Raw genomic sequence first — 72,089 nt, forward strand, 5'->3', positions numbered from 1 at the left:
CGAATAGGCCTGTTGGGACAAAGCCCGGTCGTCGAGTTATGCAAAAGCTAGCGGGTGGAGCTGACCGAGTGTCGAAGTGGGTTCGGTCGAACCACCAGCAAGGGGCGGGTTAATTCGTCCAACTCGCTTGTCTATAGATGCACGTAAACGCGAAGCTGGGCCAGCTAGACTTCAAACTCGACCCGTTAGAGTCGAGTTCATGCATAAACGAAGCTAATTCGTTCCGGGGAAAGAAGACGTGGTTTCGCACAACCCTCAACGTCGCCTTTGCTGTTGCATACACTTTGTGTGAAAATAGCAATTCGTTCAAGATCCTGCTGAGGTCTCTCGCCGCTTGGTACGAATCAGTGTAGGCCACTAGTTTTGATGTTTCTTGTAGCAGGACTGAGTGTAAGAAAATCAACACGCCGTAAAAAGCTCGTAGCTCGGCGAATAATGATGGGGGCGCGAGGGGAACATAGTGGTGGCATGTTTGGGACCAGATCATGGGAAGACATTTGAAGACAGCATGAACTACCTGGTTAGCGACACTGTGACACTGTTACTGGCTGTTTTCATCATTGGAGTCGTACGCGAAATTGTACTGCGGATGCGACCGAGAGACACGTATAGTCATTAGGTGTTTGCGTGGCTATGGTGGTATGCTGCTTTGCCGTCTGACGAACTATCTGCGTGTAGGAACCTTTAATGACAGAGTGCTTGAAAGCTGCACTAGCTAACAGCTTGAGAATACGTGAAGACTGCAACCGATGGGCCTGACATGCCGACGTTAGCTTCCCCCTGAACAGTATAGCAATAGTGGTGAGGTGCTACAGACAGGTGATTGTCCGCTTTGTCTCTTTGTTTGCCCCATTCAGCATAATATATTGATAGGTTATCCTAAGAATCTAAGTGTATAACTCCAAGGGGGCCGATGTGGCAGGCAAAACAAAATCCGAAATTTGTCTAGCAACGGGATTTCATCAACTGGCGTGGTATGCTGCGCAGTTGCATGCACGAGACACAGTAATTAAACTGCAGGTCATTCACACCCATAACTAGGATTTCAATTCCGCCTAAACCGTTAATAAATATGGGCTGAAACGATTTTGGCTTCGCCCAGTTAGTGCGTACAGTGAAGACTGTTTGCAGAGCAGCTAGGCGATGACAAAAACAATATAAAACATAAAACAAGAGAAATGTGCAGCTCCGACAGTGCACTTACTTTAAAACGAACATCATTCCCCATATATAAGACAGTTCTCTCTTATGATCTGCCACATTAACCTGGACAAAACCACAATGAAATTTTCTTTATCCGCAATTTGAAAACCACACATGCCACACTTAATTGCGCCATCTTCCTGCCTGGCATTTTTTGCTCCTTTTTTTTTTAGAACTTGTGAGTGCGTTTTTAAGCTGGAACAATCGATGGTGGAAAGTAGGCGCCATTGAACGCATCGCTGTCCATCCGCAGTAATAAAGATCCATTTGACAAGGACGCGGCGCGACCGGAACGAAAAGAACACAAAAGTACAGGTGAGCGCTTTTCCTCCGTTTTTGCGTTTTCTTCTCTTCGTACCAGTCGCCCTGCGTTCTAACCAAGTATGAACCGACTTGCTGAAATCAAGGCATTACTGAAAATCTATTAGTTTCGCTCCCAAGCAGTTGGACAACGACCAAGCTTTCATTGGAAAGTAACCTACGCAGGCAGTCGCTACCGCTGTTACAACTGGTACTGGCTGAAACGAGTTTTGCGTCTTGAGCTCGCTTAATTATATTTGGCCGAATTAGGCAGATGCAGACTCCGTTATCATGGTATGACAACTCATTTACCTGATCGCGCAACAAATAGTTCAGTCAAGACGTTCAGCGAGCGCAGCTCAGCTTTGGAAGCAAAAGAGGTCGCAAGTTGCATCATAAGATTGGAGGTTGTGCTCACGTACTATATCACAAACCACTGACGCGCGCGCCTGCAATGTCCGTACACGCAACAGGCCACACCATCCCCCCCCCCCCTTCCCTCCTGCCCCAATTTCTTCTCTCAATTAGCTCAGCTTTCAGAGATACGACCCGGGTGTGGCTTGCGTCGACAACACAGATCTGTTCAGTACGCATCAGCGACGCGTAAATACCATTAAACGACCATCGAGAATGACATTGTCATGACACCGGCACCATATGTAAGGTTCTGGTCTTCGGCTGTTTGAGAAACTTTGTTATAATTTATTGCGTGTTATACAATGACCGGCTAGGCGTCAGTGTTGGCCGACGTCATAAGTTTTCTTGTCGCCCTCCGTAGATGCGCTGTTAACGTTGCTCCAATAAATATACGTTGCCGATTCGCAGATGAAGGGTATATCACTAAACAGGCCAGCGCACGGGCGCGTTCATCCTAGGTTCGGAAACGAACTCCACGCTGCCGTATCCCGTAGAGTCTGAATGAACGGCCTCCAACTCCATCAGGACGAGCAGGTTTCCCTCGTTCTTGAAGATCTGCGCAGGCACGTACAGCGTCGTTTGCGGACCAGCGGCAGTCCAGTAGCGACCCAGGTTGAAGCCGTTGAGGAACGCGACGCCCTGGAAAGCGTACACGACTAAAGTCACTACTCGGTGCTAGCCACACTCATACTGTTTTAACTGTCGCTTATTTCAGGGATACAGAAGTGAATTTCAGCGGCTCTAGTGGCAACGAGCACATCATGCTCGTTGCTTTAAACACAAACAAAAGGTCGGCAGCCACAACACCAACTGAGCGCTACGTAATGCGAAGCATTGTTGCTTGGTAATAGAAGGGCCCTGTCGAACCGTGGCGATTTTCTGAAGTGAAATGTGCGCCGCAGGTTGCATAGATGAAATCTTTATATGACACTGACTTGTTACAGGTAATGATTATGATGTTAGAGATGAGGTGATTACATATGCACATCACCTAACATAAGTGCTCAATGCCCATCGGTTCACAGATTGTGGTTTCGATCGTATCTTGTGCGGTTACATTACTGGTGGTCTCACTAGTGGAGTTCTGTAGCCTATAAGCACCGGTGCGTGGTGCACCGACGACGTAGTCTTAGTTCGCCAGTTATGCTTTCTCCTGATTCCTGCGAAACGGCGACTCCAACACTTCCAGCTCTATACTGCAGCAACTCCGGGAACCTTGGCGCAAACAGAACAGGTCATGGTACCTAGCGAAGCAGCACTGTCGAAGTAGAAGATCAACGAGTTAGCAAGCTAGTTTCGGGCCTCAATGCTTGAGTTGGTGCTCATCCAACATTGACAAGATAATTGAAATACTATTCTCAGTGCTCGAACTTGGGAGGGGACCGGTGGTACCTTCCTATGCTCAATTGCCACCCCTTTTGCAGGGATATCACGTGAGATGCTTTCAGCTTATTTCTATACCTGATTCAGACGCAAAAGACCACCCAATACCACTGACGTACAGGACGCCACAACACAGTGTCACGAACTAGTCAGAATAGCGAGAAAGGGCACCATGCAAAATTCCGTATTCTCCGGCACTAAAATCACGTCTCGCCATCACACTTACGCTGTGCAACAAACCCGAAGAACTTCAACGACGACAGTGTTAAGCGATCTTCGAGGGTGCACGCGTGGCAAAGGTAAAATATGATGAGGTGTATAAGATACTGATGCATGTCACTACGAAAATACCAGGGTGATGTTGCTAACGATGCTGTATTAACTAATCCTATAATGAAGAGTAATGACAGCCTACTGCTAGCGCGCGAACTTAGAAGGTACGGCTGACTATATCGGCCACTTGATGTAGACATTTTGCGATATTACAACGGAAGCATTCAACCTTCATGTAGCGCTGGACGCATGGGTGCGCAATAATTGCGCAAACTGCAAGAAAAAAAGAAAACAAAGAAAAATTCGACTCAAGTGTGTTGCTATGGACAACCATATTCGCTTAAATGTCCTTCACAGCTGCATTTTATCGAAGACAAGCCTCAGTTTTTCTGTAAACACTCACCCACTGCACGTAATGCTAGACGGCTTCCGGTCATAGGTCCCTCTCGCTCTTGGCTAAGAGTTTATTTCTAATGTACAAAAGGATACGTAATACGCATCGTGCTTAGAGCATATTATTTGCACAACAAAACAAGGCTTCTTTGCCAAACAAACGAGGCTAGGTGAGGCTGCCACACTAGAAGTCCACCGGGGATGATCTTTAAGCTATGAAGGACACACGCCAGCTCAACCCGTCACCTTGGTCCACTGGTCCAGCAGCAAGAAGCTGTCGTACAAGCGTTGGCTCTCGTTCAGCGCGAAGGTGGTCGCGTACACCGAAAGCCCGCGCGCAGCAGATTCGGGCGGGTCACGGCCCAGTCTGCGAAGTTGGTCAAGAGCAGCGGGCTCCCGCAGCCAAGCGGCGTTGGAAAGGCGGATGGGCCGCATCTCCCAGTCCTCCAGAAGCCTGTGGTTCAGGGTCACGTTCTTCACGATGCCCTGTCATCGAGCGGCAGTTTCAGAAGTACGCTAAGTCAGGCTCAGTGAGTGGTCCATGAAAGAAGGAACATGCAAGGGCGAGAAGATAAACAGAAAACAAAGAGGCTGACGTCGAAGACATCAGCTTCTCACCTTCAGTTCATCAACACACGGGACAATGAAAAGTCCTATGCGCAAAAAATAACACGCGTTTGGGCCTTTTGTTCTGCGCGAAGTTGCAAACACGCAGGAGCAGGTGTCCAGTTTGCTGTATTCAGCTCGCGAACCATTTTATTGCAACAGCGACTTTACGAACAAGTAGCCCGACGCCGCGGTCACGCGTCAGCCCTCCCGCTTCGAGCGTCCACATCACTGCTGTCGCAATAGACACGCGCGCGCGTGTCTGTGTGCGTGTGTGTGTGCGTGTGTGTGTGCGTGTGTGCGTTTCCTGCTCCATGCGCCTAAGGGCGAGCATGGAAGGGCGAGTCGAGAAACTGATGGCTTCACGACCCAGTCCTCCCGCATGCCCAATGCAGGAGGTCACGTGATCTGCTGAGTTTTCGAGGCGCGGCACAGTTCCCTTGGTGCGCTCCCTGTAGTCACGCATGCGCCTTCCCATATAGTTCCGGAGCTCCTCATCACGCCAGCATTCCTACCTTCCTATAAATTGATAACTAAGAAAAGTTTTTTTTCCCCCTTGTTTAAACAATGTTTTACCAACCAGCCCAAGCAGCCACTCTTGTTTATACAAGAAACTGAGCGCTAAGGAACCGAGTGAAGTCAGCGCTGCGACAAGTTTATTTATTTATTTATTTATTTATTTATTTATTTATTTATTTATTTATTTATTTATTTATTTATTTACACATAGCGCGGAACAATATTTTGGTCTGAGCAGGAGGGGCGAGATAAACCGTTATTATTATTACAGCCGACAACTTGAGAAAGTTGTTCGGTTATGAACCGTGACTTCTTTAAGCCGGTATATGGTACGTACGTACAGATAGTATGTTGCAGACTGTATTGCTTGCTAAAGCACACGACAAAGCTGACTTGTTCTAAATTCAACTAAATAAATAAATAAATAAATAAATAAATAAATAAATAAAAAGCGGTAGCTCAATGAAAAGAGTCATGCAATTTGACCGTATTGTTTAGTTGGCGTCTATTTTTTGACTGAGCTCCTCAGTCTGAGACCATCTGACATTCTGCTTGTTAGAGTAGCAAAATTTCGAAAACTTAGATGTCTTTCCTTCCGCTGCTACGTTTTGATCGTTTTATTTTTACAAAGCTGGTAGACATAAATGCAACCGACTTATCTAAATTTCATTCTTTAACATTTGCTCGTAAATCAAGAGAAACTATCCACAACCATATAGACCTGTACAAGATACAGGAGATTTCTCCGATAAAATACAGGATGACATGCCCTGAATACACCGCCGATGAATTTATCACTTATTATGTACAGTACAAAGCGGATGAGAAGCCCACGCGATGCACCGTTGCCGTCTATGCACTGTGTTTACACCTGTTTTCGGTGTGGTTGTGTCTTCCTTGCTTTGGTTGTCTGCCACGAATTTGATATTCCAACTCGACGAAACGATACCAAGTTAAATAGAAATAAAGCATTGGTTATACTAGTGATAATGTTATATTCAATAAAAGAAATGTCGCATAACTCGAGCTGAGTTGGACGTCTATAACCATTGTATGATTTGCGGCATCATTTACAAGAAAAAAAAATGACAATTTGAAGCTTAGAACGACAGAAAGCTGAGCTAGTTGGTAAGGATTCATAATGCAAAATAGAAGTGAGGCGTGCAGACAGGACACAAGAGTAGAGAAGTGGACAACACGAACGCCGTTTTTTTTTTATTTTTGCGTTCGTGTTGTCCACTTCTCTACTCTTGTGTCCTGTCTGCACGCCTCACTTCTAATTTGACAATTTGAATCTGTACGTGTTTCACGCGCAACGAAAAGTGCTGCTTTCAGTCCACCCGGCGATTTGCATCATCGTCGCACAGCAACTCCCGTCACCTTTAAACACGTGTGCATACCCTGTGCCGTTCAAAAGCAAGCCTGCCAACTGATTAGAGCGGAATCGACATCTATTGAGCAGAAGCCACCTTTTGGAGGGGTTGGTGGTTATATGCATGCCTTCAATATGCAAATATTGCAGTAGCCTCAATATGCAAATATTGAGGCTACTTCGAGAAACACTTGCCACAGCTGTCCGTTTTGCGCAGCTTGTTTTTTGGGAGCAGGCGACGCTGCTCTGCTGGGATCGACCGAGTATAGCACAAAGCAGCTATCGGTTTACAGACACCGGAAAAAACGTCCCCGCGGCGTCTGCGCGTGCGAGGTGGCGTGTAATGCGCTTTCACTGCGCTCGTACTACATTATTCATGATGAGAGCATCAGCTTCGCGCCACAAAAGACGCATACGACTGCGTAGATGTGTAGGCTTAGGTGTTTCTTAGTGGCACTCGCACCTCGCCGTTCGTGTTCTTCAGATTAACTTTAGGCGAACGCAACGCACGAACTGAACTCGGTGGCAACTGTATTCCATTAATTAGCCTGTTAAACATCATGCCACCGTCTTGTGCATGACGTCATTAGTGACGTTATTACTTTCCCTTTCTACTTATGGGTTTCCAGAAATTTTGCCAAAGTCGTGCTCACGTGGCGGGTATTTAAAGTCTACGTAATTTAAAGTGCTATGTTGTGTGGTAATCAGTGAACTCTAATTATTCTAGACCCTTTAGTAATTAAACTTCTAACTAAACGTATGCTCTGATATCATATCTATAATAAAACCCGTGAATTTTGTGCTTTTATGTTCTCTTTTTTTTTCTTATTTATTTAGAACTTTGTTGTCCCCGGCCACCTCAGTGATTTCTATTTAATTCTAATTATTTCAGACATTTCAGTACCTCAACCTGTAACTACACTTATCCTCTGATATTATGTCTATAATGAAACCCATGAATTTTGTACTGTACTGCTTTTTTTTCTTCTTACTTATATTAAATTTCATCCCCGGTCGTCTCAGTGATTTCTAATTATTTCTTGTTATTCCAGACACTTCAGTAACTCAACCTGTAACTAAACTTATACTCTGCTATCATATAGCCGAATTCATTTGGCCTTTTGTCTGTACTCCTGTCATCTGTACATGTATAGATGCAAATAAACTTGAATATCTATAATGAAACCCATGAGTTTTGTACTGTACCATTCTTTTTCGATATTTTTCTGATTCATTTTTAATTTTCTCCCTGGTCGTCTTAGGAGGTGAACCGGAAGTGCTGCGCAAGAAACAAGAGTGTCATTCAATGCTCCTGCCACAAAAAAAAGAGAAGAAAGCGTACTGCCTCCCAGAGTGTGACCTTTGAAACGACCGATTAGAGACGCGGCGGGACATTCGTCTGGATTAATATACGTAGGAGGCAATTAACAACTTCCGGCTCCACAGCCTCACGCGTAACTTGTCTTTGTACTTGTACAACAATATCCTTAAAAGGATGATATTACGTTACTCGAGAAGCACATAGTCTGCATTCCGGTTCAGCCAACCTAGACAATTTGTTTAAAGCTAGAAATAATACATACAAAAATCTCCTCTGTAAGAATAAAATACCAAACAGCGACAAACTGAAATAATGAGGACGTAAAACCTCTGAATAAATTTCCTGCCCATTCATTTTGTCCTGTTAAACGCAGTTTTTGCCAGGAATATTTTATTAGCAATTTTCAGTATTTTGATGCTTGTGCAAAGCTGAAGGCAAATTAAGAAAACTTAATTGTGGGGCTTTTACGTGCCAAAACTGCGATGCGTTTATATGGCACGTCGTAATGGTGGACTGCGCGTTAATTTTTACCACCTGGGGTTCTTTAACGTGCACAAAATGCACGGTACACGACTACACGGACGCTTCTGCATTTCACCCCCATCAAAGTGCGCTCGCCCTCGCCGGAATTTGACACCACGACCTCGTGCTCGTGTTTATAGCAGCTAAGCCACCACGACGGGCAAAGCTGAAAGCACGGCCACCGCGGTTGACGGTTGGGATTCTGCGCGCGACTGACCTTGCTGTCGCTTATGAAGTTTCCGAAGTTTACTCGTCCTTGGTTTTCCACGAGTATTGAGAGGGTCTGGTTGGGCTTGGCATCAATAAATGTATCAAGTAATTTCGCTCGCGAAACAATTCCTGCGAAGGCCTACATGAGGAGAAAGAAAGAAAATACTATCAATGAAGTAGGTTCTTGTGAGACCAATGTCGGTTTGTGCAATACACAAAATTCAATGAATGAATGAATGAATGAATGAATGAATGAATGAATGAATGAATGAATGAATGAATGAATGAATGTGGGACACAAAGGCGTGAAACTGCAACTTTACAGCTTTTTTTCATTTTCTTTCGCTAAAATAGTTGAACAGCGCTTCGTGGTCAAAGGGCTTCTGGAATAGATGCTGCCGAGGGTTCAGGAGTGGGACTAAAGTGGGATCGAAATATTTATCGTCAATGTGGGGTATGATTTTATGATCGACAATTAGAAGGATGTATTTAATAGGCTTGATTAAGATCTGTGTGCGCAAGGCAAAGGTGGATAGGGTCAAGTGCCCCTCACTATGTGAGCCTCAAATTACAAGCATGCTGTCCCTTAGGCTTTAGTGCGTTGCTAGATTCGAACCTCAAAGGACAACATCGTCTGTCTCGGGTCGGTGCTCATCGCAAGCTGTCTTTACACCTGGGCATTTCCACACGAGGTCATGCACATCTAGAGGCACCTCACTGGCGCCGGAAATGTGCTGGGCGATCGCAAGATATAAAAATTCACCGACGATTACGATACTCCCCAATGCGAAATTAGGGCGCAGCTCTATACGTGCTTTCATTTCGCGATATACTGGCTGGCGCGGACAGTCTGTCTCGTGCGGCACGTTGCAAACGGAGCGAAGTGTGGCGCGACTGCCTCGCTAATCGGGAGATCGCGAGAGCCAGCTCGCGGGTAACGCGTGGGCGCGATTCGCAGCAGTCGCAGCAGACGACAGAACTCCCAGACGACGCGCGTGCTACTCTGGCGCCATCTCGTAGCCATCGTCACCGCAGTTTACGCTTTTCTTCTCACCCTTTCGCCATATCCTTTCCCTCCGCTTTCCTCCTCGCGTCTTTCATTCCCCGCTGCGCTCCGCGTTCGCTTTCATCTTTCGCTGCGCTCGTTCGCTCGGTTACGCCGACGCTCGCCGCAGCAACGGGCGCCTACGAGCTGCGCTTTAGAAAAAAAAGAACAAATGGCTGCTTACGCCGTCCAAGTAGACGTAGCCGCGATCTCGCACACCGTGCACGTTCAAATGCGAAGGCACAGTTGGCTGGAAATCGATTCGAGTTTCGTACAACATGAAGCCGTAGTCCTGTAAGAGAAGAAACGTCTGCGTAAGTGAGCACCGCAAATATATGGTAATTTTCAATAACCGTCATCAGCCGATACTTCAAGTCCGCTGGCTTCTCCCAGCAATCTTCAGTTACCCCTGGCATCCAACTCTATCCAATACCTGCAAATTTCCCAACGCATCATAACATCTAGCGCCCTTTGTCGTTCTCTACTGCGGGACACTTTTCCTTCGGCGTTTCCCCTTTCTGTGGAAACACTTCATTACACTAATAGGCTATCATTTTTGTTGTTTTTATGTGCCCTACGCATTCTGTTTTCAGTTTGTTCAGTTTTCCCTCTTAATCTCGACTAGAATATCAGCTACAGCAGTTTGCTCTGAATGCATATCTGCCGTGTTTCCGTCACTTAACATGACACGTATAACTTATAAAGGGTAGGCGAATATTCGAAGTTGGGAATACGAATGAAATACGATAATCTGATTATCCGAATTCATATCCGAAAACTAACTATTCAGTATTTTTGAATATTACAAGCTAACCAAATATTTCGCATTAACCGAATGTTCCTCGTCTGCTAAACAAAGCATAGCAATTTATCAGAAGTTCGACAATGACAAAACTCTTGAAAGCAATGCAGAAGCAAATTGGGTAATGCAAGCTCTGTTTTCGGTTTCAAGGCGGATGTCTATTTGGCAACCTGTTACTTTTGCTTGTCTGTCATTCAGTGTTTTGTCAGTCTAGTCTGCAGCAGTTTTATCTTTTGCGCTACAATCTGCTACGCTTCCTTTGCAATGAGTCCTTTTTCATGCGTCCTTGGCACACAAGTGATTCAGCAGCTTCTATTGTTGTTGTTGTTGTTGTTGTTGTTGTTGTTGTTGTTGTTGTTGTTGTTGTTGTTGTCAGAACTTTTTGCCTTTCTGCAAGCATTTGTTTAGTTTTTGGAAAGCTAGTCATACAACAGCCACTCTTATATATTTTTTTTGAAAGCTTGTTTGCAACCAGGCTCTAAAGTTGTTGAGCGACAGTTCTCGCAGTTCCTCTCTCTCTCTTTCTCTCTCTCTCACTCACTCTCTCTTCTTTTTTAGCAGTCATTTATTTTGTGTTTGAATATGTCGCTAGTTCACCGTCTTTTCTGCGCTATTCAATGTTCGATTCGACATTCGATGCGATATTCGATATGATATTCGATACTTAATATTCGTATTCGATTCGTAGTCGAAAAAGTTCCTGTTCACCCACCTTTAATCATTTATCGTTCCATCGTTCCTGTACGGGTCCCAGATCAGATGCTCCGCAGCCGCCAAATAATCGGGACCAAGATTCACTTGCGACACTCAGGAGGTTGCGGCCAATTACTGCGCTAGGGAGGCCACGCACTTCCTTTCTGGCGAGGGGGTAGCTGTTCCTCGTTAGCCTCCCTAACGTGGCTGCGCCTGTGATAGTATACCTGAACTGCCCTCGGCAGTTCATCTTTCAGTTGGTGCAGCGCTCACAAAGACTGGCACACGTCTTTGTGAGCGCTCCACTAACTGAAAGATGAACGCGTACCAGCTTGCTGAATTTTCCGTTTTAATGCAGTTTATCTCGGTATTTTCTTTCACTTTATGTCTGATTAAAGGCCCCGTTCTTGAACGATTCACTGGCTTGAACGGGGAATCAGACGTAAGACCTTGAGTGCAGTAATTTGATGCTCTAGCTCCCCTCGCCGCCACCACAATTTACCAGACTACGAATTACACTTAAACTGTCAGAATGTAGTTACAGAGCGACCACATTCATTGTGCCGAAGCTGTGCCTCTGTCTGAATAGTTTCTTACGTGGCCAACTTGCTCGAAGGTCAATGGGTAGCGCGACGTCACGGAGGCATTCGACGTCATCCGTCGCAACTCCTTCAGGCCGAAAATCTGCAAGAGAACGCGCATCTTCGCTCGTGGGACTGTACTCTACACCAGAGAATGAGAGTTGAAGAAAGAAGCGTTTCACTTACGCGTTTCAAGACGAGCTTTCCGAGAGCCATCTTCTTCTTCGGCGGAGGAATATCTCTCATCACTCGGTGAGGGAAAAACTGTAACACAGACAGCAGCCACAGGCGGGAATCAGGCAGCGCCAAATTATAGCCTGGTGGCGCAGCCTGTCGGGCAGCAAATAACCAGTAATACTGTCTGAAAGCCCACGGGAGTGGCGCAGTGGCAAGGGAGCAGAATGCGACGGCAATACGACGCAGCCTTGTGTCGTATTTGCTCTGCTCGTGATGTTGTAATTACACTCTGGGGTGTCGGCTGAGTCGATATGCACCAACTATAGATCGAAGCAGCCATTTTTGCGCTGGCCATGACCCTATAGCACTCATTATGAAATCTCCGAGGCAGCGAACAAGACGCGACGATTGTCCCCATGCCAATAAGAATTTGGGTTGCACGCATTAGGTCACAATGTTCTTGCAGAGCACCATGTGTTTGGACCACTAGAATGAGCTAGAATGAGTGCTGTGACGCGGCAATGGAACGTTCGCCTTACCTCAGCAATGACGTCACGAATAACCTTAAACTTTTCGGTGGCGTCGCCGGCCTCGTTGATAGGCGCATCGTAGTCGTAGCTGGTCAGCTGTGTCCGGAAACCTTTGTCGGTGTTGGCTGCGTACACCCGGTGAGACGGAGTTAATGAGCATTGTGTAATCAAGCAAATTGACCCATGCCATAACCAGGAATTAGGGACAGTGCCGTGGGGCTTAATTGGCCGCAACAGTACCTGGCGTTCCTGGGCTCTGATATTCGAAATTCCCGTGATGACGCAAGCACAAACTTGAAAATTGTGTTCCCTCGGGTCTTGTGTTCCTTCATGTCCTGTGTACTCGCGCTGTATAAACTAAGTTTCAAGACCAGCTAGCCCGTGAATGAAATATTTTGGAACAAGCAATGACGCACAACGCCATGTGCAACCAATCACTATAAGCTGATCTGACTTGACCCGAAAAGATATGTATAGCGTGCCGGAGCACACTCATGTTCATCTTATAAGCGAGCTCGGTCTTCGATCGTCGAAAACACTCTGTGAAGTCTTCAATATAAGCACTGGCTCACTAGCAGGTTCACATCTGTCATTTTTAGTTTGATGGCGTGATTGTGTTATGAAGATAGCAACCTTGAATTAACTTTTTTTGTCGTTTCGAGACATTCGGTCACGACGAACTGAAACGAGAGCCTTTGAAGTTGTAAAACCTCTGCAATAATCTAGCCAATGCTGTAGGTTCTTCGCAAATTGCGCTTTACATATGTTATCCTGTTAATACACTGTTAGATAACTGTTAATGCAACTGTTATCCTGCACGCCAAATAAGATGGCGCTGTTGAATACAATGTGGGTGCGAGACACGCAGCTACTCCTCGAATGTCAAGCGTTTTTAATAGGCAGGTTAAAAAAAGAAAGACGTGCGCGCGTGCGTGCGTGTGGAGTATTAGAACGAATAGAATATTCCACAACTTTGTTAGTGAATTCGCGAATCAAATACAAATTTTACAGCAACTACGATTCAATTCGTATTCGAAAATTTCGATATTCGTACATACCTACAATTAACCGAATGACTAAGTAACGGTACAAGTATTGAGGCGAGTAAAAAGGGAGATGAAAAGACGCACATAAACAGGGCAAGCACCAACCATCTGTGTTTTTCAGTTCCGTTTTTTAGCACCTAAATACTTACACCAGTATGTGTGACCAACTAACTCAAACAAAAGCTAGGCTAAGTACACCTGAATTACAAGAGAAAGACGAGGCTAAAAGCAATCTTACCGCCTGCTTTGAATCCAAAATTTGTTCCACCGTGAAACATGTACCTGCAATTTCAATGGGTGTACATATGAATACGAGGGAAATAGACTTCTAACACAGACACACGCACCAAGTAGATATTCTAGATTGCTTAAGACATCGTGCGTATATAACATGTTTCTCATTTCAATGCAGGTTGCTATTTTACTGCGCTATCGATTATAGGGGCACTCTAGAGAAATTTTCGACGTCGCCGTCACCCTGAGGTTGCGTATAAAGTCCAGGCGTGATAAGATCATATCGCGCATCGCGCCGTTTGCTGTAGGTGCGAGGAAAAAAAGTGTGCGAGGGTGAGCCGAAAAGGATGTTGGCTTGATGTGCGGCGTCTGCCTGCTCGCCCTGTGTTGTGTGCACAAGGCGGGGGGGGGGGGGGGGGCGCAGGTGAGAGCGCGTCTCCTCTTTTAGCCGGATCGTTGCTGCCCATGACTTGGCTCCGCGCACCGTACGTTGGAGGTAACCTGCGACGGGTTAGAAGGCTAGCTGAACTGAGATGGCTGGTGGCTTCGTGTGCGATGTGTGAGTTGGAACTCTGTAGATAGAGTGTTCGTATACTGTGGTAATCGCACCATGCATTGTACCTATATCTTTCTGCCTCCTCTTGGCGTTGTTCTGGTTGTCTCCTCGTGCGTTGCTCCTGCGTTCATTTTTTTTTCTAATTTCGATGTTCCTTTCTTTTGCGCATTTTTCTGTCGAACAGCCTCCTGTGCAAGAAGGCTTTATGACGCATGTAGGTAGTACTAAATAAAGCAAAATAAATAAATTTATGCGAATGTTTGTTGCAATTTGATATATATGTACAATTATATTTTATTAAGTTTGTAAGTTGGTGTATTGTGCTCCTATTTTAAATACTGTACTGCTCCCCCCCCCAACCTTACTCAATGATCCCATCGCGGAGTCTGTAAGGTGCTGTAACTTATAAATAAATAAATTTATACGGTCGATAAGACTAGGACTCTTATTTCGGGTAGTTGTCTAATACTCTGCTATCGCAATCAATACTTCGCCTTTCGGGCGAAAGTACGTGGTTATTTTTTCTACTTAACCTTACTGCATCCATTATTTTCTCTAAAGCCTCCCAGGCATTTTCTAGACATTATTACTTTAGGCGATCTTGTTTGTCCCTGCCGCCGCCAACAGTGATCTCGTTCATATTTTTTTTTTTATAAGTTGGCACAACACCTCTCCAGACTTGCGCCACCGTTCATCCTAACTCACTCGCGAGCCAGTAAGCCTCTGGGAAACTTGAACAGGCGCACAATGAGAGGCACCGTAAAGTGGAGGCGCCCGGACTAATATGACCGATCGTGGTAGTCCGACAAGAGGCTGTTCCTGCTGTCCGACGGCGGACAAATGTCCTTATGCGCTGTGGCAGTCGCCATGGCCGCCCGCCCTCCGAGCGTAATAATAATAATAATAATAATAATAATAATAATAATAATAATAATAATAATAATAATAATAATAATAATAATAATAATAATAATAATAATAATAATAATAATAATAATAATAATAAATGAACATGTTTAATTCTAGAGGAACACATCAGTATTGTTCAGTGCAGTTCGTTGTCTTTCATCGATTCCTCGAGTACGAGTGATACAGCAGATGCCGAAAAAACGTATTGCAGCCGCGACGCGCGCTATGCAAGAGCGTACTGCTTTAACACCACATTACTTGTTACTGAAAAGCTTGCGACACATTCATTCATTCATTCATTCATTCATTCATTCATTCATTCATTCATTCATTCATTCATTCATTCATTCATTCATTCATTCATTCGTTCATGCATTCCACTCTCCAAGTAGAAGGACATAATGAGAGCGGTGATTAGGTGAAAAAGATCCAAATGTTGAAAAATTAAATTTTTTTCGAAGGAAACTGCCGTTGGAAACCCGTCGGAAACCCGTTGGAATTAGTAGATACATAAACAAATCTAGAGCTCAAGTAGAAGCACAACGAATAAAATGTGAAGTGCACTCAACGCGCCACGCTCAGTTACCACGTTTCTCTCGCTGCTGAAAGAATTGACCGCATACATGCACAAGGAGTCAGTGAGCAAGCAGTTAAACTTTTGTAAGCGGTAAAATACTTGTTCTCAATATGGTGATATTAGTACGCTTGGGGATCACAACTTGTAGATAGGCTGGTTGGTGGATATTATATGCAATAATCTCAGCGCGAAGGAAACCACCATATGCAGGGACGCACGCACACAAGTACAAAGAGACACTGTGCAATCGTGTGTGGTGCTTTGCATCCCGCAAAATTTGCGTATGTTGAATAATAATGTATATGCTGACACGGGTTGTTAGGGTCATGAGCGCGCACACACTGTGTGTGCGAGCGCTCTCACTTAACGTTTTTTCATTAATTGTGTAATTTTCGGACGAAAGAATATCGTAAGTCGACAGGTTGCCTCGACCTGCCTGATTAGAATCTCTGCAAGGCACAAGACTTTATCACAACCTGCTAATTTCCGCTCCGGCACCAATTCTGTACGTGCTAATTTCGTGGCTAATCGCTTTGAAAACTTGTTCGACAGCGCCTCCTGTCCTTTGGTACTCATTATGTTACTCTTAGACTGCTAAGCAGCCCCCCCCCCTCCTCCGTCTGGGTCATCCATAAATCCAATCAGTCGGTGAAAGCTTTCATGAAAGGAGTGCACTTCAATGGGACGCAATTGACACGAGAGGAAATACACACACACACACACACACACACACACACACACACACACACACACACACACACACACACACACACACACACACACACACACACACACACACACACACACACACACACACACACACGCACGCACGCACACACACACACACACACGCACGCACGCACGCACGCACGCACACCACACACACACACACAAACGCGCTTCTCCCTCACATGCATGCACAGCACGCAAAGGCACACAGCCGCGCGCGCTCACAGGTTAAAGGACGCCCTCATTGCGAGCAACGTGCGGATCCTCTGGGCGAGGCTGGTCGCATTCACCAAGTGATGTGGTTTTCCCCAGTGGTCCACCCAGCCGACGTACAGCTCCGAGTTCATGAGAGGGCCCGACATCTGGTGGCGCGACTTGCGAGCGAACGCATGCCTGGGGTCCGTGCCTGCATTGACCGTTAGGCTGACGAGCCCGCGGGATGCCATTTTGACTCGCACTGCTGCTCTGACAGAAACTCTTCACTTACCCGAAAACCACACAGTTATCCGCAGCCATTTTCTTTATTTTTATAAACCTTCTTGTGCTTGCAGCAATACAGAAGAAAAAAAGAACGATTACAAACACTGTGGGTACGCACTATCGAGTCAAATTTAACGCATCGCGGAGTCGTTTCATGCCACTTCTATGCGTGCAGTCTAACAAAGTTACCCCGGTAATGTGATTGGAGTCACATTCTGGGCACCTTATTTATAAAACCTTCAAGTATTGGCGAGCGCTGAAGTGTATTATGTGTTTCGCCAGCAGAACACTACACGACACACCGTCGAACACCGAGACCAAGGGAGGTATTACGTAAGTGTCCATGTAGTGGACATGTCCAGTTAAGCTGCAGCTGAAGTGCTTATTGGCCGGGCTGGGTGTAAAAGCGAGAAGGAAACGGACGCCTACACCCAGTTTCATTCTCATTCGTTCAGCTCAAGCCAATCAGCGGTGAACACAAGTGTACACAAGCACATACGTATATGCACACAAGTGAGTGTATACAGGACGACATCTCGTGTTGGGAATTTCCTTGTGTGCGCCTGTAGTTGTTCTAAGACTGCAATTCTCGGGTATAAAAAGAACACTGGTCTAAACCAAGATCCACTTACTAATATGCCCGCTTCGGAGCTAAGGGTAGCCCATAAATGCGAATCATTAAAGCAAACAGCACATTGACTGTAACAGAGAGCATCGAATTCTCACTGGTGCCGAAGTTGACGGTGGTGAGCACACCCCCGACGCTGCCGCACTTGATCATGTTGCCATAGATGCTGTCAATGGTGAAAAGAACCACGTCCCGCCCCAGCTGTGCCCATGCCAGGTCCCGCAGGTGCGCCATGTACGAAGTGTCGCACGCTTTGTGGAAGCCGTATTCATTCTCCAACTGAACAATGAAGTACAGGGCGAAATCACGCGGTCAGGTTTAATCAAGACGAGGAACGGAAGTTGAGCGTTGGCCAATAATTATAGCAGTACCATTGAGGAGGAAGGAAACAGCTGTGAAGAAGACTGCGTATGAAAACGAATATACAGAAGTTTACTACTACAAACGAGTAACAAGTCAGCATGTTCAGATGATCCTCCGAATTATTTGTAAAACACTGCAAAACTATTTTAGCGTTTTTCCGAACAGAGAGCAACATGGTAATTAACATATGCTTCTGTTGTTGATGGTGACCATTCTTCTTTCAGTATCGTTCACACCGCAGTAACTTTCAGGTGCAAGGGAGTCAACATGGCTGGCGTTAAAACAGCAAAAATTGTTCTTATTGGAGGCATGACGGCAGAGCTGGAAAGAAGTTTGTGTCTGCAATCAGGAGCGATGATCTCAAATAGAGTGTCATCGAAAAAAAACAATCAGAAGCCAAGGACAGAATTTTGTGACTTAGTGCTTAGCTGCGTTAAGCATAATGTGTCATAGAGTTGGGGGAGTATACCTAAAAAAACTAAATTCTGAGGTTTCGCGTGCCAAAACCGCGATATGATTATGAAGCACGCCGTAGTTGTGTACTCCGGATTAGCAGAGGACAACTATAGGATTCTTTAACTTGCACACAATGCGCGGTACACGGGCGTTTCTGCATGCATGACATTTTTGCTACCAGAATACATGTTTTGAAGCACATGCAAACAAGTTTTCTTCGCTGTAACCGGCACCGCATCGAATCCCGCATTTCGAATTTTAAAGAAATTCTGCGGTTTTATGCGCCAATATTTCATTATCAGGGACGTCGCAGTGGGGGACTCCGGATTAATTTGAACCACCTATGGTTCTTTAACGTGTACCCGATGCACGATACACGGGCGTTTTTGCATTTCACCTCCACCAAAATGCGGCTGCCACTGCCAGGATTCGATCCCGCGCCCTCGGGCTCAGCATCGCTACGACAAAGCCGCTACGCCACACCGGCGGGTGGGAAGTATATTTTTCTGTCGGGCTAGTTTCACAACACCTACAAGAAAGCTTCGCAAAAAAGGAAAGAAAAGCGCAATCATGCTGACTTCAATCTGAGCTCAATAAAAAAAAAAGACAATTCATTTCACAAATACCGTGAATATATGGCGAGAGAAGCTTATACAACGCCATAGCTTTAGGCAAATTTGACTTCAACAAATTTTCTCCAGATCATGGTAAATCGTAAGATTCCGTCATAGTGTGGCGTATAGTTACGAAATCATAAAAAGTGGCATTGACGTTGGCTACTGCATTAGAACTTCCATTGCGGTGCTCTGTCGCATGCGACAAACAAGACCACTAGCGAGGAAGGATGTACGTAAGCACATTTTACTTCACTGACGCCAGCGAAAAACAAAACCATCCTGCATGCTAATCAATTCATAGCCTCATTCTGACAGAGCTCGAATCTGCTACGATTCATTGCTTCATTTCACTTGGCCTTTATACTATAAGCAAGTCCCACTATCTCTCCTACACACAGTTTTAGGCAACAGCTTTCAAGTGCGCACGAGCACAAAGACATTCATTATCAAAGAGCCGTTCGGACAAAGTTGGAATATATGTCGGCCAGCATGAGGACTCAATCGCTGTATGTCAATTGACGTCACGGAACTTGTCCAAGGTCAAGTACATTGGCATGTACTTATTATCTGCACTTATAGCGTCTCACTACCTTCACCTGTTTCTGTAATATTATAAGCTAGAGAACAAAAGCTTTTCGTAAAGTCCTCTTTTTCATCTTATGCACCTTATTACCAACAGATACTCTTCATAGCTGTCTTAATGGAGGAAGAAATGATGTCGTCTATCGGAAAGCAGCACAAAGCTGCGAATGAAGAAAAAATGTGTCGTATTTGAAGAAAAATTCCTCCTGGTCAGCGAATTGGACCACGGACTAAAGCTTTACAGGGGCGGTCGCTATACCACCGAAGCTAAATTCGAGGCTGCCAGATAACAAGATGAGGGTGAACTGATTTAAAACTCAAACCATAGTATCGCAGAATGGGCAAGTCAGTTCTGCAAAAATGAGCAAGGTAGAGGAAATTTTATGAAAGATCGTCTGAAAGATCGTTTATGAAGGTTTAGGAAAGATCGTCTCTCAGAAACGACCACGAAGTTTCACAGGAAACCGCATGGGTTTTGTATAAGTCTCCTTGTCATATGGTATGATTTCCGCGTTTCACATCTACTTAAACAGGAGAATCAGAATCGGTCCCAAGTTAAAGCTTTCCGTTAACAAAAAGTGGTAGCTGGTTCACGCCTACCAAAAGCATGTTGCGCTTACCTGCACCATAATGACCGGTCCTCCATTGCCGATAAGAAGTGGTCGCACTTTTTCGAACACCTTCGTCAGAAAGCGATCCACATAGAAGAGATAGCCTGCGGGCAATGCGACATATAAAGCAGACCTCAACACGCGAATTGTGAGACTACAGAGTTGCTGCGGAACTTGTGTCGTTTAAATGGGAACACGGCATCAATGTGCGCACTAATTTAGCTCCGCGGAGATCGTTCTCAACAGTATTCTCGACATCTTGGGCAGTCGTAACCAAAAAACAAGGCGGTGGTCATGAGTCTCCTAACACAGAAGCAAATGAGGCAGCTGAAGCAATACTAAGAATCCATTGGCTACACATATAGTGTTAAAACGTTGTTGTTGTTGTTGTTGTTGTTGTTGTTGTTGTTGTTGTTGTTGTTGTTGTTGTTGTTGTTGTTGTTGTTGTTGTTGTTGTTGTTGTTGTTGTTGCAACAGAGGTGCATATGGTTGGTTAAGATTTTGGTTGGTACAAACTTTATTGAGTGTACTGCAGACTGCGTGTCCTGCAGGCTCAGGTTTCCCACGTCGGGACGCCCAGGCCTTGCCTAGTCGCTGCTTCGCGGGCCTGCTGGACGGCCTAAATTTGGTCAGCAAGCGTGGAGCTATGCAGGGCATCGGCCAACCTCGCCGAGAGAGCATTGGGATTAATGCCTTTACTCTTTGCTTCACATTCCGAGAGCATATGCTTTAGTGTAGCAGGTTGTAAACCGCGAACCTTGCAGGTGTTGTCGTGATAGATCTCAGGGAAGAATCTATGATATGCTAGCGGGTTTGGATAAGTGTCAGCCTGTAGTTACCGCCAGGTGGCCGCTGGTTTACTTCTTGGCATGTCTGGGAACACCCAGATATGCCATAAGCGTTTCAGTGAACAGATGAGAAAGCGCGCGAGTGAGACATGCAACCACGAGGACGTTGCCGAAGTACTTGAGCGGAACGGGTGGTCGCTGAAGGCAGCTATTTAAATTGACGAAGTCAGCAGCCGATGATGGCGAAACTAGAAGTGATCGCGTGGGCCGGAGATCGTGAACGAATGTCACAAGAAAGGCGACCACAGATATCGAAGCTAATCGACCACAGCTAAGACTTTGGTCCGCGCTTCCAACCACAGGAATTTGCGTCGCATCTGCTGATACACAGCTTCCCTTGCACGAAAGTGTGAAAGCTTTCAAGGCTACACGCCTCCATACGTCAAATATAACATACGCAAAAGTAACATACCTAAAACTTACATAGCATTGGTAATATCTCTACCAGACATCCTTATACGTGGCCATAAATGTAAAGAAATGCTCCTGCTTATTAAACATTATCGTGGTAAGATTGCACGTTCGCATTCGTATCGCACCTGCTGACAACAGTTCATGCTACGCTTCAGACAGATAGTAAGCGATGCTTAATGAGACACTGTTCAATGTGAACTTAACAATGTGAAGCTCATCACGGACGCACGTCTCATTTGCTGCTACATATGACATCTTCGGCTGGCCGTTTCGGTGCATTCTAGACCGCTTTCGCGAGCGGCGTTGTCTTCGGCTAGATGAAAGAGGGTGCGCGCCCTGCGTTCGACTGGTTCGTTCGGCTGGATCGCTCTCCTCCATCTTGGAGCGCTCTGAGGCACTCCGAGACTTGTCGCCGGGGCAGCCAAGATTGAGAGCGTTTCCCCGTTTCCCGCAACGTCATAACAACAAAGAGTCACCGCTGTCGGTGACGGTGCACCGTCAACCTAGGCAACCTTGCCCATTGTATGCTGTCGTCTCAACGAACGCTCGTCCTACCGACGCGTCCGCCTGTTATACCAGCAGCGTCGAGAGCTTTGGATAGGCGAAACATCGGACGCTGGCTGTAGTCACGTGGTTTCACATCTGCCATTTCCTCCTCCGAGAGCGTGTCACACGTTCGGCTTGCGCGCTTGTCCTTTACCTACGAGTTCGGGGAACGCCGGATCTTCCCGACTCTGCTTTGGCGGAGGGAGGCGACCAGTCGAAGATGCCAATAGTTAAAGGAATGCGGGCTTGACAAGCGTGCCATTTAAGACTCAGCTATGACCTTCGCTAACAAGCTAACGTCCACTTCCCTATGTTCATGTACCTTAATTCCTCCAAGCCCACGACCTAAGCCAAAGCGGCAGCATTTTCAAAAAAGAAGTATAAGAAATTGAGAGAAGAATGTTACAGAAGCAGTAACGCCAAGGATCCTGATGTGGTGGGATTTTGTGAGCATATTACATCTCAAGATGAAAAGGTTATCGTGCAAACGCAAACGTGAATTCGGAAAAAGGTACATTCATTTCTAATTTGAAGCCAGATGCATGCAGCAATGTATGTAAGTGGCTTAATTATATTGCTACGGAACAATATTGTCACCAACTGTATTTCAGAAAAAAGAAAATTTCTAGAAGACCACTGTATCTTTATCAACGACGAAAAGCCACTCACAAAATGGATTTTAAATGCCCCGAGATGACGTGGAAATCAAGGATGCAGAAACGAAATAGCCAGACGATGTTACGCCTTTATCTATGAATTTACAAAAACAATGTAAACAAAACCGGTTTTCACCTCAAAAAAGAGACGATAACTTTGTCCGCATAAATGTATATTCTGCTTTGCAAATAAAACGGCAGTCTTAAAGCAAACTATAGGTTTCTTTTTCGAATGCGTGGCATACAAGTTGGGAATATGTTAACTGAATTGAAAGAGCATTGTACTATTGAACTTTCTTTAAAAAATCTTGAGGGCATTTTAGTACGCACAAACACACACACACACACACTAACTCACTTTTGTCAGAAGTTCTCAGCTGCATTGAAGATCCATTTCTTAGAAGCCAGTACGGAAATCCACCCTGCAAAAAAAAAAAAAGAAAAACGTCTTCATCAAACAGAGCCCTCAATTCTGCTAGATATTCTTTCCCTTCACACAACGACATGAGGGGCATTCAATAAATTCTCGCTTGACGTAGAAGCGAGAGCTTTGTGATAAGGAACACGTTCTTATTTTTTCCTTTCGTTCTTCTTCCCTTGAACGTCAACGCACTTGAAATATCGCTTACTAAGCTCTCTTAGACATGACGAGAAAAAGATTTTGTTGCGCGTACGAAAACACTATTCGATGGCTTCTTTGAGTTTGCTCAGGGAAGTCGTTATCATCATCACGAAATCACACTCCTAACATGTGCTTTTCTAAGTTTAAAAATAAAAAGTAGTCATGTGGCCAAATGTCCAGAGAACAGGCAGGGTGGTTGCGTTGATTCGAACAAGTATTTCCGTGCAGTGCCTTCTGCAACGCGGGATGTACGGGCCAGAGCTTGCGGATCCAGGACAACTTCATCGCTGGCAATATTTATCGGAGATGTTTCTTTGTTTTACGCGAAAGCTTCAAATGGTCCATTGAATGATAAAATCCGGCATCTGTAGCCTGTAGCAGCGAAACGGCAGCTTAAGTCCGATTGGCTGCGACACTACGTCACGAGCGCACCTAGAAGGAGCTGAGCGGGTGAAAGGGAAGCATGCTGCATCGATAGCGCGCCAGGTGTTGCCTGATGGGAGAGGGCAACGCCGCGATGCAACGTCACCCTCGCTCTCGCTCTTGGAACCCGGCGCACGGCCGGTATCCCTCCCACTAGGCCTAGCTGTTGCGCGCGCTTGCCGGCCTTGGTGGCCGCTGCTGCTTCCTCGGTCTCTTGTCGCGCAGGACGTTGGTGCCATACGGCGTTGGCACCGCAGGCTGCTGCTGCTGCTTGCTGGTTCGGACAGCACATACTACTACGATACATTACTCGCAGAGCAAAACTCGAACGACCGCTCAGCGGCGTTCAGTTGGACATAAATGTTTTGCATTCACAACCAATAAGAAGTGCTTAGGTGTCATCAAATTTTTTATAGATGACTTCACAGAACTGACTAAGTTTACGGCATTATGGGCACCTGTTGTTGTTTTGGCTGGCAGATAATCAATGAGCAGAACAAAAAACAATACTCTCATTCTAAAGAAGCTGTTGATATGACTTTTACCGCTGAGGCTTATTTTACAGCTGAAGAATTCCGTGACTCTAGACGACTCTCTTGACGACACTCGGATTCTCAATGGTAGAGCCACGTTTAATCTCAATTCAACGGTCGGTCAATAAAAAGTGTTCTCACCAGCGGGTGGCTAACATTTCACTCGACCTTCGTTTCGGGTGTCAACATTTGCGACACCCAGCTCGAATAGGCCATGAACATGCATGGCGAAAAACAGCTCAACTTCACAAGGACGAAGAAAAGACACACAGTGGCGCTGCCACAGAGTAATTATAGACCGGACATATGCAGGGTGTTTCCAGTTTTTTTTTAGACACTACATGTTTTTTAACAAATAAATATATAAGGGTAGTGAACATGGTGTTCTTGCAGACTAATTGACGAAAATTAATCTATCTATCTATCTATCTATCTATCTATCTATCTATCTATCTATCTATCTATCTATCTATCTATCTATCTATCTATATATATATATATATATATATATATATATATAGAGAGAGAGAGAGAGAGAGAGAGAGAGAGAAGAATTGGAAAATGTAACTGCCGCCAAATTTGTCATGTAGACAACTGCCCTCAAGGTACAACAAATAATAAGGTTAATGATCAATTTTCGTCAATTAGTCTGCAAGAACACCATGTTCACTACCCTTATAGATTTATTTGTTACAAAACATGTAGTGTCTATATATGTAGTTTATATATATATATATATATATATATATATATATATATATATATATATATATATATATATATATATGGCAGCGTACAATAATCAAGGAAAAGAAACGCTGTCTGTACGCAGCAGCGCTGTTTTCCAATATGCACCTGCACCAACTTTCCCAATTACTTCCGCTAGCAAAGACATCTGACACGACCAAATGTTCAAGCAACGTCGTTCAATATGGGCCCACTGCTTATCCCCGGATCTTTATAATAGCCTGGACAACCTCATACCACTCATATTCCGTGTTTCCCAGCAGGTTAGTCAAGCTGTTCAATAAAAAATAAAGATTAAAAAAGAACACGGTGCATGAAACAATTATAAAACATATGGTTTTTGATTGGCAGAGGTTTGACGACCCGACACCGTAGGTTGTAAAATTGTATGTTGCACGGTGTCTATTTTTCTCTCTTTTTTTTCGTTGTAATGAATTCTGATTTTCGGCAGATGCATTGAGGGGGGACTTCAAGTGGGCGACCGGTTCGAGGGTTATCTTCTATGCTGTCTGCCATGCCTAAACAAAGCTGGTCATCTTTCCACAGTCATTTATCATGGTGCGGATCCCTCAGACATTCTTCATGCGCCTACGAATATTTGCCACCGCTGCTATCTCCTTCATCAAGTTGCAGAAAAATTCATACGCGTCGTGACGCTTGATCATTGACAGGATTGCATGAATTTTTTCACAATCCGTGGAATGGGGGGGGGGGGGGAGGGTAAGAGCCTCAGGAGTTTAAGTGCAACCGCAGTAAAGATGTTCAGAGCTGGTAGGAATCGCTGAAATCTGCTTTTATTTATTTATTTAGTAAAAGCTAATGGCAGCTTTCACATTCAACGACGGATTGTTAGAATGGCTATCGATGAGTAAATGTGCCATTCGGCCTGACAGAGCTCGTGTAGTGCAATACTATAGCACATAATGATGGGAACTTTATGCTATACTTTCTATAGTCCAGGCGGTGAGCGTTGAAGAGACGCGAAATCAGGATTCACAATGCTGAAACGATTATGATGCTGTGGTTGCTAAGAGCGCCGAAAATGCGATGTAAGAGTGACACCGGTGGCCGCCTAAACTACTGAGGCTATTACACGTTAGATTCTGAGAAATTCGACTCACAAAATCTCGCTCGGCGCAGATGTACGGACCTGGTCGAAGGATGACCATGAAGCCCAGCTTATGGGCTATCCGTAAGAAACGGACCAGGTCCTGCTGGCCTTCGAAGTCGAAGTGGCCTTCTTCGGGTTCATGACTGCTCCACTCTACGTAGCTGTGCATTCGGGGAGAACAGCGGTAAGCAACCCCGAATCGGCGATTCGAAATGCTGAAGTAGAGAATGGAATTCTTACTGTTCCAAACCGTTGCACCAATGTGCAGACTCGGTCAAGCACGCCTACGTGTTACACTTGAAGCTCAAGAGGACCAGTGCATTCAGCTGTTAGTAAACAATCCGGAAAACAATAAAAAGAATTGCATTCAACAATAATAGCTGCATGCCAAAACTGAAGACCAAGGAAAATAAACTGAAGCGGTACAGCGTTTATTATTTTGTCTAGGTTTCTTAACGACTGGTTGCGTGATAAAAGCAAGTGTCACTGTTTGTAGAATTGGTTTGGAAATTTCAGTCGCGCGATGATGCTGTTCTTTATAACACCGCGCAGCATCACTCAGTCAGCATTGGTTTTAGCGTGCAGAGATCAAACAGTAGAATTTGATTAAACCTCTCCTCCACTTTCTCCCTCTCCACTTTCTCATTTTCTTTTCTCGTGACAGTTCGCGTTTTAGTGCGCCACTAGCCCACACTATCCCCGGAATCACCCCGCACACCTGCAGTGCTTTCTTCATAGCGGCTAACGCTACGTTGGAACTGTGTGACGTTGCACTGACTTCATCACCGGCCCAAGTTATTAAGCAGACTGGCAAGGACAGCTGCGTATCTTCAGAAGAGAGCACGCACACACGTATGCGCCCGCTTCGGAGCTTTCAGTACCGTGCAAGGAACTGATGATCTTCCCCAACCAGTCGACCATGCTAACAATTTTGTCACCGTACCTCTGCTGGGACCAATATATTTTGTGTTGTGTCACCGGCAATGCTAACTTATTTCGTAATCGCCGCACAGTGCCTTTCATGCACACTGATGTCGCGCGTCGGCTTCAAAATGCAAAGCATTACCGCGCGTAACACACTGAAGCAAAGTAAAAAAGAACGAGCCGTTTGTATAATTATCTCAATGGTCTGCCCTGCTTAATAATTCAGCACGAGCTTTTGAGTCAATTACTAGACCCAGTAGAAACTTCAGCACGGCGCTTTTGACATCTTGAAACAAACTCATACGAAGGTTGTACCGAGAGTAATGCAAGTGTAAGCTAAACCTTTCTTGCGTGAACTGGCACATGATGCTCAAAAGAAACGCGATAATGTAAGTGACCGTTCCTATATATACAAAACGCATTATTGTCACATTCGTCATAGGAGTTCTGTTACGATCGCTGCCAATCACAGGAAGATGGAAACGTGAAGTGAGCAACTGTACGCGAAGGAGGGATGTCGCTCGAGCCAACAATTTAACAAGGGTGTCTTCGTCAGGACAGCAACTGTTTTCCTTAGCAGAGGTTGTGTGTGCGTAGCTCACTCTAGCCTACACTCAACGCGGGAGCAGGAGAATAGCCTGGTGTGTAGAGCAAGGCGAGAGAAGTTTAGTACTCAAAATAAGAAAGGGGGGACAGAGAGAGAAATGGAAAGAAAAGCAAAAGGGGTTGGTGTTCGAGTCCCGCGACCTCCCTTCTTCGACAACGTTGCGTAAATATACGGACGTTCAAACGCGTTCCTGCCGCCGTGCTGTCGCGCCATAGACGGCGCATGCGCGCCCCGCGCGCGGAGGATTAGGCGTTTTCCAGAGACGTGGCTTGCGTTTGGGCGAAAAAAAAAAACGACCAATTGAAGAGGACACGCTGTCAGCGCTACGCTCTATCGCCTTGGTGGCGGAGCAAGGACGCAGCGTTCTACCTTCCGCCGCTGGCACAAGCGTTGTGCGCACACACACCATAAGCACACATGAGCGCTGCTGCTGAGTGCTGTTGTCTGTATATGCAGTAATAACGGTTCTTTGCGTAGTCGAATTTCGGCGTTGGAGGTCGATGCCGCTGAAGCACATGAGAAGCACCTTCATTCGGCACTACGCTAGCAGCGTCGCAGACAGTAAACGTCAAGCAAACGTTATCTAACACCGTCGGTTACTCGGTCTCATCTCGCGCACCATAGAGGTGCGACACCTGCAACGCCACCGACACGCTCCTCATCACGCCAGCGCAAGGCGCCTCGATAGTGCCACCCCGCTGATATCGAGGCACCCATCACAGAGTTTCCTACAATAACTTTTGTAGGAAACTCTATGGCACCCATGCCAGCGTTGTGAGACGCCTGCAGCTGCCGGGGCGCTGTTCTTCTTGCATGTTGGATTGCATGGTTGCGTCGCGCCAACATGTCGAACCCGCGGATAGTTCGAGCACCGTACGACGATCGCGAGTTCAAGTGCAACACTAAACCTTGCTATCGCTGTAAATAAGTCGCCATTCGAAAATGCTTTTCAATGCGAAAGCATTATATGCCCCATTACGCGAAAATTTGTCGCTGCCGGCGTGACCAAAACGTGGTACTAAAAATGGCCGACTGCGCAGAGAGTAAAAACACGGTAAAAAATGCTAAGATTGGCGCCAGATTTCTCAGGGAGGTTGCCGTAAACAAAGTAAATTAATGGTTTTGAATAGAAAATTTGGTAAAATTCGGTCCGGGTGGCAATGGAACCCAGCTTTCGGGTTGCGAGACAAGCACGCTTCCCCGAAGCCACGGCGGCTCCTCGAATTTGGCTTACTAAAGGTATGCCTAGTGCGTGCGTCCTTGCACATGTCACGTTGCAGCCACGTGGCCGACTAAAGGTGCGGCCTAGTGCATGCGTCATTGGGCACGTGATGGCACAGCCAATGGGGAGGAGCGGCGCCACGTCACGAGTGTATAACATCAGCGCGTTCAAGGCATTCCGAGGTCTACAAACGGTATAATGATTTCGAATTCCCACACGCAAGCAGTCTTAAGTGTCTCTGCCTTACGAACACTACAGGCGCATTCCCGCCATCGCCGTTGATGTCGTCGTAGTGTCGCGGTATCTATACTCCGTTTCATACATCACGTGCAACGCTGTGGAGGCTAGAGATACTTGTTGCAGTGGCTGCGTTCGCACTTAAAAAGAGTTCGGTGTTTTTTGACCGATGTTTGTGAAAATGGTCTTTATGTAAGGTCAGTTCTGAATGAAAATAAGAATATACCGTTAGGAGGAGACAAACCGTGCGCTCATCCGGCTGCTAACACGTTGTTTCATATCAATTTCCTTTTCGTTGTTTTGTTTATCTGCATCTCGTCGCGGCAGCCTCACGTGCATGTTCGCGCGAGCAAACGCCGCTGGTGGCCAGCGAAGCATGGACGGAACGCCCGGAGTGATAAAATTTGGAGAACGCACTACTTGCATAGCTTCCACAGCGTTGCACCTGATGTGTGATACGGAGTACAAAGCCCCTAAAGGTACCGACGCGCATGCGCGGATCGCGTGTGGAGGGTTAGGTTTCCAGAGACGCGATATACGCCCAGTGCATTTGGTTGCAAAAACGTGGAAAAAAAAACGATGAAGCCAAGAGGACGCGCACACTCATTCCGGGGTCCTCACCCTGTTTATGCTCCGCTTAATGGACTCTGGAGGAGAACCAGGGCAGCGTTCCGCCCACGACTGCTGGCATGAACGTTATGCGCACGCTGCTGAGTTGATATATGCATATATGATGGCACACAAAGTAGCCTGTGCGGCACGGACGGCACACGTCAAGCTACAAACAGCGGCGGTTTTCCTTCGGTCTAATTTCGTGCACCATTGAGGTGCAACGCCTGCAACGCCGGTGGCGGCGCTCCTCATTATGCCATCGTTGTGAGACGCTTGGTAGCTGCCAAGACGCTGTTTCTACTACAGAACAGCAGTTGCCTCGCGTGCTGTGTGGCGCTAACACGCCGTCCCTGCGTATTCTACAAACACTGCATGAGGACCTTCAACGCAACGCTACGTATACCTTGATCTCGCTTTTAACTCTCGCAATCACGCATAGGGCCTTGAGCACACAAAAACATGACCTTTGCAATTCGCTTCCGTTACTTCAGAGAAACCGTTGCGGCGGGGTACGATTTGGACGCCTGCTGTCCTGTACATTCCTCGTGTAAGTGTTGCGATAACTCGATCACTGCTGTAGTCGAAAGGACAGTGCCACTTCTCGCGAAAAATATAGTTAAAGTCGCTCTTGCTTATACTCTATATCTTCGCCCGCGGCACAACAAATATATTACTAATAATTCGCCTACAATAAGTTAAAATTACACCCCATGCGTAATTTTAAACACCAACGACAACGAATAAAGTTGTGCCTCTTTTGCGTTATTTTCGATACAACCTTGAGAACTACTCGTTGGCAAAGCTGTTCGCGTTGCTGAAAATGCTGACCAAGGAAGAAGTACGAAAGAACTGCTAAAAGCAATGGTTCCGTTAGTCCAGCGGCCACAACGTCACAACTGCGTACGTTTCGACCGTATTCAGGCCGGAGGCTTGCATGGTGGTCAGTCTGTCCTCCCACAGCTCCGGAAGTACCCGGAAGTAGTGCATGGCACCGGACATTATCTGCACAGGCTTGCCTTGCATCACAAAGGAATTGCTTCCAAAATCGACGGCGAAGGGAAGCTCTGCCTGGAAAAGAAGCATGCCCCGTACCCGTTAAGCGCATACGCGCAGATAATAGGCAAAGTCGGAGCAGCGTTAGGCTCATTTGGAAAACTGACAACGTTTAAGTCGACGCCTCGGCCAGGGAACGACCTTTCATTGTCACTATAATGCTGTTCGCCATGATAAATGCTTCATTTATACTCTGCGCTACTGCATGTAGCATCTGCATTTTACAAATGCGGGTTTTTATGCACAAACATGCATTTCACTTGAAAAAAGGACGCGGTAATGCTGCGGTTACGAGAACGGCAGCAGGTACCCGCGCAGAAAATAGAGGAAAAAGAAGACAGGAAGAGGAAGACCACCATTTATTTCATCCCCACAATTTATTCGAGCGAACCCCATGAAACCGTCAAACAATGTGGCTCAGGGAAGTACAAGGAAAGTGAGCTGTTTGTGTGATTGCACTAACAAAATAAATTCACATGAAGGCGAAATTTGCGATAATATTCATACTGTTAACAAAAAAATGCAAATAAAAGTGGAAGAGAAGGGAACTTTGCGACCGACAAGAACTGAACATAAGCTCAGCATACACCGCTTGCGGTAATCACATGCCAAGTGAATTAAATAAACTTGTGTCTGCACCCGGCCGAAAGGAAAAGAATCACATGTTAGGAAAACAAAATTCTTCGATAAGTGTCTTGCCTGAAAGTGGTGTGCTGCAGCTGTTATGGCGAGAGGCACCGATTAAAACAAGTGACATGCAGGTTCGAACGAAACGGGTTAGCTCTGCAGTTAACGCCGACCTTCTCGAGACGCACGCAAGCAATGCGCGAGCGCGATACAGTACTCACATATTTCGGCGTGAAGACTTTGGACCAAAGCAAGCAAACGATATAAGAGCCGACCAAGACGCTTAACAGCCGTATGCAAGACCTAGCGCGTCGGCGCACCACCGGTACGCGGATGCTCTGCTTCAGGTGCTTCTGCATCTGGACAGAATGATGCACAGTCATATTAAAGAAACATCCAAAGAGTCAGATCCATAAGCGACAATAATGAATAAAGAACGTACAAGCGCTACTCGCAGCTGATATGACTTTTTGAAAAATCAAATAAAGACGCCACGACTCCCCATGCAACGGTAAACGATGCATGGTGGTGGAGTTGGACGGCTTCTGCGTCGCCTGCAGCGGCAGCCGTATACGTGCCGGTGGACGGAAAACGGTTGTGTGGATGAGGCCTTAGAAGGACTTTGAGATGCCGTGTTTAGTGGAGCTTTCTCTGTGGCTCCAAAGCATAGAGATTCATACAATAATCGTTGTAGGAATCTCCATGTTCCGAAGCTTACGTCCTCTGGTCGGTGGTGGCGCAGTCATTGCGTTTCTGCAAGGCGCACTCACAGCCGGACTGCAACGCGCACGGGGAGTCCAGTTCAGTCACGGCCTTGATTGCAGCGCGACCTGACCTGGTTTTGAGGTGCGTGGGCGCGTTGTTCTCGTCGCTCCGTTTGTGTTGGAGCATGAACGTCACTTCGCTCGCTGCTGCTGCCGCTCTTCCTCACGCCAGCGTTTTGACAGCGTGTGACCGCGGTCATCGAGCGTGACGTGTTCGTGCTTGCCAGTGCGCGCGTGACATTATGCTTGTTAATTTAGTTAGCGAATCCTTACTTCGTATAGCTGTCTACTCATTTGCTACCGCAAACGATGCTTCGCCTTTATGGCAGAATTGCGACTTTTATATCTCTGTGTTCCACTGCCTCACCATGCCTCACTGTAGGCAAGACGATCTTCTAAGGACGATGTGCGGGGGAATGAACAAAGCGACAGTTAAAATTGAGCGTTCAAAATGCCGTATGCACGTAATGCACCTTCACCGAACACATGCAGTCCCGGTGATATGCGTGCGCCTTTAGCAAATAGCGTATTCTTCTGCCGAAAGACGCACAAAAAGGCGCAAGACAAGAAGTTGGAGTACGTCTAACAAAAATTAACGTGCTGAGATATGCACTTGCCAAACTATGTCCCACGTTGTTGTCCTGACAGGTGGCAGTGGTAATAGTTGTTTTTGGTGCCTCAGGGTTTGGTTTGGTTTGGTGCCTACGGATATGGCTCAGCCCACTACAGGGGATCGGCTATGAATCGGACGGCAGTAGGTAAAAAGGGAAGAATACTTTAATAGAATTTAGTGCTAATTTAGAAATGATATTAAATGAACACTAATCGTTATCAATTTTCAGGCTGTATTATTTTAAAATTTGAAGTTAAAATTTTTGTGTACACATTGAGGAAAGTAAAACAGTAAAATTAACATTGCAGTCTCTTTGTTTCACTTATAAAATTAAATACGGCATCAAATATATTCCTATTACAGTGTCCTGGTGTCGGCGCCCCAAGGGACAGTATCACAGGTAGGGTAATGCTCAATCCAAGTTGGCGAAGGGGACCTTCCAGAAGTTGTTTTCTGTGCACCTCGAACCTACGACGCTCTATAAAGAAATGTTCCATAGTTTCAGGTTCGTTGCAATAAAAACAATGAGAGGAAGGTGCCGAACCAGACCTGTGGGAATAAAAATTAAGCAGTGGTATTCGGCAACGCATTCTCGTGAATGAAACACTAAATTTTTTTGTTCGACAGCACTTGCTGTGCCAAGGGAACCTAAGGTGCTGCAAATCGGTGTTATTTAATATACATGATTTCTCACGTTCTTCTTGAACACAAAATTTTCTCAATCTTGCAGCCGCGATGTATGCCGAAGGTTTCAGCATCTTCAGTACAGGGCCTCTAAGAGATGCCGCCGCCAGTGCGTCCGCTGACTCATTTAAAGTGAGTCCCATGTGTCCTGGTACCCCTAACAAATGGATGAGGCGTAAATGTTGGGGGATAGATGAATGAAATTCTCGGAGAATGGTAGATGAATTTGGCACTGTTATAGCAGAACAAGCGGATTAGGAGTCGATTATGGTTACGGCTGAATAAACAGATGAGGGAAGTTTTCGTAGAGCTAGGATGATAGCCAATAACTCTGCCCGAAATATTAGTGTAAATTCGGGCAGTCGAAGAGAGAAAGACCAATTTATTGATGGCGAAAAAATGCCCACCCCTGCCTTCTCTTCACTGACAAAAGCATCTGTGGCAATTACTGATATTCATAGACAGGTTATCAAGGTGGTCATCTAACAAACCTTTTCGGTGTCTAATAGGCAGAAGCTTAGCGTTATTAGGAAATATATTATTGAATTCAACGCTTACTGTCGCATTAGGTAAATTTGGGAAAACCACATCACGGATTGATACTTGCAATGGTTCTAATAGCTTCTGGACCAAAATTAACTGGGGACGATGCAGGCGAAACCATTGATTCGGAAAGAATACTGTAGGCTCTCGAATGAACATATAGGAGTAGCTTCTCTGGTGAGAAGTATAGATATTCAGTAATATCTAGACTGTCAGTATCCGAAATAGAGTTTGAAGAGGAGGCAGGTGAGTTTCATGATAAAGAATATTATTCCCTACAAATTTCGGAAGGCCAGGACATAGACGTAATGATTCGCGTTCTAAAAGAACGAGAGGGCGTAATTTATAAGCACGTCCTGCAAAAAGTAATATGCAACCAAACTCGAAAATGTGGCGGACATACATACCATAAATAATCAGCAGAGTCTCCCTGCGCATTGCAATATGGCTGTTGCCGACTCTTCGTAATAAACCAACAGCCCGTGCTCCTTTAGATGCGATTTATTCTATGTGTGTACGCCAATTAAAGTTTTCTGTATAAGTCATTCCCAGATATTTTAATGATTGTACCTGTGGAATTATCTCCTGATTTCAAATTAGTTTTTTTTTCTCATGCTACTAACACAGTAAAATATTCCTGTTCAGTGTTTTCTTCAAGCTGTTGTGATATGTAACATATACGTCGTACTTATTTTGCTAGCAGCGAGCTAGCACCTTATGCTTGCTGTGACCCGCCCACAAGCAACTTGCGCTTATGCGGGCACGATATGTGTAATAAGTTGTGAGCTGCTGAAATAAAGATGTATTTATGTATGTATGTATGTATGTATGTATGTATGTATGTATGTATGTATGTATGTATGTATGTATGTATGTATGTATGTATGTATGTATGTATGTATGTATGTATGTATGTATGTATGTATGTATGTATGTATGTATGTATGTATCATACTTCAATATTATCCGGACAGGAAAAGTTAAGGGGAAAACTATGATGGCATCTTTGTTGACATTTAGCGGCATTTGTATTCCCTTAAGCCACATTTCAACCTGATTCAAATGCGACTGCAATGTTTTATAAAGGCTATGTATATTGCTCATTGCTGCTCATTCGTATGAGGCCCGAACTTTGCCACAAGTGAGATTCTCTCACAACAGCTGGTGTCAAGAATGGCGTGCTGCGAAACAAGATTGCCACACAGTTACGACAGGGCGACACGACGCGCACCTCTCCCTCTCCGTCGCTGCAGCTGGGAGGCGTTCGAAGAAGCGGCCTTTGCGCTGGAATCCGCCGCCTTCCTCCAGCCCCTTCGACATTGTGACGGAACTAGTTCGGTGCGTGAACAATGATTCCGGAGTTCCCCAACGCGGAGCTGATTTGACACGCATGGACAAGCTGCCGTGGGGACAACGTATTTTGGTGCGTCTCACGCTTCGGCACCCCCGCCAACGCCGTCGTCGGGCATCAGAGCGCGGTTGCCTTTGTGTACGTAAACTGCTCAGCAGAGCAGCGGCGAGTTGGTGATGAGTAAACGAACAGTCGCCGCGTCGTAGGACCGGCGGATCGAGTGTATAAAAACTGTGGTTGTGCGAATGCTGAGGACACTTCTCTTGAGCAGTCATGTTAGACTGAGTCACTTCTCTCATGCAGTCCTGTTGGACTAATACTCTTTTTCTCAAGCAGTCATGTTAGACTGATTTAATTTCTGTAAATAAACCCTTTTCCTCGTTCTCAATGAGAAGCAGTTCTTCACTTCATCAACGATCTCAGCGTAAATAGGTTGGACGACGGCATGGGCCAGCTACCTTCGAATTCATGCCGTACTCCAATCTTGGCAAAGGACAACGGACGATGGGATTGAGCCCCCAATCCTGACAACTGGCTGACAGCGGTGAGATGGACTTTGCGACATGGTGCTGTATCTGCGGTGAGTGCTTGGTTTTTGCTTTGACTCTCTAGGCTTCATTTTGGGGTTGTTCTGTTTAGAACAGTAGGGAAGCTAGATTGTTGTGTGTTAGCTAGGTTGTGTTTTCCTAGCTAGATTTAGAGAGCAGAATCAAGGCAGTAAAGCAGCAGTCATGGAGTTAAGGACACTGCTGAGAGACGAGTTGTTGATTGTTGGTGAGGAACTGGGCCTAGATGTACGCAAGGAAATGCTCAAATCGGAATTATTGGAGCTAATTTCCAATCAGGCCAGTGAGGAAGATATTGAAATGGGAATGGAACTTCTCAAAAAGAGAGAGAAACGGGAAAGAGAAAGAGAAGAAAGGGAAAGAGAAAGAGAAAAGCGAGAGAGAGAGGAACGCGATAAAGATCGCGAGTTTCAGTTAAGGAAAATGCAACTTGAACTTGAAAGCAAACGTTTGGAGTTGCCTCAAGGAAGTGAAGGCGCTCTGGGTCGATCAAGTGAGGCAGAATCGTACCGCATGGACAGGCTATTAAAGCCATTTGAGGTCGGGACCGACATAGGCTTGTTCCTAAGCAATTTTGAAAGGACTTGCGAGAAGATGAACTTCGGTCCGAGTACATGGCCACAGCGGTTGCTGTCTATGTTGCCGTGTGAGGCGGCGGAAGTAATCGCCAGACTGAGTGTGCAGGATGCATATGATTATACAAAAGTTAAGGCTAGTCTCCTGAAGAAATACCGCCTTTCAGCCGAAGCTTTTCGGCAAAGGTTTAGGAGCACAGGCAAGAAAGATAGCGAGGGCTATCCGGAGTTTGCATATAGCTTAAAGGCCAACCTAGTCGAGTGGCTTAAAAGCGCGGAAGCGTACGACAGCAGAGACATGATCATTGAATGCATGTGTCTAGAGCAGTTTTACAAAACCATCCCCCAAGCTGTGAAACTGTGGGTGCAAGACAGAGGTAATGTAAACACTGTGGAAAGGGCGGCTGAATTAGCCGAAGAGTACGCAACCCGTAGAAAGTTGAACGCCGAGGAGGGAAACTGGGACGGTCGAAATGGACCGCGGAAACCATTTCCGTTCAAAAAGGGTGCGCAAACTAGACGATCAGAGCCTGTAGACATGGCGGAAAAGCCCGCAGAAAAGAGCGAGGAGAAACTTAACGGAGAAACCGCACAAAAAGAACAGAAAAGAAAATTCGAATCTGTTAGACCAATTCGCTGTTACAAATGCCACAAACTGGGACATATAGCTGTAAACTGCGAGAAGTCTAGCGTAGTTTTTTCCTACGTGGAGGAAAAAGATGAGAATATGGAACTTTTAAGTCCATATCTCCACGACCTGCAAGTTAATGGAAAACCATGCCGAGTGCTAAGAGACAGTGCCGCCACGCTGGACATTGTCCATCCGTCTTACGTGATGGTAGATGACTTCACCGGAGAAGTAGCATGGATAAAACAGGTTGTAGAAGAACACAGCGTGTGTCTGCCCATGGCCAAAGTCAAAATCAGTGGACCATTCGGGGAGCTAGAGACTGAGGCTGCAGTTTCCAAATTTTTGTCACTGCAGTATCGCTACATCTTTTCGAATCGTTCGAATCAGTTACTGCGTGACAGAGGGCTCAAACTGGGAGAGGGCATAGTACAGGCATTGACCAGAGGCCAAGCTCGTAAGATCGCGGCGCTTTCGGCTGAAAATGCTCAAGCTCCTCCAGCTGAAGCAGAAAAGGGGATAGCTTCAATACCCGAATCCGAGCTAGGCCCGAGGGACAAAAGAACAGTTGAGGAGAGCCTGCCAGTTGACCAGCTCAATGAGAGCGTAGCACTAGAGTGTCAGAGTTCTAGCCTGCAGGAAGAGCAAGCAGACGCGCTCACAAGCGAGACAGGGTCGTTATTATCACCGGCCTCAAAGAACTTTGATCAACTCTTACGCGTGGATAGAGAGTCACTGGCAGCTGAGCAAAAGAATGATGAGAGCTTAGCAAAATTACATGACACAGCTAAAGAAGGCATTGCTAGGCGCAACGTAACGATACATGAGAGAGGAGGATTGTTGTATCAGCATTACAGAGATCGAAAGGGTAGGATTTTAGATCAGTTAGTCATACCTACTAAGTATAGGCAGGACCTTTTGAGTCTTTGTCATGGAAATGGGTGGTCCGGCCACCTAGGCATAAACAAATCAAAGGAAAGATTGCTTATGGAATACTACTGGCCTGGCTGTTTCAAGGATGTAGAAAACTTTGTAAGATCATGCGACGCCTGCCAGCGTTCTGGTAAACCAGGAGAGACATGGAAAGCTCCACTGAAGGTAGTCCCCTTAATAACAGAGCCTTTCAGACGACTTGTAATAGACACGGTAGGGCCTCTTCCAAAAACAAAATCAGGCTACAGGTACTTGTTTACCATGCTGTGTCCGGCTACCAAGTTTCCAGAAGCAATCCCTTTGAAAGAGCTCAGCTCCACCGAAGTAGTAGACGCGCTTTTGACAGTGTTTGCACGAGTTGGGTTTCCAGCCGAAATTCAGGCAGATCAAGGGTCAGTATTCACGAGCGCACTGACTTCCTCATTCTTGCAAAAGTGCGGGGTAAAGTTAATACACAGTTCTGTCTATCACCCTCAGTCAAACAGTGTAGAGAGGTGGTATTCGGTGCTTAAGCGAGTTTTGCGTGCGCTCTGTTACGAACACAAGGAGGACTGGGAGAACTGTCTGCCGGCAACGTTGTTTGCTTTGCGAACGGTTCCACATGAGGCGACAGGGTTCTCACAAGCAGAACTAGTGTACGGGAGGACACTCCGGTCTCCACTGAGAATGTTAAGAGAAATGTGGGAGGAAAGAGGGGAGAGTCCAACCGTGGTTGAATACGTGCTAAATTTACTGGTACGTCTAAGCGCAACCCGAGAACTAGTCGGAAAGAACATGGCAATAGCTCAAAAGAACGCCAAAGTCTATTACGACAAGGATGCTAGGCTTCGTACGTTTAAAGTCGACTTAACGATGAAAGCGGAAAAGTGTAGGTTTGGTTATTCACAGGTTACTTATCTGGGCCATGTTGTCGGTCAGGACATGAGACGGCCGGCTGAGCTGAAAATAACTACGATTGGAGAATTTTCTCAGCCGCGCACGAAAACGGACCTTCGTTCATTTTTGGGACTTGTGGAGTACTATCAACGGTACATTCCGAATTACTCGCAATTGGCAAGTCCATTAACAGACGCCCTCCGAAAGGGAGCACCGAGTAACGTTCACTGGGATAAGGACAAAGAGAACGTTTTCCAAAGTTTGAAAACGCTATTGGTTTCTCGCCCTGTGCTTCGCGCGCCAGACTACACAAAGGAATTCATAGTTCAATGCGACGCAAGCGACAGAGGTATGGGCGTGGTACTTAGTCAGGTCGGCGACGATAACGAGGAGCATCCTATCCTCTACGCCAGCCGTAAACTAAATGTAAGAGAGGAAGCCTACAGCGCTTCAGAGAAGGAATGCGCTTATTTGGTTTGGGCCGCCCAGAAGTTGTCGTGTTACTTGTACGGAGCGAAGTTCATCTTCGAGACCGACCACTGTCCTCTGACGTGGCTCAATCAAATGTCACACAAAAACGGCCGCTTGCTCCGATGGAGCCTCACTCTCCAAGAGTACAACTTCTCCGTTAGATATAAGAAGGGAAAGTTGCATAGCAATGCGGATGGTTTGAGCAGGCTAATTTGAATTCTGCGTTTGGAGGTCCCGCCTAAATTTTAGGGTTACTAGTGTTAATTTTATTAAGCGAAGAAGATCCCCTCTCATTTGGCAGGATTCCCTCCATGATTGCTGAATGTGTCAGCAGGAATTTGCTTCAGAAATTGACATAGCGAAATGTAGCATTTTTTTTTTGTTTCTGCACTTATGTTGTTGTTGTTTTTTTGAAGCCTAGCGAGTCTAAAGTGAGAGCCAATGCACGTCATCTCGGCGCAGAGCCGTGTTGTGGGGTTCATGTTGCAGTTGCCTGTCCTTGTTGGATGTTTTGGGGCGGTGACATCAATGCACAAGTGGTCGCTGCGAGCCAAGACATCAATCCCCCCCTGACCAGCAGCCGTTCTCTTCCTGCCTAGCGGTTGTCAGCGCTAGACAGTCGAGACTTTCCGGGCCATGGAGGCGCTGTCAAGAATGGCGTGCTGCGAAACAAGATTGCCACACAGTTACGACAGGGCGACACGACGCGCACCTCTCCCTCTCCGTCGCTGCAGCTGGGAGGCGTTCGAAGAAGCGGCCTTTGCGCTGGAATCCGCCGCCTTCCTCCAGCCCCTTCGACACTGTGACGGAACTAGTTCGGTGCGTGAACAATGATTCCGGAGTTCCCCAACGCGGAGCTGATTTGACACGCATGGACAAGCTGCCGTGGGGACAACGTATTTTGGTGCGTTTCACGCTTCGGCACCCCCGCCAACGCCGTCGTCGGGCATCAGAGCGCGGTTGCCTTTGTGTACGGTTGCCTTTGTGTGCCTTTGTGTGTACGGTGCGCGGTTGCCTTTGTGTGCTCAGCAGAGCAGCGGCGAGTTGGTGATGAGTAAACGAACAGTCGCCGCGTCGTAGGACCGGCGGATCGAGTGTATAAAAACTGTGGTTGTGCGAATGCTGAGGACACTTCTCTTGAGCAGTCATGTTAGACTGAGTCACTTCTCTCATGCAGTCCTGTTGGACTAATACTCTTTTTCTCAAGCAGTCATGTTAGACTGATTTAATTTCTGTAAATAAACCCTTTTCCTCGTTCTCAATGAGAAGCAGTTCTTCACTTCATCAACGATCTCAGCGTAAATAAGTTGGACGACGGCATGGGCCAGCTACCTTCGAATTCATGCCGTACTCCAATCTTGGCAAAGGACCACGGACGATGGGATTGAGCCCCCAATCCTGACACTGGTAAGTCAACCTCAGCTGTCCTGACATACTCTCAGCCCGCGCACAACAGCTCAGCGTTGCATTTCACTGCTTTTCAGAGCTTATTTGGGTCTGGATTAGAGACATCTGCATTTCGGCGTCAGCCAACACTTTGCTTATTAAGCTCAAGCTCCTTCAAAGAAGCGGCAGCACGCCTTCGCTTCCCGTTCATTCCTCAATGCATAGGTTCCTTGTGTTCTCGTGCTTCTTCCGCTGCGCGTTCGCCCCACGGACCATTTGAAGCAGCCTATTGGCCAGTTGTATAGTCAACGTCTGATTTTTGGGACTTCCTAAGGGCCGCGAAAATGTCCGAAAAATCAGGCAGTTTAAAAAATGAATGGATGTCTTTTACCGTCCTTAAGGGCTCAAATCACCACAGGCATGCCCGAAAAAGCCATGAAGGCCTGCCGGTACACTTATTAGGCATATCGGTGCACGTACTGTGACAGGAGACGGAGACGGTGGGCGCACGCGTGTATAATTATGGAATACGTACTGTGTCCCATGACACTTGCTCCTTCCCACTCTTCAGCTTCACCGCAATACTTTACGTACGCTTCACCGCGTAGCATCGCTATGGTGAGACAAAGCTGCCTTTCGGGAACCGGCATTATGCAACGCATCATGCTTTTTAAGCTTCGAAGCCTATCGCGAGGATTACGGAGGCAGAGTCAGTGCCACTAGTGACAGCAACGAATTCTTGCAATGAAAAACACGGCATCGAATGGCAAGAACCTCAATATTAATATCGAACGTCGAAGCAGTTAAGCCTCGTGTTGCCTCGGTGGTAGCTATAGCTGCCAGCGGATCTGCGTGCGAGAGCGCTGGTTCGCGGTGGAGAGATAATCAAAACCACCGTATTGGCGTTGGTTAATGCCGTTTCAATCTTGCGGTCTCCACAAAAAGTCCTGAAACTCGGACGACGAAGGGTTCTTGCGTCTGAAATTGCAGGCGTTCTTATACGTTGACTCTATGGGACACGTGGCGATGCCGCGAAGCCGTCCGCATTATCGGGCATTTCTCAAAAATAGGGCGTCCAAAAAATCGGTCGTTGACTGTACACTGGCAACTCCTCCAGCGGACGACACGGCGTCAAAGACCATTCGTTACGATTCATCTCTTTTACTAGAGCCAGCAGTAGGGCGACTTTCGTTCCCTTTCAATAAAAAGACACCTAATTTTCCCTGATTGACGCACAAATTTCCCGAGCTTTCCCTGAGTATTTCCAGACTATTTAAAATACCCGATAATTCCTGGTTTTCCCGGTTGGTAGACACCCTGATTGATATGTACTTGTAATGTTGTTTGGAGAAATAGAGCGCGTATAATATATATATAGTGCGCGCCGATGGACGCGGCACTGGTGGCGGCCTTGCGCAGCACAATCGGTAAAGGAGCCAGCCGCGCTCCGTAGTTTTCCGCGTCGTTGATCGTGCTTCTCTTTCTCACCACCGCAAATTTATCAGAGCTGCAGGCCCACCCAAAGAAACTAATGTAACCCGTGCAGCACGTAGCTCCACCGACAGTCCTACAGGCGAGCATCCAGAGCACTGCAGCAATGTAGTAGACATATCCCAGAGTCTAAGCCCCGAAGTAGTTGATTTCCTGAAACATGGTCTAACGTTCTGTCCGACGAACAACGCAGTAAACGAATACGAACTCCACAAAGATATAACAGGGTTTTCACGACGCATGCGCATCAAGGCGTTCTTTTTCGATAGACCAGATGTAGGGAAACAAGATAGAGACTCTCTTAGACCACCCAGCACATGGACACCGGAAACCGAACAGTGCCCAGACCGGGATTTATACATAAAACTAATATCAAAGGAAATTCTAGAGTCAGCGCGGCATTGCCGGAAACGCAAAAATTTGACCCCCGCTCAACAACAAATCCTTAAAGAACTTGCGAAGAGGAATGGTATTGTAATAAAACCAGCAGACAAAGGCGGCAGTATCGTAATCTGGCCTATAGAAAAGTACAAGAATGAGGCCTCTAAACAACTGAGCAACCACACCCATTACAGAAAACTCAACTCTAACCCAACTTCAGATTACAGCAATATTGTGATAAACACAATTGCGGAGCTCCTGTCCAGGGAACTAATCACGGAATTTGAATATCGCTTCATGATGCCCAAGAACAAAAAAAGCAGGCCACCTTTTGTCTTCTTCCTAAAATACATAAAGTTCCGGTCGAAGAAATATTTACAGCAGAAATCTCAGGTCGGCCTATTGCGTCTAATAACAACACACCCACTGAGTCACTTTCTAAATTCTTAAATCACCACCTGTCAAACATCCCCACCACCCTCCCATCTTTCATTCAAGACACACCGTACTTCCTTCAAATTATCGACGGCATCAACGCCAACCGAATCTTTTCCGACCGCGCTATTCTAAGCACTTTGGATCTTTCTGCCCTTTACACCAACATTCCCATGAGTCAAGGAATTGAAGCCGTCTCTAGATCCCTTGCAATCAATCCCCAAGCGCACGCTCCTGAAGTTTACTTACCGCTCCTTAGGTTAGTTCTCACGCTCAACTATTTCGAATTCGATTCTATTCACTACCTGCAAACTTTCCGCACTAGCATGGGTACGCCCTTCGCTCCTACGTATGCGAACATTTTCATGGGACAGCTTGAAGCAGATCTGTTGAAATCCTACCCTTTAAAACCCCACACCTACCTTCGTTACATTGACGACATATTTATATGAACACGGCACAAGCGCCTTAACCGACTTAATTAGCCATTTCAATCACTTTCACCCGAGTATTAAATTTACTGCTCACCACTCTCTTAGTCAGATCAACTTCCTGGACACGACGGTCTAGATAGAAAATGGAAACTGAGAACGACGCTTTAAAGGAAGCCTACGGATAGCCAGCAATATTTAGACTACAACAGTCATCACCCGCGACATTGCAAGCAAGGAATTTTTGTCGGACAAGCAAAACGAATAAGAAGAATCTGCAGCGAAGACCACGATTATATCCACCACCTAAATGACCTTAAAACAAAGCTAGCAGAAAGGAACTATCCCCAAGTTGCTCTCGATAGAGCTTATGATGCCACGTCAAGATTGGAGAGACAGTCAGAATTGGCGAAGAAACAGCCCACACTAGAATCTGACAGATCGCCGGCCTTTAACATATTCCAATGCACTCCGAAACATAAACAACATCCTACGAAAATACCACCCAATGTTATCAAGTAACGAGTGTCTGAGAAAAGCGTTCCCGGATGTACCTAGGGTTACCTATCGCCGAAACAGAAACTTTAAAGACTTGTTAGTGCACGCAAAAGTCAGCCGACCGCATTCCCCCGTAATAAAAGAATGTTGCCGTCCCAGGTGCAAAACCTGCAGGCACCTTCAAAGTGACACTAAAATTAAAAGCACCGCAAATGGTTATACACATGAAGTCAAATCCAACTTCACTTGTACAAGTTCGGATGTTATTTATATGCTTGAATGTTCCTTCTGTAAGAAACAATATATCGGTGAAACAGGGCAATCAATGTACGTCAGATTAAACGGACATCGCGCGGACACAGCTAAAAAGCTTACCAAAGCCGTCGTCAAGCATTTCAACCAACCAGGTCATAACTTTGATGAACTTAAGCTCCACATCTTACAGACAAATTTCCGTTCTGAACGAGAAAGAAAATTCAGAGAATCATACCTTATCCGTAAGTTCAAAACATTGCAACCAATAGGCATAAACGTTTCAAAGGGAGCTTTAGAATCTGTTCGCTATGCTAAATTTCAAGCTATATAGGCAACAACACCTAGTTTGGTTTCTTGTCATATCCTTTTCTTTTTTTTTCCTTTCTTTTCTTCCTCTTTTCCTTTTTTTTCAGCCGGCGTGTCAGGCGCCGTTGACACGAGGTTGACAGACGGGGGGGTGGCCTTGGTCTTGTGCACAGCATTCCTTTACCCTCAATTCGACACGCATTCCCTCGTTGCCGCACCCTCCCGCCTTACACCCTCTCTCCTTTAGAACCCCACATATATATACTGTGGCGAGGAAAGCATACGTCGCCTTGAAGAAGACAAGTCCACTTGTCGAAACGTTGGGCCCCTGCTTTCACCTTGTTCTCGTTTTGCTCAACTATACTTGATGTATTTCGAAAGGCGAAGCTGCAACTTAACTCGTCCAAATGTCGTTTTGGCCATCGCCAAATTGCTCTTCTGGGCCATCTCGTTGACGCTTCCGGACTACAGCCTGATCCCGACAAAACTCGCGCTGTCCGAGACTTTTCGGTTCCGAAAACAGCCGCAGACGTTCGAAATTTTGTAGGGCTATGCTCGTACTTTCGTTGTTTTGTTCAAGATAATGCGGCAATTGCTAGATCCCTCACTAATCTCTTGAAGAAAGGAGTACAATTCTCGTGGGGTACTTCAGAAGCCACCGCCTTCTCTCGTCTCGTCACTCTTCTCACCTCATCACCCATTCTCGCTCACTTCGACCCTGATAGCCCTTCAGAATTGCGTTCAGATGCCTGCGGTCATGGCGTACGTGCCGTCTTAACCCAGCGTCAGAGTGGCCAGGATCACGTTATTGTTTATGCGAGCCGCCTCCTATAGAACCATCGGAGCGCAAGTATTCCATTGCGGCACAAGAATGGCTTGCTGTTTGGGCGGTTGCGAAGTTCCGTCCTTACCTTTACGGTCGCCCCTTTTCCATAGTCACTGACCATCATGCTCTCTGCTGGCTCTCATCGCTAAAAGATCATACAGAAGTGCTATGCAGGATACGCCGACTTTCTCGTTCACCCGAGTTTTACCCGAGTTTGCTCGACGGCAGTCAGTGAACGGAGATAGCGTGAAACGCGCAAAAGCTGCAGGCAGAAAATATGTAGACAAAAAGCCGCGTACGACAACATGTGCGCACCCTGCGCTGCACGCTCTTCTACGCTTCAAGCGCAGAAGGCTGCACAACGAAACGCGCGTGCGCTGCGTATTTCTGACGCGCCTGCGCCGCGTCAGAAATGACATTCTGCCTCCTCGCCAGCGCGCTGTCGTAGTGATGCGCGGCCACACGAACTTTGTGCAATAAAGCACGACGATTCCTCAAGCGAGAATGTGTTTGTGCTGTGTGTGAAGTGATTTTTAAAGAGAAATGGAAGAGATAAGTGCAGTGCCGTAACTGTCTCTCACAGGAGGACCCCTCAACAGCACTTACTCCAAATGGATCGCAAACCGTACGTGTCTCCAGTGCGTTCTTGCAGTGCGTGAGAATGCGTACATTTTTTTTTAGTATCGCTAGACGTCTAGCTCGCAAGACCGACTGAGAGCCCCAGGAAGTCAAAGCAGAGAAAAGCAAGTAGAAGGCAGCGATAAAGGTGACCTTTTTTTTTAATCGCGCAAGAAATGGGCAGTGGCCGGTAGCCGCAGTTGATGAGAATAGCTCATTTGGCTGGCCTGATAAAGCATGTTTATTTTCATAAAAGCCAGTAAAAGCAGCCGATTCAACCCACGGCCCAATTTGCGAAGTTCGTTATGAGCTTCTTTCAACATGACTTCGGGAACGGTAATGCATTGAGACATCGCGATTACATGATTTTGTTTAGTATTGCTGCGGAGCGCACGCGTCCTAGCAGCCCGGTTGCGTGCAGCGCGGCGTGGTTTCGCGAGAAAGGTAAACAAGAGAGGAGAGCTGGCCCGAGAGGCGGAGCAACGCCATGAGCAACGCCAACTTCTGGCTTCACTTTAGCTTCACAAAGAGTGACGCCAGGGCCTCTCCTGAGTTTCCTTCCTCCGTGGGATGTGATGCCCCTTGATAATTTGAAAGTAGCGACACTCTCCCCCCCACTGCGCTTTCCTCCTCAATTCTCCTCGCCCGCCGGCTGCGCACGGCGCGCTTTTCCTCCTGGGCTCCCGCGGACGGGCCGCATGATTCTTGGAGGCGTGTTATTTTGGGCCAGTTGCACGCCCCAGTGGGCTTGAAAATTTTGAGAAATGCTAATAACAGCATCGATAATGCTGGAGGCAACGTTTATGAGGAGGTTGGTTTTTTCTTAAAGCCATATGAACGGGGTATACCGATGTAAAGGGAGCTTTGAGTGTGGCCTACTAAGCGAAGGCCTTAGACCTCTATTTCGAGGTCCCGTTGTGAGCTACAGAAAATATCACGTAACCGAAGGAAGGCGGGAAGCGAACCAAAGCATGTGCAGCTGCGTATAAGAGATTAATGATTAGCAAAGTAATTATTGATTAGTGATTGAATTAAGATGAATTCGGGTGTATTAAGGAGGATTAAGGTGGATTAACGTCGATGAAGGCGCATTAGGGTGAATTAAGGTGCATAAAGGAGGACTAGGTTGGATTAAGGTCGATGAAGATGAATTCGGGTGTATTAAGGTGGATTAACGTCGATGAAGGTGCATTAGGGTGAATGAAGTTGCATAAAGGAGGACTAGGTTGGATTATGGTCGATGATTTCCATGAACAGTGGTTGAATGGAATCATCTAACCAATGACCAAGTTTTAAAGTCGTCACTTTTGGTGTTTGTTTCAAGCACTGAGTAAAAATTTATCTTGCTGTACCACTGCTATTCAAGCTCTATTGACCTGATTTGTATTGTGTTTGTTGTCTATGCTATAGAGTTCTTTACGTATGTATTGTTTCCCATCTTGCTAAAATCTCCAGTGGGGATTGCAGTATTGATAAATAAATGAAATAATGATAAAACTTGACAGTAAGGAGTTGCTGCAAAGCATGCGTTTTATTTCAGTTCAATTAGGAATTCGACTTTCGCTGTTCCAGGATAATAGACCAGTGAAAACATACAAAATTACGCGCTTATAATTTTATTTTGTGGTTACCGCCTTGTTTAGGTAACACGGAAAGTTTGAAGTCCGAACTATTTACAGCCTCGCAGAGGAACAGCGAGTGGCGGTTATGTGGGCGTGGGCGGGGCTTCACTGGACTTCTGCATCCCACTAGATAATAAGCGCCGCTACAATCGAATGGACCAAAAATTTTGGTTTCTTGCTTAGTCAACACAGCAACTTTGTTTATGGCCGCACGTTATTGGCAACGAGTGCGTGGTTTATTTACTTTTATTTTATTTAGAAAATAAAAAAAATATTCAGTTTATGCGCGGAATACAGTGGGGCGTCTCAATTTTCAGCTACTGCCGTTTTAAATTGGTTCAGGACAGGTGGCAGTACCACAGGCAAGTCCTAAAAAAAGAGCAGTCTGAGAAATCGGCCGGTAACATTTCTGCTACCAGAACACGTATTTTGAAGTACATGCAAGCAAGCATGCTTCATGTGTAATCCCGCATTTTCAGTTTTAATTCTGCGGTTTTGCGCGTCAAAACTATGATTTGATTATCAGGGACGCCGTAGTGGGGCACTACAGATTAATCTGAATCACCTGCAGTTCTTTAACATGCACCAATGTACGGCGCACAGGCTTTGTTGCATTCTGCCCTCACCAAAATGCGGCCGCTACGGTCGGGTTTTGATCCGACGCCATTGGGATTAGCAGCGCAATGCCATAGCCACTATACCACTGCGCCACCACGGCGGGTGCATTTTCGTTGTTATAACTAGAGACTACCCTCTAATTAAAACATAACCGACCACATCCTAGATTTACTTTTCTATATTAGATAATTTGTTATATTTAAGTTCATTATATCAAGGTACGATACTTGCTGTTTAACAATATAAATAAAATGAGCACAGAAACTAAGTGATGAACATAAATGAAGTTCCTCTTTAATATATGGAAGCCCTGCAAGGCAATTGACAAGCGACTGCTGTCAATAAAAATAACACCGAGATCCCTTGTGCTTCAGGTCTTCTTTATTTGAAGAAAATGTACAAAAAAATTACAGAAGTAAAATGTGGGCGTGGCAGTTAGTGGTTAGCAATAGATACAATGTAGAGGAAACAAAGTGACAGTGCTCTTTTTTCTATCACGTCCAAAACAAAAGTACTCTGATATCACCTTGGAGGGATAGAAATCTCCAATAATAAACAAACAGAACAATGTGTCATGTTTAAATAGCAAAAACTGTGGCTGTGACACATATGCGCCTCAATTCTTTAGAGACCCAACAAAGACGGCTTAAACAGGGAAGACACTGGTTGTGAGATAAGTCTCGATTCTTGAGACAAAACAATGACAAAATGCAAAACTGTTTCAATGGCATAAGGAAAAAGTAGGGCCGAAGATGCCACGACTTAACGTTAAAAGCATAGGCACTAAGCAGTAAACATCTTTTCCTCAACTTTTGAGGAAATGAGTTCACACATACATTATTCAAAGCTATGTTGGGTATGTTATAGGTTAAAATAAGCAACAGACCAGACCCCAAAATACTTCATATGAAGCAAAATGGTCAGTGACACTTGAACTTCAGTTTCTGAACGTAACAATGTTTAAACAAAAATTATATAATTGCTAAGACACGAGCTGGCACCTTGCAGCTCTTTAACAGGGAACGAAAAAAAAAAACAAATTCAGGTACACTGCACCACGAATACATGTGCAATGCTATCACAGCATGGCAGAGAAAATGTCCTATTTGGTCTTCCCTTTTTTTAACAATATTTTTTTTTTGTTAGAGTTGGCTGTACCATTCTCTAAAAAAAATTTTCCCCCTCATATGACAGGAATCAAGAAACACAGCTATTCAACCACTCACAGGTGATTTTAAAAAAATGATGTTTGATAGATATCAAGAAGAGGGGCAAGGAGATCATTGCTAGTAATGAGAGCACAAGATGAAAAAAAGAAAAAGAACACTTGACTAAAGTGACCTTGACACTAAGTACTACAAAAACTAAGAAAAGAAAAAAATGCAGTTATTGTAGCATTTCGCTCAAGGACAAGTACATAGGGTCAAGAAGCTCTCTTATGTAACTTGTGGCAATGGCTGGGCATGGTAGATATACAAGCTGTCAAATCACTGATGATCACAAGTACAATTACTAGCTTACGTATGGAAGAGTACTGAAAGAATAAGGTAACAGCTGAATTGTGTGTAGTAAGGCTTGTCAGTGAGAAAACTTTCTGAAAGACAAAGATATCAGGGACTATGGCACTATGAAGATCACATTTGTTCAGTATCACAAGTTTATGATGGGCTCGGAACAACACAAATATACAAGCTATGAAAAATAGTGGCCTTTTATATGAGACACAAGATGTGAATGAAATATGCTGCACTTTAAAGAACGGTGTGTTTATTGCACTGCCGCTTTAACACGTTTTGACTAGAATGAGGCTGTAACTACCAAACTGCAAATGGCAATGTTCAAATGTGACCATGTTAGAGCATGGAGGTGTACATTGGTACATCTGACTAGGAATTTTGATGAATAGACAGTGCCAAAAGAATGTGCAATTAGCAGTGTATTGTCTCTATTAGGTATCACAGTTGGATTAAAAGTAAAGCTTAATGCTGTCAGCCATAACTCCTACTAACAATGATGACATTAACATTAAGCTTTCAAACAAAGCAGTTTATATTAAACACGAACTACTGCATAGATTTGCAAAGCGTAAGAAAAGCAGATTCTTAGTTATCAATAAAGTGTCATTTTCTTTTGGCACTGGGACAGCAATCCCTTTTATGTACGCTGCACTCACATGTGCAGATAAATGCAATCTGCATGTCAAGAAAATACCACCATTGCAAAAATTGCCGACCCATGAAAAAATACTGAATGCAGGTCAAGTACTGGTGGCATGTGTTGAATGTACACATTCCAAAGTGTGACAAGGCACAGACATATGGCTGCAGTCATCTTAGAGTGGCACTGCTACTTATCACAGGTATGGAAAAACTGCATGTTGCATTGCTGCTCCGAAGTTTTTCAAATGACTAGAGAGAGAACCAGAGAACTACAGAGAATGACTAGAACTGGGAAGCTTGGCGTGTGCACCATGCATAGAACACTCCTGCCATACCACACAGCATAACAGTGCAGTCACTTCTGAGGTTGGGAAACAACTGGTGACATCATTTCATAGCTGTGGGATGGTGAAGTGCCCAAATTATTGCCATTTCGGACAGTGCCAAAGCCAGGTAATGAGGAGGAGAGGGAGCCGTCTTCTGAAAGTAAACATTCAATGCAAACTATTGCACTGGTCTTTTCAATATGCACAGTGGTTGCACAAGTTGGCAACAGCTAATCTGCATCATGCAAATTGAACGAACTGTAACATACTTCTTGCCGCCTCACTGTAACAATGATCCGTTCCTTAAAAATAAAAGAATAACCACTCTTCAAGCTGAGGAACTTCATATCATCACAACATACCCTTGATGTATGTTACATAGCTGGCCGGTGCAGAAACGCTCGATTTACAACGTGTAAATGAAAAATAGTTTGACAATAACTGCACTATGTATTAAAGTTCTGGCACTAAAATAAAAGCTTTGACTATAACTAAAATACAACTGGCATATTCCAAAATAGAGGTTATGATGTAGCTAACTACAATGAAACTTAAATCTTGTGCCTGTTCATGCAATCACCCAAGTTTTATGATAGACTACCCAGGGTCATTTTAACATGTCCAATGCTGGAGTGGACATGAGCAATTCCCCTTCATTTATAACAAAGTTCTTGAATCTGGCTGCCTTGATGCTATTAGGTAGCAGACGATGGTTTTCTAGCCACTCAAATATATGGATGGTGTTTGTTGGATGACACAAATGATTGCACAAATAAAGAGCCAACAAAACACAAATTAATTTCTATTTGAGACCAAGGCTTCAAAAACATATTCAAAAAAAGAAGAAGATATAACCTGGGAGTTTAACCTTTAGCTGCTTTATTATTTTGACAATTTCTGTGCCCAAATTGCTTATGTTTTTTTTAAATTTGATGCTGAATATTTTTGTTCTAAAAAGCAAGTTTCCAGTGTTAAAAAAAATTCAAGTACATACTAAGTAAAATTACCATAATAAAGCTTATTATTGCTCATGATAAATGAGGCCTGCTGGCAATCAATATAGAAAACAGAGCATGAGTGCAGTTCAGAAATTTTTATCATTCTGACAACGCCTTACTGGAGACGCCTAAAAACGGAAACCGGGGAGGCTTTATAGGGCAGTCATTCATGTCGATGCGCCGCCAATGACGCGCACTGGCAATAGTGTCTTCCAAGTCACTATTGCTTTCGCTTCCAGAAGCGAAGTAAACTTCTGTGTCTGAATCATTATCGTTCGAAGAGATGGACGACAGCAAAAGGGTTCTTTTCTGCAATGACAGACCTCCAACACATGCGTCGCCTTCACCGGATGCCAAACACGAGTTGCCTCCCCCAAATAAATGTGAAACCGCGGTTGGAAAAGAAAAAAAAAATACCTACCAAATGCTGCCATCTGTGAAGTGACACACTAACGAGTCCGCAAACGAGCATGTCTCATTCAAAATGCTCAAGAGGAGATATCTCAAGCAGAATGGTTTTGGAACAGTTCGGCAAAGACGAGCAGTGCTCATCCAAAACGGTTAAGGGATTAACCAAAGTAATGATAAAAAATTCACTGCAGAGCTTGAAAACTCTTATGCCTAACTGAGAAGGTGTGTTCCCTGCACTGAAATAGAGCGGTAGCACCACTTAAACGCCCGTATAGCAAATGCCAAAACTATTGTATGCATGGTGAAGCTGAACTTGTGTTTGCATATATTAGTACAGACAAGCCCAACATGTCCTTGGTATGAAGGCACATATTTAAACGAGCGGCCTGGCTCATTCTTGGTAGGGAAAGGGTTAAAAAAAATGCAGAGAATTTACTCTGCATGAAGATGGGGAAAGAAAGGCCCTACGAAGAAGAAAGCAGAAGAAAAAAAAAGAAAAGAAAAAGAACCACACTTAAGGAGATGAAAGCCTGGATTAGTCAGGCTATTCTAATGTGCATGAAATATTTATTATAGCTTGTCAAGCAAGCCAACATCCCGAAGATACTCAAACAAGGTTAAGGCCAGGCACTGCCCAAGACAAGGTTGTTTAGATAAAGCATGCTATAACTTCTTGGTGACGCACACAACATTGTTTTTGTAAGACATAGTGTGGCATATTGTGAAGTATAAGATACATGCAGAGACTACAACAATCTTAGCATCCTGAGATTTAGTAAAGCTTAGACACATTTCAATAAGCTCACATGGATAGCTCTATGTAACCTTATAGATGTATGGCCAAAGCATTACATTTTTTTTCTTCAATGTGGTCCAATTTTTTTTTATTATGTATATGAATTTATTCGATTCAGGCAATGTTGGTGCATCATGTTTATTTTTTTTTCTTATGTTTCATTGCTGTGACATGTTACACTTGAGCAAAATGCATTAAATTACTAGCCACTGTTGTCGTAAATGGCACCACGATGTGTATATGTAATTGTGCCAACATGTTTATAACTTTAGATGCGAAAATGTCAGTGTGCTCACGTTGAAGGGGCCTTGAACCGCTTTTTATCATAGTCAAGAAATGCATTTATAGTTAAATTACACTATTTCAGAAATACATTGCTGCAAAAAGTACTTCAATATGTTCAGCAGAAGTGCAGTTATTGACAATCAACCACACCATTTACACTCCTTCAATGATTTGCACTGCGAACAATCCACTTACTAAATGCCACCATGGTGCACAGTTGAAATCTGATTTTGGATGTTCACATAGATGCTACTATTTCCCATTTTGGCACCTACGAAGTGCCAAATGCCGTTGTATTCAGCGAGCCACAGTGTACTCAGCCAGTTGACGCGTAACAGCGCCCCGCGGCAGCCGCTGTATCTATGCTACGCAACAGATCACAGCTATGTGCAACTGCACTCTTTGCTTTGCGCATGACAGGGCTAGAGTGCGCACTCACGCTCATATGCTGACTGTGCTACATGACGGGGACCATCTTTGCCCTGCACCAGCTTGATCGATGGATAGTAGCCACATCCAACTTGTGCATTTTTGAAGCGCTATCAATAGCTAATTATGAAGCGAAGTCTGCCAAGGTGTCTGATCAGGAACAGCTAGGGGTGAGCGTGCGCTGGCAAGCGTGTGTGTGGTCTGACCTTAAGAGGAAGCTTTAGCTCGAGCCCAACTCCGACACGGCCTATTAAAATACATGTAAAATGTAAAAACGTTTTTCTGAGGTAACTCCAAGACTGATTTTAATGAAATTTGTCGTATTTGAGAGAGAAAGTTAAATTCTAGTGACTGTTGGAAGTGGAATTACGATTTAGGTCCTGAATGTTGTTAAAAAAATTTTCAAAAATTCGGATGTTTGAAAAAAATAGAAGCACTAAGTTTACAAATTCACAGCTCTGCACCAGGAGCAGATATCGCGGTTTTGTAAACGGCATTCATTAGATCATTCAAAGCGGACAAATTTGATATGCCGTTTTACATCTTACGTGAATTTGTTACGTTGGTTACAAGGGTTCAGCAAAAGCTGTATTTCCATATTACGAAATTTTTCTATACTCATGTGTAACATATAAATTTTTTCCGCTTTAGATGTTCTATTAGATGCAATTCACAGAATTGTATTACCATTTTTCGTTGTTGAGTTAGAGTTGTAAACTTTATAGTTTCATTTTTTGAAAATTTTCAATTTTTGCCAATTTTTTATAAAATATTGAGGGCCTAAATCGAAAATTCGAAACCAACAGTCACTAGATTTTAAGGTTTTCTTTTAAATGCAGCAAACCTCACCAAATTTGGTGCAGTGGTTGCCGAGAAAAACAAATTCTCCTTTTACATGTATTTAGATAGGAGCACCCGTGCTAAAGCTTCCTCTTAAGTTTCGCATGGTTTGAAGCTAGTTGAATGTTCAAAACTAGTAGAAATTAGAGAGACCTGACAGGTATGACACTGATAAGCATGGTGGCCAAAGTTTCATTTCTACGCAGGCAGCCACGGCCGAGCCTGAGCAGACGATGGTCGGCTTCTTTCAGAAGTATGTAATTATTATTGAAATCGGAAAGCACATTTTTGTTTACTTCAGCCTGTTTATTAAACTGAGTTGATAAATATACACAGTAACGATCAGAAGACGCACACAGATCCAATCTCCCTTCTATTGTCAGTCAGCTATTGGCCAATAGCAGCCACGTATGGGAATCTACTATATTACAAAATAAGGCGTCCTGAACAGAGACATGCAGGCTTCTGATGAAAAAAGAACGTTTAGAGAGATGAATTTGCACTCCCCTTGCGAGATCCACACCCTATGAACGACTGCACAATTTGGCTGAGATATTCACAGTAGCATATGCTATCTGCTGACTGTTTCTTTCGCCAAGCTCGAGGGGTAGTTCAGGGCCCCTTTAAGCTCTAGGGGCCGTGTTATTTCGGCAAATATGACAAGAAAAGCAAATACCATTCAGGCCTTCAGTGAAACTGTCTGTGCTTGGTGCAGTCTCCGACACGGTGCATCTGATATCAGGCATGACTATGCTGGAGTCAGCCATGTATGGCACAATGGTCAGGCTGAAGTTCCCATTGTAGCCCTGTACTGAGGGGAACACACATGGTTGCAGAGTGGCGCCGTACATCCGAAAGTACTGCACATAGAAGAGGGGGGAAAAGTGAGCACAAATGCTGATGACATTCTTGCATCTCTCATCAGCATTAATGATGAGCTCTCACTAGTTACACAATTGCAAGCTTATGGTGTCTTCCATGCATTGTAGAAGGGTGCAAACACTTGCTACATGAATGAATATTGTACTTGCACTAACATAACTATCAGCAGTATGCAAATATAGTTAATTTGGCTCCAGTAATTATTATTTTGTTAATTTGATAGCCAGTAGCACCCAAGCCATTTAATTTTTTATATATTCCTTCCCTTTGAGCACACTCCTTTTGAGGCATACATACACACACTAATAATGATAATTTTCTTTTAGATTTCACCAGTTCAGGTCAACTACTCAGCCTTTCCCATAAATAATCTCTAAACTCTTAGATGCAGAACACAAGCATCAGCAAATCTGGAACAGCAAATTGACACACAACTCATTGTTTTTAAAGCACAGTGACATCTTCAGCGAGTCTGCTGTTGGCAACCTCACTTGCTTCAGGAACTTGTCTGTATAAACTTGCTAGAAACAAATATCCGGCCCTCTTCAGTCATTTTCATCAGAATACTTACAAATGAAAGGTTTGGAGAATGAAGAGCAAAGCTTTTTCGGGAACGGAATATATTTTTCATTGATGCGACATTCTTAAATTATAAGACGAGCCTAAATGCATAAGCTTTAGAAAAACTTGGGAGTGGGAGAATACTGAGGCTTCCCTTATGGCCTCGAGATTGGGCAGTACATGCTGCCTGATCTTGAAGGCAATGCTTCGCGCAAGTTTATCCACACGTTTCTGAAGGTGGCGAAATTATCAACAGCAAAATCTGAAAAAAAAAATCGCTCTTAACACAATGAATTTTTCAGTTCCTGGTGTTCCTAGCTTCCCAGTGAATAAAGTGTGTATGTCTCCTACAAAAGGTGCATGCTCACAGCAAACTTTTAGAAAATGCATACTACTTTTTTGTGTTTTCGTCTGCCACAATATTTTCTGCATTGCTTCAACCAGCACTGATGCAAGCAGGCTACGGCTTCTGCAAGCCCTGGGTATAGTCAAGTGTTTGGAGGAAACTCATCTGATGAAACATACTGGTGACAAAAAAAAATGCGCACTTGCCAATAATAAAAGAAAAATAAAGAACATGACGTTTCGGGCCTGTATGGGTCCCTTGATCAAAATGAAGATATAGGCATGGGGGCATGGCTATTGCCACATGCCCATGCTTATTGGGGGTGAGCTCCACAACTGGAAAAGCTGGTGCCACCGTCGGCGCGACATGGCATGAGCGATCACATGGACACAGTGGCCATATCGGCTGCTTCGGAAGCGCTGAAGCAGGCTGAAAATGAAAGTTTTGAAGTCCCACCTGCTCCGCAGTTCTGATAAGTGGTGAGGCTTTCCTGCCTTGGGTGTCTGCTTGACAACATTTGAAAGCACTACAATAGGTAGTGGCTGCCTTTGGAGGCGTGCAGCATGGTAGGCTACCGCTCGGTGCTGCAGTGCCAGAGGTGTGCAACGGAGCCCAGTGTCAGACTTATTCACACGTAGCCACAGGACAAGAAGCTGCGTGAAGCTTGGCTTGCGAAACTTAGAACCGGAAATCAACCATCGGCTACAACTTGGATGTGCATCAAGCACAGACGCGAGGAAGATTTCTGCTACGGTGCCGGGTCTGTGATGTTCGCTGAGCAGCAGAAAAAACGCTGGCCCGCACCTGCTGCCTAGCTAATGTCATGACAGTTTGGTCTATGAACTTGGTACTAGATACTGGCAATAATAATATTTGGGGTTTTACGTGCCAAAACCACTTTCTGATTATGAGGCACGCCGTAGTGGAGGACTCCGGAAATTTTGACCACCTGGGGTTCTTTAACGTGCACCTAAATCTAAGCACACGGGTGTTTTCGCATTTCGCCCCCATCGAAATGCGGCCGCCGTGGCCGGGATACGATCCCGCGACCTCATGCTCAGCAGCCCAACACCATAGCCACTGAGCAACCACGGCGGGTTAGATACTGGCAAATTCACTTGAATGGAAAGGGAGTGATAAGAAGCACATTAAAGAAAGGCATGGCATATGGTCATGTTTGTGTTATGAATTAATGCACGGGATTATGAAAAAGCAGCCGTCGGAAATTGCATGCTGAGAAGACCGATAAACATACAGTGCGACGCAACTTGAGAAATAATATTAAAACGTCCAAGAATCTAAAAGAAAAAGAAATACTGAATAGTCACGATGGCACATCGCAGTTGCCATAGGTGTCGAAGTCTCTATAACGAAATTATTTTTGAACAGTTCTGATAGCATCGACGCAACAATGGTTGCTTGCGTACTGTCAAATGCTCATATTCTGCAGCCTAAAGCTCCCGGCATGGTGCGAAAACACGCACGCAGTGAAAGAGAAACATTGTGCGCGGACATGCATGCAGACGCATAGTCAGTCGCTGCAAACCCGTGTGATCGCTGCATTGAAACTTCATTCTGTTATGTTCCATTTGGTTATATAGACACTATAAGAAGATATTTCACATAGTTTGCCCTCAACGTTTGCCTACCTTTCACGCTAGAAGTCGGTTCGCGAGACTCCATCGCTGCAATCACGTGCAGTGGCATTCACTGTATGTATTTGGTAAAGATAAAGCATCTAAACGATGCTGTGTTTTCAGTTTGCCCAAGATTATTTCGAGAGTAGAAGCTTCCCTCATTTTGCGAATACTTACAGAAATGTCCAGGCGGGCTGTCACATGGTGTTTTTATTGAGCACCGTAAGCCAAACCTGTGAGGAGCACGTCACGCGATACCCCACACTACACAAGGGAGGTGCTTCCATAAGCCCTCCTTCCAATTTCTTCATTGTGATCAAGGTACCCGTACGGGGCCTGAAACATCACGTTTATTTTTCTTTTATTCTTGGCACATGTTTTTTTTTTTTCACCAAGCCCTGGTTAATGTCTGATGGAGGATGAACAGAGTTGCTTTTTTAATTGCCATTCACTTTGCTCTGCACTAACTGTACATTGCCAAGAATGGTAACCCAGAGTGTGCCTTTGCATGGTATTTAGTCTAAGTCATGGTATAGCCAGTAAAAACAAGCAACAGCAAACAGCTTGTGCCTAAAAACAGAAATGTAAGAATAACATACATCACAGCCCATGTTGTAAAAGAACCGCAGGGTCGGGACATCTGAAAGACCAGAGAGATAGAAGCAGCAATTGTAATCATTTGTCGATCACCAAGCAAAGTGCTAGGTGGTGAAAAACAGCACTAAATTTGGATGGAATAGGGGAAAAGGAAAATCACAAAGGCACTGACTAACAGCAAATTTATTCGCACCAGAAATATGTTAAGCTAAGAAAGAAAAAAAAAAATGAACATACCAGCAGCACACATGCTGGCCAAAAATAAAATTCAGATACTGAAACCTGACATCATTAAATATATAATACACAAGAAGTCGCTATAGATTACATGCTATTTCCTTTTCGTGCATGCGAAACGGACGAGTTTTTTATAGAGGCATCCGCAACCTTATCAATGCAAAAGGCTTATTCCACAAGGCAGGTTGTCCCCAGTAAATGCCACCAAGAACAGTGCTGGCATTAAAATTTGGGAATTAACTAAATCGTGCAATCATGTCCATGTGAATAAATTTACTGATGCTAATCAGTTTACTTCATCACACTGTCCAAATTCCACATTCTTATTATACTATGCCAAACTAACAAATTGTCCAGCTTTCTGTACTTGTGCCAAAATGTATCCAAAGCAGAACAATGTTTATGAACTAGAGAGGAATCACTACGTACACTTAAGTGGTACATTATATGCAATACGCAAAATATTAATTGTCGTGACTGGAGCCACTGCTGATGTAAAAATGAAGGGCAGTTATTAATGCCAACTAGGAGTTCCTGCAGAAGTTTCCTACAATGTCATAGATTCCGACCATGGAGACTGGTTAACCGCTAGTTGAAGGAGGATTACATTTTGTTCTAAAGGAATCTGGGATGGACTCAACCAAGCAAGAACTTAAACAAGAATTAAGTAATACGTATACATTTACAAAGTACTAGAACAATTATTTACTATGCATTAGCCATTTAATACAAGTTAGAAAATCATATTTGCTCTTACTAGCAGTTAAAGATCAATAGATCGATTTGATTTGGATGTCCTAAAGCTAAAGAGACAACTTAGTAGATCTCTGCAAAGGTTGTGATCACTATGAGATTATGTAGACTAAACATCAGTAGAAAAACATTTTTTGCATGTTGTGTACATATAAGTGGCCAGAAATTGAATCAAGTTGCTAAAATTTTCGATAGTGGTGGACCATTAGCAATTAAAAAACTTCTATAACTAAATTTTGGTTTACTCGAAGTATGGTTAACTTGTAAAATCTGTGTACCCCGTAATTTGCAATGCGAATTATACTGGATAATCTGAAACGTCGGTGTGCACACACCTGGACAATTCATAGTTTCTCGATTTTGGCCTCTGAGATTGGCATGCTGCAACACGCTTACTGCTTTGCACATCTCAGAGGCAGTGTCAAAAGTATGACGGCCAAGACATGTTTCCAGCTCCTGGTGCTTTCGGTACATAAATGCATAACCTTCGAGACTGGAACCAAGCACCATCGCTGGAGCTGCTCTACAGGCACTATCCCTGACAGCCCCGGACTGCCCGGGCAGTGCTTTTTAGCCAATGAGTGTTGCTTATGCGGCATCTCGGGCAGTCCTGAACTGTTTGGGATGATAAATCACAGAGGCTCACTCACTAAGCAAGCAATTCTGCAATGTGGGCACTGATATAGGTACAGCTGTGCAAAGCAGTGCAAATTAATTTTGCATGTTTCCACATGCATACGATTTCATCATACGATTTTTTGGACTCCCTAGGGGCTGCGAAAACATAAGAAAAAATGCATGCATGTCTTTTACAGCCCTTAAGGACTCAAATAACCACAGGCATGCCCAAAAAAGCTCTGAAGGCCTGCCAGTACACTTATTAGACATATCGGTGCTCATACTGTGACAAGAGATCGCGGCTGCACGTGTGTATAGTTAAGGAATACATACTGCGTCCCGTGACAGTTGCCCCTTCCCACACTTGTTATGCTTCACAGTAAAACATTGCTGTAATGAGGCGATGCTGACTTTTGGAAACTGGCATTATGCAACGCACTGTGCTTTTTGAACTTCGAAGCCAATCACGATGACCACAAAGGCGGCGTCGGTGCCAATGCTGACAGCAGCGAATTCTCTCAATGAAAAACACGGCACAGAACGGGAAGAAGGTTAATACCGAACCTCAAAGCAGCTAGGCCTAGAATTGCCGCGAAGGTCGCTACGGCTGCCAACGGATCTGCGTGTGAGTGTGCCGGTTCGAGGCGGCAAGGTTATCAAAATGGCGGCAATTGTGGCTTTTATTAAAGGGCCCCTGAAACTGTTCGGTCAAATTTTGTAGACTCGTAGGGTACAGCTAAAGTTATTCATTCGCACCAAAATTTGTGTGAAACGTCTCATATCAAGAGAGCTACGGACGATTACCAGTTATCCTCCTCCACAGTCATGCATTTTCTCAACTTGTTCGCCGAGTGATCGGGACTAAGCTACACCTTCACCGGCTCTGCGTGATAGCTGTCGCTGCTTTGATAGCGACAGCCATCAAAGCAGTGTGTGTTGCAAGCATTTTGTTGAAGTGCTGAACGTGTCTGGTATTCCTGTAACTACAGGCAAGCTGGGCGTTTTGGCAAATGGCTGGAGGCATAAACTCAAGCTGATGAAGGAACTTTAGCGTAGACGTACGTGAACAGCCTGATTGATCTGCATGGTCCAGCCACTTGTTGGCGCAGAGCTTAACCAGCCAAACAAAGAGCTAATATTGCTCTAACCAAGTGTAAAACATTTTAAACATTTACAAAAACAATGTGTTGAATACACTCCCGTGAAAAATTTACACCAGCAGCAAAGAATACATTTCATTACTGCTACTGTGTATGGTTGAGCTCTGTGCCACCAAGTGGCTGCACCGTACAGACTATTCACATTTGCATTCCTGCTCATCCCGTTAAACGGCACAGTCAAGTGGCCAGGCCCTATCCCCTTGCGTTTACACTTGCCCTTACACTGGACTCGCGAAATGCTATTGCGTTAGTAATCTTCCGGTGTAAAGTGATGGCCGCAAATGCACAAATCCTTGCGCCTATCGGATAGCGGCAGTCTGATACGCTGCAGCCAGTTCGCTCGTCTGCAGCCTTGCAGAGGGACACGATGTCGCAGCTTGACATATTGCCAGTCACCACGTTTGCAGTCCGCAACGCAACAAAGTCGAATTATAGTGCTTGTGAAAAGACAGACCGAATCTGACCGCGGAGTTCCCGTCAAAATGGAGTACGTCGTAACACAAGCAGACGACGCTTAGTGTGTGCCTGAAGTGCTTAAGTGTAGTGAGAAATTGTTCTTGTGCATTCTCTTTCTGTTACTTTCTTTTTATAGAAACAAATTAACTAACATTCCAACTATTACGAACATCATTTGTTCACCATAAAGGTGGAAAAATTATCAATGGCCCTCAGACAACTGCAGACGCTCACATACCATAACCCGGCACAATACCACAGGCTCTACCCCGGCACATACCCGACAAATATATGGAAGGTCTGCCACACCGATATAGCCACTTTAACTCACGTGCTCTGGGACTGTAACAAAAACCCGCACGGTGCTAACTCCAGAACCCTTCCATCGCGGTGGGCCGCTGCCTTGCGCAGCCCCAGCCTCGGTGACCAACTGTGGGCTGTCCAGCAGGCCTGCGAGGTGGCGGCGAGGCAAAACCTCGATGTCCCCATGTAGGAGACCTAAGGCCCCGTCAGCGAAAGCTCTGCAGGACTCTAAATAAAGCTGTTACCAACCAACACCCTGGGAAGCCAATCGGATAGCTCGCCCTAATGACATCGATCGGGTGATTTACGTCACATGGGTAGGGGCGGCTGAAAATTCCGCCGAGCAGTGTGCTGCGATCGGCAGCGATGTACATTTTTAACACCTTGTAATAAATTACCTGCTTTAAGCGGAGCACTTAGATACATTAATTAATCACCAGAAGGACATACTCTAACGACTCAGTACATTTGTACAAAATCGTCAAATTCGTTTCAGGGTTCCTTTAATGCTGTTTCGGCAATGCAGTCATGGCAAAAAGTCAGGAAAATCTGACAGCAAAGGGTTCTTGCATACGAAATTTCAGACGTTCTTATACATTGATAGTATGGGGTACGTAGCGGGGCCGCGAAGCCGTCTGAATTATCTGGCGTCTGGAAAGTCGCTCGTTGACTACTCTGGCAACTCCTCCAGCCAACGACATGGCGTCAAAGACCATTTGTTACGATTCCTCTCTGTTAGTCGAGCCAGCATTACCGTGACTTTCGTTCCCTTTCAATAAAATGACATAATTTTCCCTGATAGAAGCACACATTCCCGGAGTTTTTCCAGAGTTTTTCCAGACTACTCAAAATCCCCGAGAATTTCCTGTTTTCCAGGTTGGTAGACACCCAGGTTTTTGTTTCACGAGTGATCTTTTCTTTTTTTTTTCTTTTCTTTCTTTCTCTTTTTTTTCTTAGAGAAACACAAGACTGCATTTGTCATGAAGTCTGCATTTACCTAATCATAAGTTTGCCTGCAAGCCTGCATTGCTGAATTCCTTGAACTGGGGCTGCGCTTACAAGTGCAGAGACAGAGTGAGACATGACATCTTGTGGCCGCATATGTGTGCATGTATTTAGAATGCCTCTTCTAGACTGTGGATAAAGCCACAATAAAACTTTAGGGCGAGTAACATTGACTTAACAAATATGCCTTTGCAAGAGCAGGAGATGTTATTTAGCACTCTTTTAGGAGGCTTCTTCAGTAACTTTAGCACAAGCTCCTGGCGAAATCTCGGCCTTCTGCTTTCTACAAAACAAATTAATATGTAGATTTTTTTGTGGAAAATTAAGTTATGCTTGGAATCATGTCAGAAGAAAACACAAATTTTTGGCTACTGTTGGGCTACTACGGATGCCTATTTGGCAATCTGTGATTGGAGAGATTTTGGTAACCTTGTTTGTCTTTGTGAAGAATGGCACCCATAGACTAGGCTAACTAAGCTCTGCCAAGTACTGAACACAAAAGCAAACTTGCAGAGAGTGTACACAAACATGGAAGACAAGGACACCGGCAGGGTACCCGTAGACGATGGCTGGGATGATAATGAGCCCACTCGTGCACCCACTACAGCGACAGTTAGAATCCCTGAAATTTGTCTGCAGCTTTGTCGAGTGTGGCAGTGGTGGCTGCAACGCTGTGCATGATTAGCAGGCTATACATCATGGGCAGTATACCCCCGCAATAACTTTCGGAGTTTAGTCTGACTTTTGTGAGCCTCAAGGTGCCAAGCTCGTTATCTTCGCACAGTGTCAAAAGCACTGTCAGCTGTATACTATGACGCGTCCAGCGCTGATTCTTGTGAAAGTGAAACTATTTCCAAAAGTTGTCACCCAAGAATAACCCCTCATGAACCTTGGTGCAGCGAACTACTGCACGAAGCAATCCTGCACCAATGATTACTTCGAGTACCATATAGTGCAGAATATAGGTTGAGGTTTTTTCCAAAAAATATTACTAAAAGTTCACCCCTCGACTTATATACCGGCCCATGGCACAACGTGAATAGTCTGGCAACCTGTAGGAGCGCAGACCTTTCGGCATCTGCATGATTATCGCCTCCTTGGCGATCGACACGGCCCAACGTTAACGCGGCCCGAGAATCCGGACTGCCCAAGGAACAATTCAAGGGCTCCATTTATTGGGTTCGTTGCTTCATGCAACGCAAGGGATTCGCACTTCGACGGTGCACATCAATCTGCCAGAAGCTGCCAGAGGCATACGAGGACAAGCTGGTCGAATTCCAGCGCTATGTTATCCGTCTCCAGCAGCAGCATGGCTACATGTTGGGACAGATTGGCAACGCTGATGGAACGCCGGTGTGGTTCGACATGCCGTCGCCCACCTCAGTGTGCGAACGCGGCACAAAAGAAGTCAAGCTTCTTTCTACGGGGAACGAGCATTCACGCTTCCCGGTGATGCTCGCGTGTACTGCAGACGGCAGAAAGCTGCCCCCATACATAATATTCAAGTGGAAGACGCTGCCGAAAGAGGCTGTCCCGCGGGATGTTGTCGTTCGCGTGAATGAAAAGGGCTATATGGATGAGGCCCTCATACTCTATTGGAGTAAGATCGTCTGGAATCGGTGACCCGGCGCACCCTTGCGGTGTCCGAGCATGCTTGTCTTGGATGCCTTTCGCGGGCACTTGACCGCAGGTGTGAAGCAGGCACTCCGGTACGGGAGGACGGAAATCGCCGTCATTCCGGGAGGCATGACGTCAACACTTCAGCCACTGGACGTCGTGCTCAACAAACCCTTCAAAGATCGTGTCCGTGAACAATATAATCAGTGGATGGCCGGCGACAACCTGACGACCCCAACCGGCCGGCTGCGCAGGCCGCCTCTCGCCACTGTGGCCACATGGGTGTCGCAGGCTTGGCGCTCGCTGCCCGACGATATGGTGGTGCGGGCATTCAAGAAGTGTTGCATTAGCAACTCCTTGGACGGCACCGAGGATGACATGTTGTGGGACGCAGTCAGTGAAAAGCACTTGTCTTCGGACGAGAGTTCAGACAGCTCAAACGAATGAGCAGGTGACGAGTCTGGCGGCACCACTAAATAAAACGAAGTTTCGTGCCTTATAATTTTTATGTTGACTTCTTTGCTTCAACGTAAGGGGGTCGACCTATATACTGCCTCGACCTGTATTCCGCATTATACGGTAGTCCTGCTGCTAAACGTAAAATAAATGCGACATGCATGAGTTGCGCAGTTCTACCTTATTTATTTTTCATTGTTCTTCTGGTAATTCAAAAATCCATTTAATTAGTAGAATTTTGAAATCCTTTGGACATTATGTAAATGAGGTTTTAGTGTATTTGAGATGTACAACCATCAGTGGCTACACGTTATAGACAGTGGACAGTTGACACCATTGCTGATTTTTTAAAAGGCTGCCACATAACATGTGGCGAGGTGGAATGGGGGAAGCTTGGGTGTACTGCACTTTAAGCAAGACAGGCCCTCACAAATCACAAGGCAGGGTGAGGCACAGAGTGAAAGCGAACTTGGTTGGGATTGAGTGCAGCGTAAACAGCTAGCTGCTCACGGTGACTTTTGGAGACAAGATAAGGAACCACACTTGCCAGTGGGGAGGTCACTGCCCTCAGGGTCACTAGAGCGCTGAGCAGCCAGGTTAACCGAGGGTGCTGGTGGCTCACAGGTGAACAGCATGTTAGCGAAGGGCACTGGAGAGTAGGAAGCAACCAGCTGCTGTTGCGGCTGCTGCACAGCTGTGACTTCCTGGCCATATGGCAGAGTGGCATCACTCGCACAAGCATTCGGAGTGGTGGTGCTCAGGATCCCATTCTGTGGTGGGCTGCACAACACATCTGGAGAGGGTGCAGACTGCAAGTAGAAGTGGACAGAGAACTCACATTCCTACTGCTATTGAGAGTACATCATCATCATCAGCAGCAGCAGCAGCAGCAGCCTGGTTACGCCCACTGCAGGGCAAAGGCCTCTCCCATACTTGTCCAACAACCCCGGTCATGTACTAATTGTGGCCATGCCGTCCCTGCAAACTTCTTAATCTCATCCGCCCACCTAACTTTCTGCCATCCCCTGTTACGCTTCCCTTCCCTTGGAATCCAGTCCATAACCCTTAACGACCATCGGTTATCTTCCCTCCTCATTACATGTCCTGCCCATGCACATTTCTTTTTCTTGATTTCAACTAAGGTGTCATTAACTCGCGTTTGTTCCCTCACCCAATCTGCTCTTTTCTTATCCGTTAAAGTTACACCTATCATTCTTCTTTCTATAGCTCGTTGCGTCGTCCTCAATTTGAGTAGAACCCTTTTCGTAAGCCTCCAGGTTTCTGCCCCGTAGGTGAGTACTGGTAAGACACAGCTATTATACACTTTTCTCTTGAGGGATAATGGCAACCTGCTGTTCATGATCCGAGAATGCCTGCCAAACGCACCCCAGCCCATTCTTATTCTTCTGATTATTTCCGTCACATGATCCGGATCCGCAGTCACTACCTGCCCTAAGTAGATGTATTCCCTTACGACTTCCAGTGCCTCGCTGCTTATTGTAATCGCTGTTTTCTTCCGAGGCTGTTAAACATTACTTTAGTTTTCTGCAGATTAATTTTTAGACCCACTATAGCAGAAACAGAGGGCAAACCAACAGGACGAACAAACAGGAAGCAAGGGAGCAGAAAGGAAACTGGCAGAAGGGAGTTTATCTAGATGGCAAAATGAACAATGGTAAAGAGATGCTATTTCCTGCATCAGGTACTGATTTCTGGCCCCCTCCATACAGCTTTGGTGTCAAGAGTTTGTCAACACTGCCAGTGAAACCAACCAATCCCTATTTTACACCACTGAGATTTCATCACTTGTGATGACCATAATGACCACTAATTACGAGCGGCAGTGTGATAAGCAGTGGGAAGCTCCAGATTAACCTTGACTATCTAGGTTTTTTTAATGTGCATCCAATGTACGGTACATGAGTGTTTTCCCTATCCGCCTTCTTTGGAAGTGGCTGCCATGGCCCTCCTATTTCACATTATCCTTTTTCGTGTCTTTTGGGTGTAATCGGATTAATGTCAACTGATTTGCCAATGGTGCGTGCAAAAGGTTCAATTGCATTTACACTGTATCTACACCCGTTTCAAAGTTCCTTGTCATGCATAGGCCTTCTACAACAGAATGCCCAAAACTGCACTCTTTTAAATCATCTAATCACAACTGAATTGAATTGTGGGGTTTTGTGTGCTAAAACCACAATCTGATTATGAGGCACGCCGCAGTGGGGGACTCCAGAAATTTGGACCACCTGGGATTCTTCAACATGCACCTAAATCTAAGGACACGAGTGTTTTCGCATTCCGCCCCCATCGAGATGCGGCCGCCATAGTCGGAATTTGATCCCGCGACCTCGTGCTTAGCAGCCCAACACCATAGCCGCTAAGCAACCACGGGGGTACTCTAATCACAACTGTTTATTCCATAACAAGCAGTGCATGAATCCTACCTACAAAGCGGTTTTTAAAAGAAGCAATAAAGCAAGTTGCAAAGCAGGAAGCATGGCATGAGAAAGAAAGCAATATCAATAACAATGATTTGCTTGCAGAACAAAAGGCACTTACACAAGTAAAGGGAGGAGTGGAAACATAGTCGTAAGATGGAGGTGGTGGCGTGTTCAAGAGCCCTGGTTCTGTGTGTGCACGTTGACCCAGGATAGATGGGTCAAACACAGTGGTTGTGAAGTTGCCATAGTATGGCGTTTCAATGTGGTGAGCTGCTGGGAGTTGTGCTTGTATACCAGGGCTCACAATGCTAGAATCCTGCAAAACATAAACATAGAATTGTTGAATATTACATGTATGACATTCTATAATTGTTTATGAAAGACTGCTGCAACACACGAAGAAGAACATTTTGTTCTTGCGACTTTCGGTATTGAGTGCTCAGTTTCTGGTTAACCCTTTGACGGTTTTTGCCGTACATGTACAGTGGCGGTTTTCTGTCCCGCAAGGTCTTCGCCGTACGGGTACGGTTTCAACCCTCTGTCTAAATTTCGCGCCATAATGACGATGCACGCTTACTGGGAGGTGCTGCCACCTCTTAGGTCTTACAAGAAGCGTTTGAAATGTGTGCTACCTTCTTGGGGAGATAAACAGAACTGACTTCAAGCTTCAGCGCGTCGCGCAGACTGCGGCCACACCCCTTTTGCGGTTTCGGTTTCGTCGCGTGATCGCAACGGAGGCGCGCGAAACGTCATTTTTCTCTTTGTCGGCACTCTTGCAAATGCTGTGGAAGTTGATTTCTATCTTGATTGGCGCTGCTCTTAGCTTGTTTATAACCGCCGCTCGCGAGGTATTCTCGCTCTCAGCGGCAGCGCGCTTTCGCGGTTTCGGTTCCGCCGCAACGGAGGCGCGCGAAACATGATTTTTATCTTTGTCGGCACACTATCGCAGGGGCGGCGGAAGTTGATTTCTATCTTGATTGGCACAGCTCTTAGCTCGTTTATCACCGCCGCTCATGAGGTATTCTCACTCTCTGCGGCTGCGCGGAGACTTGTGTTTCAAGGAGTACCACACTCTAAAATACTATTGAACATATTGCAGTTCTGAGTGATGCCGGCACCAAAATACTGTTCCCTAATTTTTTTACTATTTATTCCCGACTTTATACATCTTGTACATTCAATATCCGCAATAAAATAATTTGACCACCCGGGAAAGTTTTCTTCAAAATAATTCGACCCTCAAAGGGTTAATTGTGCCCTACAAACATTGAATGACAGGCAGCAGAGATTATCTGTTAGTTTAGAGCAGGAACAAAAGACAAGAAAGGAGTTTATCACACGAATCGCATTCTTTTCAAAGCACGATCAGAAGAGACAGACCGATGCAAGATCTCCGGTTGTAATGGTATCCACATGTGGCGGAGCCACCTTGCATGCCATTGGTGACTGCTGGGAACCTTCGACTTCACATTCGTCCCTTGTTTGCCCTCAGAGATGGTGCATTCTACCACCACAACATTCACCCCGATGGTCCGGCCGTACTCCTCGTCATTCCTAAGTACCTGCGGTCAGCGATTCTCCATGAACGTCACGACTTGCCAACCGCCGGTCACCTCAGCATCTCCCCTACTTATGACCGGGTTCATTGACACTTCTGTTGGCTAGGCCTTGCCCACTCCGTTCGGAAATGCGTTGCGGCATGCGAGAAATGCCAGCGCCGAAGAACACCATTGACTCTCCCTGCCGAGTGCCTTCAGCCGCTATATGTCCTGTAGGAGCCATTCTTTTGCGTTGGCTAGTACTTACTTGGCCCTTTCCCTCTATCAACGTCTGGCAAGAAGTGGGTCGCTGTGACAACAGATTACATCCTGCGCTACGCAATCACCAGGATGCTTCCAAGAAGCTGAACCACAGATGTCACCAATTTTCTCTCACACAACGTAATTTTGTAGCATGGAACTGCACAACAACTACTCACTAACCGTGGCCAAACATTCCTTTCGAAAGTCATGGCTGACATTCTGCCCTCATAGTCAACCAGGCACAAGCTGACTACGTCTTATTTATTTATTTGTTTGTTTAAAGATACCTTACAGGTCCCTGGAGGCATTGTGTAAGGGGGGAGAGTACACTCAATGTTTATACAATAATTAGAATACATATGTGAATACATATACAAAAATACAGAGTAAGAAATGCGCTAAGATGCAGTAATGTGGTATCATCCGCAAACTAATGGTCTCACAAAGCATCTAAACTGAACCCCGACAGACATGCAAAGTATGTCTCATCTGACCATACTGACTGGGGCCTTGCTCTACCTACCCTATGTAACATTCGCAAATATTTCTTCGCCCCACAACACTGCAGGTTACTCTTCATCTTTTTTTTTTTTCTGCTTTTAGGCCGAGAACCAACATTGCCACTGGACACATTCCTCCCAACCACGGCAGAAGAGGCCAGCGAATATCCACTTGATGCCATCACCAGGGCAGCGCAAGCATGCGAAATTGCCGACGCTCACCTCCAAGGCCTGCTACACCCTTAAACAAATTCACATGCTTTGGGGCTTATCTTGCCACACAACAATAATCGTCATCTGTCTTGTCCACATTTCTTTTCCTCAACGCTTCAGGCCCGGCACTTCTATCATAAATGCCATGTGTGTTATCAGCATGACAGAGCATTCTCAACGAGAAAGTAGCGAGCACAGCATTTTCAAGAAAGCAAACGCAAGCAAGACAGATGACGATTACTGTTGTGTAGCAAGATAAGCCCCAAAGATTGCAAACTTGTTTAAAAGTGTAAGAGAACCAACAGTGCTTGTTTGATCAATGACACAGAGACATGCACTTTTCGCCTGGATCTCTGGTACTGCTGTGGTCCCCAACCAGTCACGTCGGGCTGATGGAAAAACAGGCCCGTACTGAGTGCTATGTGCCATGACTCCAGCTACGTATGAAATTGCCCCAGTTAATGCCAGTGCCTCATTTGCCTCGCATTCCACCGACGTTGTGCGTGTCGCAAGCCTCAAGCCTTATTACTCCCCTACTGACACCGATATTTAGATGCACTGCAACGGTGCTTCTGCTGCCAGGGATAATGCTACATGCATATTGCGTTGTTGCTTTTGGACAATGTGCGTGGGCGCCCCAATGAAGAAGAAAAGTGCTCCTGGGTCTTGAGCTGTCAGCTGAACTGGCCAGCGCTGCAGTTACTTTGTAAATATACACTGTAAATAGTCTTCAGTGTTTCACTTACCATTTGCATAACAATATTTTTTAAAGACTACGGTATGGTATGCCACTCTGACCAATGACTCAGTGCTGTGGTAGACTTTGTGTTGCAAGAACAATGCCCCTGCTCAGTCCAGTTATGCTGGATCTGTCAGTCACTCTCAGCATTTCATGGCAAATGCTGCCTTTCATGGCTCAGTGATGGTCTTCATCCTCACGACAGAGTGATAAATAGAGCTGCTAAGAGATGCATAACTGCTCACTTAGTTATGAAGAGGGTGCGTAAAAATAACTAGACTGTTTAAGGCAAAAGCCTTAATTAAGTGGATCGTTGCAATGGCTCATACTCAAAAAAAGCAGCATCTAGTCCAGTGATGCAAAAAGATATCAGTAATGGCTCATGCCAGCTTAAACAAGCAAAGATGCAACGGCTGAAAATGAATGAAGAAACAAAAGCAAGAATGGAAGCAGTAACGAAAGAAAAACACAGGAACAAAGAAAGAAAGAATGAAAGAGAGAACGAAAGAACCCTTAGGTAGTGGATTAAGTGCTCGCATGTGTCGTTGAGGAGGTCGACCTATGGCATTTACTTCGCATGCGGCTCGTTATGTCTTGCAAGAAGACTTGATCCTCCGATCGCATAACTTAATGCATTACCACGTGTGCAGCAGGCTTTTGCCTTCACATGTTACAGGAGTATAACATGCTGCCATTTTTTTTGTTTCATGCACTATGACATTCAGTTCTTCCTGAAACAAGAGTACCTGCTGCTATTACAAAGCCTCCAGCATCAGTAGGGCAAGTGCTCAAGCTAGAGATAAAACTGACTATTTTTCCCCATTCAGTCTAAACGAGTGGGCCACCTTTGGAAATTTTATATGAATCTCTGAAAATTAGAAAAGATGTTCGGCTATCAATAGTTAACCTAATCTCGGGCCATTAACACATGTTCACAAAGCCAAATCACAACAGCAGGCAATAATCACAACAGGCAATATTTTGTGTCAGAATGAAGGTGCCGTGAACTAACGATAGCAGAATTAATGGAAACTACAGCAATTCTGCACTGAATCAATTGATATCATTAAACAACTTTTATGAAATTTAAGTAGGCATGATGGACTATAATGAAAGCAAATCGAACACGTTTGCAGGCTATCTTTAAGAAATTGCACATTTAACAAGCACACCCCAGGTCAGAAAACAGTGCTTGGCATCAGTTTAGTGCCACACAAAATGTGAAAATAGTTACTACATGAAAGTCACCATAAATGTAGCATTTTCCAAAAGGGAAAATCCAAAAAGAGAATGAAGAACAAGCCAACATATACTGTATTGTTGCACGTATA

At 45.2% G+C, this 72,089-nt stretch overlaps 2 protein-coding genes across 7 annotated transcripts in view; both read right to left on the reverse strand.

Moving 5' to 3' along the window:
* Positions 1-2,163: 2,163 nt before the first annotated feature.
* LOC135903869 (beta-galactosidase-like) lies at positions 2,164-32,788 on the reverse strand. Of its 3 annotated transcripts, XM_065434284.1 has the most exons (16): positions 32,699-32,788; positions 31,539-31,676; positions 30,542-30,705; positions 26,046-26,196; positions 22,958-23,021; positions 20,145-20,239; positions 17,605-17,785; positions 16,624-16,804; positions 13,632-13,675; positions 12,357-12,472; positions 11,827-11,904; positions 11,657-11,743; positions 9,749-9,856; positions 8,527-8,658; positions 4,216-4,455; positions 2,164-2,559 (listed from the first exon to the last, which is right to left on the reverse strand). In XM_065434284.1, the coding sequence occupies exons 2-16, from the start codon at positions 31,674-31,676 to the stop codon at positions 2,344-2,346; spliced, it is 1,995 nt and encodes a 664-aa protein (XP_065290356.1). In that variant the 5' UTR covers positions 32,699-32,788; the 3' UTR covers positions 2,164-2,343. The 3 variants fall into 3 exon arrangements, with proteins under 3 accessions (XP_065290356.1, XP_070391332.1, XP_070391333.1); XM_070535231.1 differs by lacking the exons at positions 31,539-31,676; positions 32,699-32,788 and adding an exon at positions 26,276-26,361 and having other exon boundaries at positions 30,542-30,655; XM_070535232.1 differs by lacking the exons at positions 30,542-30,705; positions 31,539-31,676; positions 32,699-32,788 and adding an exon at positions 29,647-30,421.
* Positions 32,789-48,547: 15,759 nt separating this feature from the next.
* Positions 48,548-72,089, reverse strand: part of LOC135903868 (OTU domain-containing protein 4-like) — a 74,455-nt gene continuing 50,913 nt past the window's right edge. For 3 of the 4 annotated variants that reach the window (XM_065434280.2, XM_065434282.2, XM_065434283.2), the window contains 5 exons: positions 67,623-67,820; positions 65,608-65,869; positions 58,458-58,498; positions 55,109-55,292; positions 48,548-50,827 (listed from right to left, as the gene is read on the reverse strand). In XM_065434280.2, the coding sequence (XP_065290352.1) occupies positions 50,703-50,827; positions 55,109-55,292; positions 58,458-58,498; positions 65,608-65,869; positions 67,623-67,820 (810 nt within the window). In that variant the 3' untranslated portion in view covers positions 48,548-50,702. The remainder of the gene's footprint in view (positions 50,828-55,108; positions 55,293-58,457; positions 58,499-65,607; positions 65,870-67,622; positions 67,821-72,089) is intronic. The other variant, XM_065434281.2, reaches the window with a different exon arrangement.

The sequence above is a fragment of the Dermacentor albipictus genome, chromosome 3, assembly GCF_038994185.2.
Source record: "Dermacentor albipictus isolate Rhodes 1998 colony chromosome 3, USDA_Dalb.pri_finalv2, whole genome shotgun sequence".
Classification (NCBI taxonomy): domain Eukaryota; kingdom Metazoa; phylum Arthropoda; class Arachnida; order Ixodida; family Ixodidae; genus Dermacentor; species Dermacentor albipictus.

Excerpts from the sequence above, each read along its gene's own strand:
- LOC135903869 (XM_065434284.1), bottom strand. The coding sequence starts at position 31,676 with ATGCAGAAGCACCTGAAGCAGAGCATCCGCGTACCGGTGGTGCGCCGA. Across the intron at positions 12,473-13,631 it reads TTTTGGATTCAAAGCAGGCG|CCAACACCGACAAAGGTTTC; the intron begins GTAAGATTGCTT and ends GGGTGTACGCAG. Across the intron at positions 8,659-9,748 it reads GCTACGTCTACTTGGACGGC|GCCTTCGCAGGAATTGTTTC; the intron begins GTAAGCAGCCAT and ends CTCCTCATGTAG.